Raw genomic sequence first — 72,089 nt, 5'->3', positions numbered from 1 at the left:
AAGGTAATGTGTAATAAAGTAAAGAGGCAATAAAGTAGATAGAAGAACCAAGCATGAGTTAAATGTCTATATTTCATGTGTATTTGTCTAAAACATCTCTAGAATTAACTATTAATGACTTTTAAAGATAAAATATGCATTGTCATAAAAATGAATATGAACAATCCATTGTAGGTATTTCATACACACTTCAACCACCTAATATTTGATATGTTAGAATTTCAACCATCTAATATTTGATATGTTTAGTGACCTGAAAACAGCAATCAATTACAAAGAAATAATGCAATAAAAAGATAAAAGTAGGAGTTGTTAGTGGCTGTTTGAAGCATCCAATATAAAACTTTTTGGTATAAATGTTAAAAGGCAATGATAAAAAGCAATTAATTACAAAGAAAAAAATGCAATAACAAAGAGATATATGAAAACCTAAGACAAGTAAGAGTTAAGGTGCTATGAGAACACAGACAAAATTTTAAAGATAAAAATGTATTGCAATAGAGAAATGTTTAAATCAGCCCTAAGAGGATCAAATTGAATATTAGTTTATGTACATACATCATTTCATTGTTTTTGAATGAAATGTTGAATTTCATTGACACACACACATGTGCCAATGCCCAAGTGTGCATCTAAAAGTCTAAAGGTTAAAGTTGTGAAATTGCATTCTAAGTTACAAAATTACATTTAGGCTAATTTTAAATTTACATTTGTAATTGTATACTTACACTACTCAACTACTGTCAATAAGTGTCAATACTCAATACTCCTCAGCTTGCTGAGCAGATTGATCGTTTCATGTTCTAGTCTAGATGAGATCTAGTACAATTTCTTGTCAGTGTAGTGTTCCAACTCAGACACAAGGGAAGATCTTAGCGAGCTTCGAGGACCTTGGCCTTGTGACAAATGATCCTATTATTTCCTATAATGATTCAAATGATTGCTAGAATTAGAATACGAACCTAAAAAATCATGTAAAGAAATTTTTATGCTGCATTAATTTAAAACATACCAGAAACCTGTTTCTGCGTATCTAGTCAGGTAAACTAATTCCAATGTTTATAACTAGATTCTAGATCTGCATTTTCTATTTGTGTACAAAAATGAAATAATAAATCTAGATTCGACTAGATCTAGATATCTAGACCTCGACTACTTTCAAAACTCGCTTTGCACGGACTTATCAATGATTTAGACAAGAGTAATGGAACATTCATTTCTTTCCTACGTTATTTTTTCACTTCGCAAATTTTCTTTGTGAATTAGGCTTAGGCCTAATCTTTCAAAGATACAGAAGGACATAAAATACCTAGATATTGAATGAAAGTCTATTAGTTGAATCTTAATTTTAAAGTCTAATCCATTCGATGAAAATGTCTACTAGTCTACTTAACTTTATTATAAATTCTACCTTAAGAGGGAGATTTATTCAATTAATCTGTTATGAATGAATAATAATAAATAAGTAGGCTTACCCCATTGATAACGATAATGTCTACATTACATCCTTAATAAACACAGGTTTAGCGTTACGTCTATCGCAAATTTTTTCTTTATCTTGACTTCTAATATTTTACGACACAATTTTCTTGTTAAAAAAAAAACAAAAATGCCTCGATGTAAAGAGCTTTAGCGCTGTGGGACCGTGAACATGTAATAAGTTCAAGATCACGTGACCTGTTGTAAGATCTGCTCAGGTTGGCTATTGATATTGACAATAATTGACATTATAATCAAAAAGATGTCTAGTAGTGTCAGTGTATCAGTACACATCAACAAAGGTCTACACACTTACACACATTGGCGTATTTAATAAAAACACTACTGTAGGCCAAAAAATGAAGCAAGTTACCATCAGATGGTGGGAGCATCAAACTAAGGACATACTTTCTTAGTAAAACTACACATTGTAATGGTTTGAAATCTCTGAAGGTAACGCACTTTTACAATTAAAAAAAAAAAAAGGAGGATTCAGTTTAGGGGAGAAAGGAAAGGGAGTAGCTATTCTACAGACATCTGATACATTTAAAGTAACATATACACATAGTGGTAATAGTGGGAGGGTGGTCATAGTCAAGGTAGTAGGTACTAGTGGCACACAAACAAGCATACACACTTATTAATATATACGCTCCGACCCAGAGTAGAGAGAGACCACACTTTTTCGAAACTCTGAGCTAAGCAGTACAAAGCAGACACATAGGGGAAAACAAATTTTTTTTTAGGGGTGGGGGGAGACCTTAACTACAGAGAAACACATTTAGACAAGCAATACACAAACACACAGGGTCCACTCCCTCGGTCAACTGGGGAACTTATGATTTCTTAAAAGAAATCAAAGGAACCTTCCGCTTGGTGGACGCTTACAGAGAGTTACGGCCAGAGGGAAGGGAAACTACTCTGAAACATAGCTCATACCCGGTGGAGACAAGAATAGACAGATTCTACACACCAGTAACTTGTAAATTATTTGGAGTTACACACATCCACGAGACGTTAGACTACACAGATCACAGAGGAGTGCTATTAAGGCTAGGAGGAAACAAAGGAGGTAAAAAACAGACGGACACACATTGGAAGTTTAATAATAGCCTTCTACAGGATCCATTGATAGTGGAATCAATTAAAAGAATGCTAGAGTCTATAGGAGTAATTAACCAAGGAGAGTGTCACTTGATCCAAATCTGGCCTATAATGAAAAAGTCACTAAAGCAGCAAATTAAAATCATGGCTGCAACCAAAAGTGAAAAAAAGACGCCAAGAAGAGGAAAGACTAAAAGATTTATTACAAGTTTCACAGGATGAAATAGAAAATGCTCAAATAAAGGAACAATTGGAATCAATAAATATGTACAAATATAAAGGGGCCCAGATACGGTGTAAGAAACCTAGAATGGCGGAAGAGCCTAGTAAAGTGTTCTTAGCGATAGAACAGAACATACAAAAGGACAAGACAATAAAAACCATAAAAGACAAAGACGGAATGGAAACGCAAAACGGTTTTAAAATCTTGGAAATAATGACGGAACACTTCAAAAAATTTTAAAACAAAGAACTGACAGACATAGACATACAACAAAAAATTCAAAGAAAACTATAAGACAATAACGACGACAGAAAAATCAATTACAGACACTCCCTTTTACCTTAGAGGAATTGAGGGCTGCCCTAGACACTATACAAAACGATAAAGCCCCAGGTCCGGACGGTTTAATACTAAAAATTACCTACTAATTTTTTTTTCAACAAGAGAGACAATTAGGACTGGAAGATGCAAGGTGGAAATTTCTTTTGGTTACATCCCTTTGACCAAATAAATAAATTTTCAAGACAACCCAAACAGGACATGAATTCATGATAATGGACCAAATGGACTACTAAATGTAAAAAAAAAACACCACTATTTCAATATAATAATAATAATGAATTTTAATAACTCATAAGTCTTTTTAAAAAAAATGGGGGGGGGGAATATTTATTTTGAGGAAAATTTTCAAAAAGGAGGCATAGAATAAAAAAATGTTTTGCTTTCCATAGATTCTTATTGTTACTCAATCCCTATACTTAAATTTAATGTAACTATGATATTGCCAGCTAGCATTTCCTATATCAAATTGGGAAATTCTCATTAAAAAAATATTATGAGTACGACTCTAACAGACCCCTTTGACTTATGTGATGGCCTTGTTCAGGCTGACTTGAGGTCAACTCAAGATGACTTGAATTTCAATCAATTACTCTGCAAGCGTTTGAGTTTTATTGTTCGGGTGTATTCAGTCACAATTCAGTGTAGTTGATCAACAATACAGAATAAACAAGACAATCTTTTTAACGAGTGAAGAGATGTGGTCAACACTGATGAACAATTCATAATCTATTTATTCCAAGAAAAGGCCACAGTAAAAGTCTCTGTCAACTAAACACGTCTTTACCCTAGAGAATTCTATCGCTAACTTATTTTCCAGTCTCTAACCCAAGATATCCCAAGCTTCACTAGTCCCGTTCAATATACGTCTTCTATGGTGCGTCGATAAATAACTAGTACTATAAACTAGGTGTCTAACACTTAAAGTCAATCAAGAGAAATTGTCGGAAGCAGAACTCCCCAAATTCTGACTCTACCAGACATGATTGTCACCTTGGAGATATGGAAATAGTGTCCCCGGTCTCAAGGGAGACAATCAAAAATTGTCAAGAAAGGGAGAGTTTATAATTTTATGACATTAACCCTGTTCTTTCCTAAGAACGCTTGCTGCAGTTGTAATCCACAAACATACCTAAAGTATTAGAATGTTTATATATTCTATGTCATTTGCTGTTCAATTTTTTCTAGATACATTCATCTATATTTTCATTTTAAAAAAGGTAGTCTTGCCGAGAATATTTGACTTTAGTAAAAACTTTCAACATGCATGTAAATTGATGCTAAAGTCATCATTCTACCCAATGTCCATGACGGAAATTAAAAATTGTGCTTTTGAAACTAGTCCTTCACAAAATTTTGTTTTTATTAAATATTCTTTGTGTATTATTATTGGTATAAAATAATATATTATGTCTTTTCTTTTGAATAAAATTTTATAAAAAAAAGGAGGCCCAAAAAAGAGGCTAAAGCCCAGAAAAGAGGTGAATGAAATACCCCAAAAAGAGGCTAGAAAAGAGGCCTAGAGCCCAAGGATTCCTATGATGAAAAAGCTAAAAATGAATAGCACAAATGCTGAGGTTTCCTAAGTAAAAAAAAAAAAAAGGATTCGAATAAGAGATTGAGCCTTTTCAAAACAATTACATCAATTATAACACTTCAGTTAGGCCAGGGGAGACTTGGTAGCTGAGCAGTAAACGCTTGGCTTCCGAACCGGGGGTCCCAGGTTCGAATCCTGGTGAAGACTGGGATTTTCAACTTCGGAATCTTTGGGCGCCTCTGAGTCCAACCAGATCTAATGGGTATCTGACATTAGTTGGGGAAAAGTAAAGGCGGTTGGTCATTGTGCTGGCTACATGACACCCTCGTTAACCGTAGGCCACAAAAACAGATAAACTTTACATCATCTGCCCTATAGACCACAAGGTCTGAAAGGGGAACTAGTTAGGCCAGGTTCACATCTAACTTTGCATTCACTTGCACCTATCCTTTGATCTGCTGGACCGTTGGGGCACTACACAAGATCTGTCAACCTTCTTTCTCCATTCTTATCTCTCATTTGTCTTTGATATAATTTCATTCGGATGTCCTTTCTGAAAATATTGCGGCCTTCCTGGGTGGACCACTTCGGGGGCCGATTTTGAGTTTGTGTTTCCACACAAACTGTCTTTGTAACCTTGTTTTTTGAAGCCTTGCATATTGTAACTTCATAGTTCAATGCACTGGTTATGAACAAGTTTATGATAGTGGGTTTTTTAATAACTAATTAGTAATGGTCCAATCTATATAGTGGACCAGTTAAATGGAGGGGTATCTGGGAGAAGGTTTTCCAACCACTCAGCCTAACATAACAATGTCACAATCTTCAATTATGTTCAGATCCAGAAGATTTAACTCTTTCTCTCCGTATTTATTTACCACATTATGGTGGAATCAACGCTGGTATCGTCAGTTAGGAGAGAAAGAGTTAATGAGTTGATGGAAACGTTGTAAAGTTTAAGAAAGGCCATACACACACACACGCTTTTTCTTTTTTTACACACTCACTCATTAATGCTCGTTCTATTTTAAATAGATCTAGCTCTAGATCTAATCTAGATTTTTTTAGTCAAAACATAGTTAATGACAAATAGATTAATATATTTTTTTCTTTTTTTTTTTTCCAGTTAATAATGCCTCGAGTTTATAAAAGGAAAACTGACAAAGGTAAAATGCCAGAGTCAGTCATGAGAGATGCTGTGACTGCTGTTGAGTAGGGTATGACAGTTCGACAAGTTGGCAAAAGAATTTAGCATTGCCCGATCAACATTGATTAACAATATTAAAAAAAGGTTAAAGTTAACCAAACTAGTCTGTGTCCTAACTATCAATACAGCCTGAGATTTACTGCAGAACAGGAAAATTCTTTGGCACCTGGCTAGATGCTCAAATATGTTTTATGGCCTTACAAACAAAAATGTTCATGTCCTTGCCCTTAAAATGGCTATAGTAAATAATATAAAATGCCCTGCGTTATAGACCACCTATTGAATGGCTGGAAGAGAGTGGCTTTTTTGGATTTATGAGACGCCATCCAGAACTTTCAATCAGACAACCAGAAGTTACACCACTGGCACGGGCTACAGTTATCAACAAATTTAATCTTAACACATTTTTCATTTTGTTAGAAGAATCTTCCAAAAAAACTAAATATTAGCGGTGAGCAGATCTTCAATTAAGATGAAACTGGTGTGATGACTGTGCAAAAAAATTCCTAAAATAATTGCACCTCCTGGAATCAAGCAAATAGGTCAATTTACCTCAAGAGAAGGTTGCTAGCTTGTGACAATGTGCTGCATTGTTTCAGCCATCAGCAACTCTTTGCCACCTGTTTTGTTTTTATTTTTTCAAGAAAGCAATTTAAAAACTTCATGTTGATTGGATCGTCAGAAGACTCTCTTGTCTTGGACTTGCTTGTTGGATGACCAGTGAAAGTTTTCTTCAAGTTATGCACCATTTTATAAAATATGATTGGTCAACTGAAATCTGCCCATAATCTTAAGCCATCTTTCATATGCTGCCCTAGAATAAGTTAAAAGAAATAACATTCATATTATTACCCTACCACCTCATACAAGCCATAAGTTACAGCCACTTGACCGCACTATATTAGGACTAATAAAAGTAGCCTTCAATAATCTTGCTGACTCTTGGCAAATAAAACATGCTGTGCAAACTCTGTCCATTTATCAGCTGGCGAAGCTTGGAGGCACAGCGTTTCTCTGCTACAAAACAAGATATTTTATTTGGTTTTAAAACTAGTGGTGTGTGGCCTCTAGATTTAGACATATTTTCTGAGGAAGAATTTCTGCCTTCGGACGTAACAGACAGGCCTATGCTTGCAGACCCAGAATTCCTAGACATAAATATTGCAAGACTAAGGGCTCATTTCAGCTCAACATTACCAAACACTGACACTCCTTTTGCTTCTGATGCATCTCCACAAGAGGACACGTCAATTAATTTGTTAGTTCTGACTAAAACTCCTGACAGTATCTTAAATTGCGACGCAATTTCAAAAAGGGACATATCAATAAATGTGTTAGTCCATACAGTATCTTCAGATGCAGCTTCACCTGAAATATATTTGCAGGCTATCCTAAATTAAGCTGCTCCTCGCAAGCAAACCAACAGAGGGGGAAAAAGTGGACTATGTGTGATCGCGATATCATCACCAATGATGGAGAAAATAAAATCAAAGCATTGCGTTAAATCTAGGGAGAAATCTGATGTAAAAAAATAAACTATTTGACACTGACATGACTGATGATAGACAACAGTAGTGGTGAAGGTATTGGTGTCAGAATGGATGCTGTCGAATGTGCGAATGTTAACGACTATGTTATTTCTCCCCACTCCATTTCTCCTCTTATTGGGATTGTAATTTTTATATATTTTTTTCTTTTTTTTTAAATTAGTCTTATGGTTTTAGAACCCATGGGCATTCTCTTCCATTTTCTTTTAAACTTCTGGATCGTCACCGTTGGCCGTTGGAGTTGTTTTTTTTTTTTATGTAGGGGGGCGGCATTCAGGAGATTATGGACATTTAACATTTCAGCCTCTACTGGGGAGGAGGGAATAAAGAAGACGCCTATATTATATATGCCTAAAGATCAGCGGTTCTCAACCTTTTAAGCTCGATGACCCCTTTTTACAATATACCACTCTGCCGCGACCCCCCCCCCCCATAGACACACACAGCAATAGAAGAATAAACAATAACAATCCTTATTTTTGATGGTCTTAGGCGACCCCTGGCAAATCGTCAATCGATCCCCAAGGGTGTAGCGATCCACAGGCTGAGAACCCCTGCTATAGATGGTTCTGCTTGCCTTGAATGTGGCAAAATATGTAGGTCAAAGCTGGGGCTGCGCATCCACGGGAAATACTGCATTCCTCACTAATCTTCGAACTCGAAGACAAGCCTTATTATTATTATTATTATATAGATCCATTGTGGACAACTGGATTGTCTGCATTAGATGTGTTAAAACATGCAGATCGAAACTGGGTCAGCGTGGTCATGTGTAGAACTGTACTCAGTCCTGAGCTAATTGACATTCTCTGGCACTGACGGGACTCACGTCTGTCAGTTTGCTTGTTACAGTTGTTTAGCAGAGAAGATTGAAAAATCACGTAAAGACCATATATAGTGTGCGGGTTTTTCCGATTTAATTACACGAGTAATATAGGCTACTATAAACTTTTGGGGTATTTTAGGGCCAGATCTAGAGCTGCGTCTACACTGTATATAGAGACATATGATATAAGTATATAGATTCTACATAGGCCTTTCAGGCCCCTCAATGTTCGCCCCTCTTACTGTGTTTTATCCGAAATTCATCTGGGCCCCTATCTGAGCCAAGGCTCATCTCTAAGGGCACCCTTTTTGGCCAACATTAATCCCTTGATGGGTCCCATGTGTTTGGCCCTTTAGACCCCTCAATGTTCACCCCTCTTATTGGCCCCGCGTGGGTTTTATCCGGAATTCATCTGGGCCCCCTATCTGAGCCTAGACTCACCCTTAAGGACCCCTGTTGTTTTGGGCCAATTTTCATCCCCCAAATGGAGCCCATGAGTTACAGCTCTTTCAGGTTTCTCAATCTGTGCCCCCTTAATAGTCAGGCCCCCTATCTGAGCCCAAGCTCATACCTAAGGGCACCTGTTTGGGTCAATGTTCGTTACCCAGATGGGGCCCATGTGTTAAGCCCTTTCAGACGCCTCAATGATCACCTCTCTCACTGGCCCCACATGGGCTTCATCAGGGCCCCCTAATTTAGCCCATGCTAATCCCTAAAAGCCGAATGGGGCACATGTGTTTAGCCATGTCAGACATTTCCAGGTTTGCCCCATACTGACAGTGGGTAATCAATATGAAGACAAAAAGTAAAGATCTATCATCTAGTACCGGTATTTGATATAGACTTGGTTAAGATTTGTGTGTTTGTTAGAAAAAAAACTGAATATCAATAGACCTTCATCTATATATAGACTAATTATTACATTTTAAATAGATCTATTTAGTAATTTTTTATTACGATTTAAATGAAATAAAGTTGAGACCTAGTAAAAGTCTTGTGAATGTGTATGTGTTTCGTGTGTGAATGTTGTTCGAATTTTTATCTATACTGTTATTGTACAGTAGTTACGCTAATGCTGTAGTCAAACTGAATTTCCAATTGATTGGATCAATAAAATTATCTTATCTAATATCTGAACCTATTGATTGTTGTGCCAGTGACTGTTGGAGAAAAACAAAACACAAAGACAGATCCATAACATTTTATGAAGACATATTAATTCTTAAGAGTAAAGACCAAAAAAATTATTACAAAAAATGTTAGATCTAGAATTACGAATAGTATACATTTGCTCTATAATCCACACTAGAGCTAGTAAATGTATCGATTTTTTTAAATAAAATAGATCTACATTTTCAAACGCAATCGATTTTATTCAGAACTAAATTTTTTTGGTTTGAGTGGTATATCCGTGACCTCCGTGACCCTATGTCGAAGGTGCCGGTATATCTAATTTATCGGTAACCAACCAAGCCAATCTGGCAACAGTTGCAGTTTGTAAATATTGAAGCGCAATAAAATACTCGGCCAAGGCTTCCCCCTGATGGTTAGAATTCTTTTTCCGTAAATGTCCCTGGCGATAGCGTTGGGGTTAAAGTTACCTTATTTGTGTGAGACACAATTAACTGAAAAATACGAACCCATTCGAGATTTAAGTCTCAACTTTGAGATCTTTAACTTTTTGGCGGATCTTAAAATAACGACTGTAAGGGAAACAAACAAAAAAAAAAAAAAAAAGCTGCACATGTGTAGTAAATGTCTTCTCCTCTTGATTCTGAATTGTCTTTTCATTTTGAACCAGTTTCCACGGTGTGGCAGCCTTTCCAACTTAACATAGTGGAAACTGTTAAAGGGACTACGATGAATTTTGTTTCTCTTTAGCGAAACTCGACCCTGGCAGGGCCAGAGAATGACTACTCGTTCATTTCTAACATAATAATAATAATCTTTATTATCCGTAAGGAAATTTGACTTACAATTTGTGCATTACATCAAACAAAAAACATTATAACTATAAGAAATCAAAGTGTACATTCACACCGAGTCAGAAACCCCATTGACAACGAAAAACATGCTGAGAATTACTCCCTTAGAGCACGTGAGAGGAAGCGAGCAGTGAGTCTTAAGGTTGCCTTGTCCCCGTACAAGGACAACCTCTGTGTCGTACATGAACCAGTATTTTCTCTATCTATAGCTTGTCCCAATCGTCCTTCGTGCAGAACTCTGCATTCGTAAAGAATGTGTTCTATTGTTTCATCGTCCTCCATGCAATGGCGACACCGTGTGTCGTAGTTCTCCTTCCATCGTCCGAGGTAAGCACCAATTGGACAATGTCCGACTCGGAACTGGGCTAGGACTGCCTGTTCCGCACGATTAAGTTGCCACCATGCATCCCTTCTGTCTGGTCTCCTCATTGCCCGATAAAGCTCACGCCCCTTGTCCGAAGAATCCCAGCTGTCGTGCCAAAGTGTCAACATGCGCTGGTTGACTAGGGATCGTACACTTTCATATGAGTACGGTTCATCATTTTCGAGCGCCGTTGCGACCGCGGTTTTCGCGAGCTGGTCAGCCAAATCGTGGCTGACCACCCCACAATGGGCGGGCACCCATTGCAAAGTAACGTTCACGCCGAATCGTAGGAGACGCCCTCCGACCGTTAGGACGTCCCATACCCTTCTAGCACCTTCATCCAGCCGTTCTATGGCCTCCAGTGCGGCCACCGAGTCCGTGAAAAGAACTATGTCGTGCGCTGACGCAGTCCCGTTACGTACCATCGTAGCCACCCAGTCCAGTGCTTGGAACAAAGTTTATACCAGATTGTTCTTATTTAATGATTTGATTGCCAGGGGAACAAAAGAGTGTTTGTGTCTGTTTGTCTTTGCTATCGGTGTCTTGTATCTCTTTTGTGATGGTAAAATCACGAAATCCTGACACAAAGGGTGATTCTTTATTTCGAGGATCTTGTTAGCTTTTTTATAGATGTTTGTCTCAAACAACTGCCCAAATGGGGTTTGTTTTTTGCCAACGATTTTGCCAGCAGCATTGAGGATTCTATTAAGTTTATTCCTATTTTTAATGCTCAGATTGCCATACCAGGCAGTGATATTGAAACTGAAAATATTGCAGATGTGAGCGTGATAAAACATAGCCAAGGCCTTTTCGCTAACATTAAACGAGGACAGTTTTCTTAGTAGTCGTAATCTTTGCTGCCCTTTTTTGCTGATATAATCAGTATTTGCAGTAAAATTAAAAACCAACTTGACCATAATGAGGAACACGTCAGAGATGTCATATTGAGGAAGGAGAGACTGCTGGCAGAAAAACCAGATACCGGTATATTGAGTTGCTGCTACCGAGAATTCGCAGTCAACAGACACAGAAAAAACAACAATACGTTTGGATTTTAAGGGGTTATTTCAGAACACGGCTTTACATTACATTTCTTGATACTTAAGTTTCTTCAGTACGTCTCGCTTTTCGAGCAATAATAATGGACTAATAATGGTCAGTTCAACTACAAGGCTGCAGGATACACAATTCAGGCCAAAAGAAATCCACTGCAGATGAACGATGTAGACAGCGAAAGATAACCGAAATCGACTACCACAGGACAATGGTTATGTATGCGTTGAATGTGGCAAAATATGTAGTCCCATCTGTGACCTACATATTTTGCCACATTCAACTAAATCCACTGCAGATGATCAATGTAGACAGCGTAAGATAACAGAAATCGACTACCACAGGACAATGGTTATGTATGCGCCGAATATGGCAAAATATGTAGGTCAAAGCTGGGACTACATAACCACATGGAATACTTTATTGAATATTTTCCATAATAATTTTTAGATCTAAATAAAAGCAAACGACAATAGACATACACAAAAAAAAAAACACACATTTGGCATTTCATAATATCAGTAACTTCAATTTTATTATAAACATAATAATATATACAGAATATGAACAAGTATTAATAATTTATAATTGTTTCACATTGTTAAAAGTGACTTGGATGTTGGAGGGAAGAAAGACTGAAATGTTCATTTTTTTTAATATTTTGGGGTGAATTATTTATTCTTATATTCTAAAGTTGACGAGACAAGAAAAGTAATTTTTTTTTAAATTAATTTATCAATACCTCATAAAGCGTGCACGTTATGGTGGGTACAGCCTGACCTTTGACCTATGAATGATCTAACCACCTAACCCAAAACTTATAATCTCAGAGACCCATACCCAGTTAGTTAAGTTTTCCATTCACAAGTAAAGATGTATAAGTGAACCAAAGAAAGACTAGACCCTAATGAAAAAGAATGAAAGTTTATGAGGGTGTCGTTGTGGTCAATACAGTGATCCACTCTTACATTATTTTTTTCTCAACTGCTTCAAGGAGTGCTTTTCTGTTATATCTCGATAGAATCAAGAATATTCTACAAAGGAAAGGAAACAGTATTTACAGCAGGATTCAAACTGTGGGGGCCTTTTGGAAGTCATGTGTTCTACCTTATGACCACAATATCCCGTCAGTATCAGAAATGGAATGTTGATGCTCATATCTTTGCTATTTGGAGATGAGTTGATCACTACAAAATTCTGAATGTTTTCAATGGGCCATGTAATGCAGTAACAGTGATGCCAGCATTTTATTTCCTTGGACTCAATTTGTTTGGATTTTGTATTATATGTATTACGACTGTATAATAGGGATGACTAATCCAACAAATTCATCCTACACTTTTAATGTTTAAGCCAGTGGAAGGTGGAAGACAACAGATGTTGTGTAGATTCGCTCAATGCAGTGTCTGAAAAAAAAAAGGTAGATAATGTATAGAATGAAAAAAATATACATAATGATATAAAGGTTTATAGAAAACATCATTTAAAATATTAACAAATTAATATTAGCAAACAAAAAAATGAATTTATTCATCACTTTTAACAAATATGATGCAGATTCCTGGTGAACATTACAGACGTAAAATTAGAATATTCTAACAAACAAAAAATTTGAATATTATAACAAATAAAAAATTAGAATATTATAACAAACAAAAAATTAGAATATTATAACAGGCATAAAATTAAAATGTTATAACAGGCATAAAATTAGAATATTCTAACAAACAAAATTAGAATATTATAACAGGCATAAAATTAGAATATTATAACAAACATGAAATTAGAATATTATTACAGACATAAAAATTAGAATATTATAACAGACATATAATGTAAAAATAACAAAGAGAGAACAAAAGGGGTAAATAAGATTATAACAGAGGTAATAAGATTTTAAAAAAACAACAGAAAACATAAAAGAAAAAAAACAACAAATGAAAAATTAAAACAAAGCAGAATGAGCATGAGAACAAAATAAAACTAAAAAAAGAAATTACAACAAAGGTAAAACATAAGAAGACAACATAACAAAGGTAAAATAAATACATAACTTTAAAAACACTTAGTCTCAAAGTAAGGAAAAATAACTTAAAGGGATGTGTCAGTTGGGCTATAGGTTCTTAGATAAGATGCTGGCATACTAGTACCAACATAAAGGAGCCTACAAACTAGAAAATAATTATAGGTTCCTACAAACAATTGCCCATTTACAGATGCCTGTGGATCGCTGCCTGGTCGTGAGTGTCATTGACGGTGTTTGACTTGTAGCACCATTATATTATATTACGTTATTATTATTATTTAGCTTAAATAACAGAAACACACAAACACACCATAACAGCACTGGAATGTCATCTGGATGGTCCCACATTTTAACTTTTGCCTGCTGCCATCCTACAGAAGGTTTATGTTATGATGTAATAATCTTTAATTCTAAAGGACCAATCAAAACATGTACAACAAAACAAACATCTAACTTACTTACAAGTCTCATATATCTGTGGAGTCTGTTTCCTCTTTCTCTTGCTCATCTAGATGTCTGAAAAGCTCTTGTGCAAAAGTGGCAAACAGCTGTCGTTTCCTTTTAGATGACAGTTCTTTGACCAACGACAGGAAACCTTTAAAATATTCTAGGTCAGGATCTACCCCACTAATGTCAGAGGTTAGCATTTTTTTTTCAGCCTTTTTTTTCCGAGACGCAGGGCCGACTGATTTGTTTACGGTACATGATGATTCAAGGGGTGGGATTTGGAATGAGGAGACAGATGCAGAGTTGTTAGGATCGTCCGGCAAGAGTGAGTCCTCCTCCTCGACCTTCATGTCCAGTTCCTCATTATCAGCCTTGTCATCGTGGTCCTCGTAAGTTACTAATGGGAACCTCGACCTCTTATAGGCATCTGCTAAGCTCATGTTGGCTTGACCTATGTCTGAAGGGTTCATATCAATTGTGTCAGCATACTCCTCATCACTGCTCAATACCTCTGACTTGACGCTGAAGGAGCTCTTCTCTGTAGAGGCCACAGGCTGGTCACCACCATCCCGGATGAGGTGTGGCTTGAGAAAAGCCATCTTGTTGAAAACCTGGATCTTGTTTACTGACCACACACTCTTTTGATAATCTGATAGTAAATTATGCCATCTTGCCTTCACAATTTCAGCTGTTAAGACAGAAAAAAAAAGAATTAAAGTGATAAGCCGAAAAGAAAAGGGGTCAACTGTTAAGCCCCAATTTTTTTTTTTCAATACGTCTTAATGAAACTTTGTTGTTTGTTTTTTTTACAGAACTTTAATTAGTCTAGCACAGTGATGCCCAACATAAATCGACCTGCGGGCCATTTTAATTTCTGACACTGGTGTCGAGGGCCACATAAAGGAAAGGTACAAAAATGAAATGAAATGCACCTGAAACTATTTGATTAGAAACCTGTGGATCTAGCACTTACATTCATTAACCCATAAGAAGCGTGTGCTAGTCTAGCCTCTAAACACCAGAATTGTTATTCTATTTTGTATGTACTCATTTTTTTTGTTTAATTCGTCAGAAAACGGCTTCATTTCTCTACTAAAAATATGAGCAACAGTGTAGCTAGCTTTACCAACGACTCATATTCTTGACACTTTTTGATAAATATTAACATTAATCTTCCAATCTCTAGACGTAGTTTAACAATCTTTTTATTCAAATGACATCAAATTTGTTTTATAATTGCGTTTCTTTTTTTAAAAAAAAAAAACAGCCACACTTTATTTACAATTCTAATATATTGGCTTATTTTCATGTTTTGCCAAAAATATAAAACAAATTATTTCTTTTATGTTTTTTTTTTATAAATTCTACAGTAAGAGTCTCATAAACGTACAAATGATGGTCATGGTACCAATCAATCGGAGTAGAATTGATAAGTAGCACATATAGATACAAGTAAAACATAAAGGTCCCTTATAACACCTTGCTATCTTTGTGGCAGATTACGTAAAGTGGCCAATAATGGCCTTTAATTTTACACAACTAATATCACCCAAGGTAACCCCATGGAGGTATGATTCACAACCAGTCATTGACCTATCTAGTTACATAACTAGCTGTTCCATGGAGGCACCATGGCTATTAGAGCTGAAATCCTCCAAAGCCCACTCACCAGGTAAGCCCAGGGTATTAGCAATGTCCTTCCATATGTTGTCCTTCAAGAGCCCATCTTTGTAATCTGGAAGCCCTACATCATACAGACACTTATGGGGCTCAACTGCTGATACTATCTTACAGTCTTGTTCTACATCAGTCTTAGCCATCTGCAAAAAGAATATGTCATAGAACTAGTATAGAAATTATGTATATAATTAAAGTGGTCGAGGGACGCATGCGGCCCGCTTGGCCACCTCAAAAATTATCCAAGAAATGTTAAACTATTTCTCTGGAAAATAAGAGATGACAAGCTACTAGAATTGAAAAATAGTATTTGTTAAACTGAAAGACAAGAATGAGTCTGCAGTAAATGACAGCTACATTTTGTCAAACTTAATTGTAAGCCATAGCAAATCATTTAGTGAATGTGATTTTATGAAGGCATGTGTCGTTAGAGCTGCCGAAGTAATTTGTCCAGAAATGGTGAAAACATTCAAAGAAATAGCGTTAACTGGAAACACTGTAGCAGATAGAATAAATGACATGTCAGTCAGCTTGCGTGGAGAATTCAAGAACAAAATAATTGATTTTGAATTATTTTCATTGGCTCTCGATGAGTCAATGGATGTAACACGTGTTGGCTATATTCATAAGGGCCTGTGACAGGAATTTTGAGATACTTGAGCTCTGTTTTAGGCTTAACACGACAACACGGGAGGATGTTTCTGAGAAATAACAGGAGGTGATATTGTTTACCTTTGTTAAAGCTATTTAGTCTAACACCAACCATGAAATGAAATGGTTTTGATGCAGAGCTACTTGCAAAAATGAGAGAGATTGATGCTAATTTTAAATGTACTCATTTTCAGTGCATCATTCACCAAAAAATATTACACGCAGAGCAATGACAGTTCCAACATGTCATAAGACCGCTTTCAGTCGCTCTCTTTAAATCCTCGCCAATGTTCAATGTTTTTGGATGACAATGGACACGAATTTGATTGTGTTCCCTACTACATAGAAGCCCGCTGGCCCTCCTGTCATAAAGTATTGAAGAGATTTTTTGCACTGCGTGAGGAAATTGTATTGTTTCTGAACATGAAAGGTGAATATGTTGAGCATTTCTAAACTGACGAATAGGTTCAGGATGTGGCATTTGCAGTTTGCACTGGTCACCTGCAAGACTTGAATTTGAAACTTCAAAGTAAACACAAAATTATCACAACTACGTGTGATGATGTGAAGTGCTTTCAATCAAAACTACGACTGTGGATAAACCAAATATGAAGAGAAAATCTAGTTCACTTCTCAACGTGTCAGGAACTAAAAAGATTAGGTCATCTGATTAGGTCATCTGATACAAATTTGTCATCAGTGATGAAAGTGTCAGTGGCAAACAAGCTTCAACCTGAAATGATTAAACTTGCATCCCAGAAAAGATGTCAAGCATCAGGACAAACAAAACAATACGTAATCATAGTAATTTTAAGTTACCAAATTGTACTACAAATTTAGCCAATTAAGAGACAGGCATGCTTTTAATTATTGTATTCTATTGTTTCTAATTTACATAAAACTAGTAGGCTGTTTTGTAACTGATTTTTGGCTACGGCCGCTTAGGCTCAGGTCTTAGTAAGTTTTTATGTGGCCCATACACCTAATTGAGTTTGACATGTCTGGTTAATATGCATGACGTAATCATCTTTTTTTTTTTAAATAGACCCTACAGGTTTCAATAAGATAAGAAGGAGATTAGTATTAGATGAGATAAGATTAGATCATTTCATTAGGTATGATTAGGACATTAAATCAATGAGATCTAATGACTCATCTGTTCTAAATATTTATTTCTTACCATACACTGTAAACGGGTAGATCTAGATTTCTTATTTTATTAGATCTAGGCTAGATGTCTAGATCTAGAATCTCTACTAGATCTAGAGTAGAAGAGATGTTCACACTCATCCACTATTCTGTTTCTACGCCATTTTTTTTTATTATTTAAAAATTGGTTGGCATTTAAATATTAACCAAAACGGAAGTAGATCTAGACTAGATCTATAGGCCTATAGATCTACACTGAAAAAAATTGAATTATTGATAATCATTATTATTTATCTTATGATTGTTTATTAAACTTTTAAACTTAAAAAAAATTAAAAGTGTAGATTTAAAAAGATTCTAAATCTGCTTTATTTGATACTGATTCCAGATTTGCTTTATTAGATGCTGACTCATTTCAGGGCTGCTATATTTGATACTGACAGATTCCAGATCTGCTTTATTTGATAAAGCAGCTTTATTTGATAAAGCAGCTTCTTCGAGATGGACAATGGATGGCTGCCTAGTTGTTCAGTGACTTGGCAGAGTTTAAGTCATTGATTAACATCATGACTAGAGATATCTTGAATAATACAGACATTACTTCAAAAAAGAAGCTGATTACGTCCTACGCGTCATGCATTTAGTCATGCATATTAACCAATGACTTAAATTCTGCCAAGTCACTGGTTTTCCTAGCTAGCTCAGGCAACCCATTCCATGCTCTAATAGCACTAGGGAAGAAGGAGCACTTGTACAAATTTGTCCTAGCATAATCCTTCTTTCCTAGTGCTATTATAGCATGGAATGGGTTGCCTAAGTCAGCCAGGAAATGTGGAACAAGGAACTTTGTGTCTTTATGAGTAATTTATTATTTTTATCGGAGCTAAAGCATTTCCGCCCACGTGATCTGCTCGAAGAAGAAAAAAAAAAGATTTGCAACCTTTTCATGGGAAACGAGTCTCTATGCTATGGTCGCAAAAGCCACTATGAATCATTTCATAAAAATTAACAATTAGTTATGTTCGGAACGATGTCGCCCACACAGCAATCCACCACCCCCCTCCTTTTTATCACTTTCTTAACGCATCTGATGCATCTGATGGGTAGCGTGGTCGAGAGGCCAAGTGCGCTTGAACTTGGCTTGGCTTGGCTACCTAGAAGGGGGCTCGAGGTTCGACACCCGACTCGGGCAGAGTTGTGTTTACTGAGCGCCTAAAGGCAGCACGGAAAACCAACTCCTATATACCCCCTCCCCCCACCGGTCCACAAATGAGATTGGACCAAAAGCGCTCTGAGCATGCTATAAGCATGAAAGCTATATAAAAGCTATAATAATAATCTCAAATGTCGATACAATTTGAGATCAGAGAGTTTCAGGCTCTGCCCGTGTGTAGCGTCTCAATTTGAAAAACACAAACAAAAAAAGCCAATAATACCAGAGAGTACCGGTATATAGAATCAGGTTGAGGTAATGAAAGTCACAGAGAGAGAGTCAGAGAGATAAAGAGAGTCAAAGGAACGAGAATGAGAGCGAGGGAGAGAGAGAGAGAGAGAGAGAGAGTAGCAGAGATAGAAACAAGAACGGAGCGGTACAAAAACTCGTTCGTACTCGGTTAGACTCTATCACCGCCACTCATTGATCAGGGAACATGAAATGCACCAAGATACCTGTGTATAGTGTATGAATGAACTCTTTATGTTGTGTCTGTTGTATTTATGTGTATTTTTCTGTTGTGTTGTCTTTATATGAGAAAAGAGTCCTTGTAATCGCAACAAATTTCCGTAAGGATCAAAAAAGCAGTCTTAGTCTTAAAAAAAGAACAACGAACGGTTTTAGCAGAATGAATAAAATAAAGGACTTTTCAAAAAGTAAAACAAAAAGCTCTACACACTTTGGTCATGACTATCCCATGGCGTTTCTTAAATCTCTGCAGCCATCCTTCGCTATAGGTGCAGTCGTGGGACAGCTTCAGCTCTTGATGCACCTCCCTGGCCCGCGCTACGATCCTGCTCCCAGTGACATGGACCCCAGACGCCCGCTGCTTCCGGTACCAGTCCACCATCGCCCTGTCGTGCTCGGCGCTCCTGCTGTTTCTCATCGTCTTCCTCAGCCTCATCAACTTGGTACACTCGCTGTTGGCGTGGAACTCCAGGATCTGATCCCTCTGCTTCCGTAGGTCGTACACAGTGGATGAGCCTATGCCGTACAGTCTGCAGATCTCCTGCACTGGGACGGACAGGTCGAGCTTCCGGAGTAGATCCACTTTTTCCTGGATGGAAAGCCAGCGGTGTTTACGAGCCGGCCTCCGGGGACCCTCCGTTGGCGAAGACTCTTCCGAATCCTCTGACGTGCCGACGATGACAGACACTAATTCCATTCTCAACAAGGTACCGGTAGCTCTAGGTCAAGTAATTAAATAAACGAAATCCAACAAAATCACACCAAAATGTGAAATATATCTTCAAATCTACACTATAAAATAAACACACTTAAAATAAAATATGGCGTAGTGTTGGCCTAGCCACGAAAACTGAAATGCTATTCACACTTATATCGACAATCTGCAAGGTCGACCAACACGATAAGACTTTTTTTTTTTATTCCGGATTAGGCGAGGTGCCGGATAATAGATTCCCGTTTATTCGAGGTTGTGGCAGCTTAAGACTCGCGTTAGTGTGTGTACAATCTGTATGGGCTATTAGCTGTTCCGAAAGCGTAACAATTTTTAAAATTTGCGTCTATCAATTACTAAAAAGTAGATGGGTGTTGCTTTAGTCATGGCTACTGAATAGATGGCGTTCTTATGTAATGACAGTTCGAACAGAATTGCCAGATTTATGAAAAAAAATCTGTTTTTTCTTTTAAATTGCCAGTTAAACTTAAAAAAAAACATTTGACATGATACGCTCTAAGCAGAGTAGCTGTTTTTTTTTAATAAGCATTGTGAAAAATACTTAAAAGGGACTTTTTCTTTCAAAATGTTAAGATGGGGAAAACGGTGTTAAGCCGTAAAGCTTTCATTTTCGTATATTATGATCAAACAATGAGATTATCAGTCCATCATCAAAAACATATATTTAGATATGGACTAGACAATCTAGAATCTATATTTTCCAGGGAAATTCAAACTAGTACCAGGCATCCTATGCTTTGCAATGCTTCGGCTAATAGACCTACGTTAAAAAAAAAAAAACTCTTATAACCGAGCTTGTCACTAAGCGGAACATGGAGAGTCTCTCTCTCTTCCCGGCGAATTAGGTCAAACCCACCAAGTCGCGAACGCAACGTGTGCAATGCACACTGCTTGGATCCACCTCTCTCTCTCTTTCTCATTAATTTGTATGTGTCAATACTTCGGGAACAGTTGGATACCACATAACGCTAAAAATCACCTTTTAACCCTCCCACCCATTTTTTTCACTTTGTAACAAAGCATAACAAACTCAATACCCCACTCACCCAACTCGTAGAGTGACATAAAAAAGGGGAGGCTATTTAGTAGGTGAGATTACCATTTACCATAGCTTTAACACATTTTGTCGTTACGTAAGATTGAAACGTTCTTTTTCAATATACACACCATACTTTATAATAAAATTAGTTTTTTTTTAAAAAAAAAACAAAGCTTATCTAAGGGGAAGAACTGCAAAATCCACATATCACAATACTGCAGAATAAGCTCCCATTTTTCTATATAAAATTAATTAATTACCGCTAATGGATGAACTATTTATTATATATATAATATATAGGGCATATATATATATATATATATATATATATATATATATATTGATTCGAGCATTGTCAGCGACTATGAGTAATTATGTGAAATTTCAACTTGATCCGAGAATCGGGAGAAATAACATGTCCAAAACGTTATACGGGGAATAGCTCCACATATACCGCCACATCTATCAGTTAGAAGTTTTTTTTTTTTTTTTTTTTTTTCATTTTTTCTATACCAAATAAAAAATTAATTACCAACAATTAATTGACGAATCGGTTAACGTTTTAAAAAAAAATATATTGTTTCATGTTTTTTGTTAGGTACAACAAATAATTGTGAAAAGTTTCGACTTCATCTACGAAACCGTGTGAGAGAAATAATGTGTGCGAAAATTGTACCACACAACCAGAGTGAGTTGATAGTCGCTTTGTAAAAATTAATCTATCTCTACTGGAAACATTTACAGCTAGTTGAGTCACTATACTAAAGACAACACAACCGGGCCGAACTGGCTATTTGAATGTGTTTCAACACATGTACCGGAAGCTCAAAATTGGAACCAGTGAAATCTGCCCATGTGGAGTATCACCAGAGAATGCCGACCACGTCCTCCAAAACTGCTCTCTCTACCAAGAGGCCTGTATAAGACATTGGCCCCAAATCACCCCAATAGAAAGAAAACTATATGGAGAGCTCCCTGATTTGGAAACCACTGCGCAGTTCATCTCATGTATTGGTCTAGTCATCTGAACACTCCAACATAACAATGAGAACGATGAAGAAGAAGAAGAATGTGTTTCGGTACCAGGTGACCGAGCCTCGCTGGATTGAATGACTTGAGAACGAAACACATTTACCCAAACTTATTTTAGGAACATTTTTGTAATGGCGAAACTGAGCGTTCGGGTCAAGACTACTAATTTGAAGAGTTGCTTTTGTGTTCTTTTAGTTCTAAATGACATTGTACGTGGTGATTAGAACAGAAAGTCTCTTAAGTTCCCCTACATTGTAGAAAAACCGAAGCTTACGTCGTGTCGTTTTACATTGCATCTCTTTTTGCGTCAAACTACTGGCCTATTATTGGCTTGGAAGAAAGTCTTTGCAGAGTAACTTCTCAAGTGGTTTACGTTCCAACACGTCATATTACAATTAAAAAATTCCATATGGCTTCAGTACGAAACATCAAGTGATGCAAAATCTCTACGTTATAGGGTAAACTATGCACTTAGTAGCAAAGACAATAGACCAAGTAGAAAATTGTATATACCTTGGGAGTGTAGTCAGTATATCGGGTGGAACAGATAAAGACATTAAACGCCGTATAAATCTAGCGCGTCAGACATTTACACAGCTAAAACCAACCTGGAAATCTCCTCACATCTCAAACAAGACTAAACTAAGAATCTATAACTCTTATGTCAAGGCTGTCCTACTGTATGGTTCTGAAACATGGAGAACAACTGAAGCCACAACAAAAAAAAAAAATACAGACCTTCATCAACAGATGCCTGAGAAATATCCTTAAAATACACTGGTATGACAAAGTAGAAAACACCAAACTGGGAGATAAGTGGACAGAAAAATATAGAAGTGCAGATCTTAGAGAGGAAGTGGAGATGGATTGGTCACACCCTTAGAAAAGATACCAGCAATAGAGCTAGGCAGGCCTTAAAGTGGAACCCCCCAGGGAACAAGACGCAGAGGAAGACCAAAAAGAACATGGCGACGCAGTGTACTTGAAGAAGCAGAGAAGACCGGGAAGAGCTGGGAAACCATCAAAAAGCTAGCAAGAGACCGTGGAGAGTGGCGTGTTTTTGTCGAGGCCCTATGTTCCATGAGGAACTCAAAGGAGTGATGATGATGATGATGATGAGTAACAAAGAAAAATGGCGGATTTTTCCCTAAGAAACTTAAAAACATTGCGTTAGTATTCTAAAGAAGCGTTTCCGGGGAGCATTTCTGTTACGCCGACCACCTTTCAGCTCACTAAAAATGATGACTTTGGCATAGGTTCGTCCCCCATACGGGATACGTGCCCTGTCCAGCGTAACTGTCGGACCATGCAAAGTCCCTCTAAACTGTCCATACCGGTGTTCCCAAGGACATCGCTGTTTGTAGTGCAGTCTTGCCACCGTCTGTCCATGATGGAGAGCAAACATCTTTGGTGAAAGCCTTGAAGAAGTCTTAGTTGCTTCTGTGTAGTACCCATGTCTCAAATCTATACAGAAGGGTCGAGAGAACCACTGCTTGGTAGACACGGATTTTTGAAGGCAGGCGGAGCTATTTATTTTGCTAAACTCTCGCTTGGCGGTGTCCAAAAGCACTACTGGCCCTGACCAGACGGTTATCAACCTCCCTTAAAAGCAATGCGTCATTTGATATTATGCTTCCCATATATGTAAAGTGGTCTACAGCGTTAACGGGGTCTCCATTAACGGTGAACTTTGGGGTTGTATAGATTTTATTGGATGACTTCTGGAAAATGACTTGCGTTTTGCCCAGGTTAACAGTTGTTAGATAGCTAGTTTAGTTCGTTGGGTTGCGCACTTTAATGTACTGGCAGTGAACGGATATTTTAGAATGACGACATAGACTTTGGGGTTAGAGGTTAAGATTGACTTGTAGAAATCAGTTACTACTAGACTCTTGAGGGGATAACATCGTATTTTGTACAAATACTCCTTCTTCCCTAGTGCTATTAGAGCATGGAATGGGTTGCCTGAGCTAGCCAGGAAAACCAGTGACTTGGCAGAATTTAAATCATTGGTTAATATGCATGACTAAATGCATGACGCGTAGGGCGTAATCATCTTCTTTTTTGAAGTAACGTCTGTATTATATAACATAAGTATTATAGTGACAGACTAGACTGTGGCCCATTCTGTAATAAACGTTTCTTTGAAGTTCACCTTGAGTCAACTTGGTCATTGAATCTGTGTTCCTGTTAGTACCTTATTTATATTTGTGACGTGTGCATGATTTCAAGAACTCGCGATTGAAATGCATCATACAAGGTGCGCACGCACTTAGTCTAATTAAGTATCTTCTAGAAATACTTCAGCTACATCTGACTTACACATGCATCCGTTACACAGTAAAACCAAAAGAGGCAGCAGCGTACGCGTATTCACTGACAGAGAGCTGGAGATCATGTCACTGTGTGCAAGTCAGGCGTAGAGAAGCTGTGTTATGACCATTTCCTTTATTTTGGTATGGGACAGTTGATTTCAAAGATTGAACACATTGTAATAATTCACCAGCAAAAAAAAAAAAAAATATTACCTTGCATGATTGGACTGTGTTAATTATTCTAAGCTACCTAAACTGGTAGAACTATGTTAATTATTCATTTAGTTTGAAAAGAATACTTGACCTATCAGATTTGTAAATGACATCTATTTGCTTACCAAGGCCACAATAAGTTTTAACAAAGGGTAAAACTAAATACTTAATTGAAACGTTTATCGACTACATAAATACACTAAATATAAGTGCTTTTTTAAAAGTATTTTTTTTTTGTGTGTATTTTGCTTGTTTACTTCCAATGTTTACATTTTTTTGTCAATATTAACTCTTTCTCTCCGAATCGACGATGTCATCGTTGATTTCACCCCATTAAACTAAATTGATTTTTTCGCTTATAAACTTTAATATGTGTTGTGTAAAAAGAGCATGCATTCTCCTATAATTTGATATCAATTATAAGATTTTCTAATAACAAACAAAAAGTTATTTAAGTTTAATCAGAACAGGATAGTGAAATACAAATGAGCAAAATGAATATTACTATCGGAATGAGGAAAATAATTACGGAGAGAAAGCGTTAAGCGACTTGAAAGAAAAATACTTCTATGTAATAATTTATTTCATTCTTGACATAAGGTATACGGTGTGTGATATGTGGCTGGGTGACTAAAGAGTCCCTTGATTACTTATCAAGTAAGCTCGAGTTTTTATCCAGACTCGAACAGAGCTCTGTTTGCTGAGAACCTAAAAGTAAAGTAAAGTTACATCATCTGTTTCTGTGGCCTACGGTTAACAAGGGTGTCATGTAGCCAGCACAACAACCAACCGCCTTTACTTTTCCCTAACTAATGTCAGGTAACCATTAGAGCTGGGTGGAGAGGCGCCCGAAGATCCCGAAATTAAAAATCCCAGTCTTCACCAGAATTCGAACCCCAGTCCCCGGTTCGGAAGCCAAGCGCTTTACCGCTTTAGCCACCGCACCTCCTGAGCGCCTAAAGGCAGTACGGAAATCTGCTTTCAGGTACCCCCACCCCTCGACACCGTCCAACCAAAAAGATTGGACCACAGTACTCTGCGAATGCTATAAGAATGACAGTTACACTATAAAAAGTGTATTCACTATTAAAGTATCGCAATGTCATTCATAAATATTCACAGCTTTCATTTTGCAGTTATATAATGTGCAGACTTTTATAAACAACATGTAGATTGATTTATCATGGAACTATGGAAGAAAAAAAAAATTAAATTAAATTTGAATATATTATTGTGATTTAAGTGTTTTATCAATTGTTTACACTTTAATTGCAGAGAGCCGTGTAGGTGATTTTTATTTAGCTGACAAGACTAATAGAGCCTACAATAAATTGAAGCGAAAATGTTTAATTAGACCAATAGATTCATTAAAACTTGTTCTTGTTTGCAAAGACATGTTTTAGTGTACGGCCGTAAGCCTAGTGACGTAAGCGGTGTCAAGTTTTTTTTTCTTTTCTTGCAGTAAGCCTAGTGACGTAAGCGGTGTCGAGTTTTTTTTTCTCTCCTTTCTTGCAGTAAGCCAGTGACGTAAGCGGTGTCGAGTTTTTTTTTCCCTTTGACGTCATATGGAAAGTTTTCATTCCTAAAACATTCTAGTCAAAATTATTTTTTTAATATCGTAATAAAACATTTTTCAAACCTACGTTGAGATTTTTTTCTCTCATGTATATACATAAAGTAAAAAGTAAAGTTTCCCCTTTCAGACCTTGCGATCTATGGGGCAGATGATGTTAAGGTCATCTGTTTCTTTGGCCAACGGTTAACGAGCAGGGTGTTATGTGGCCAGCACAACGACCAACCGCCTTTTCTTTACCCAACTAAAGTCAGGTACATACACATATGTATATATATACACACACTGATATGTACAAGAATTTAGGATTAGGCCTAGCTAAAATTAAAAGGGCCGGTTCAAAACGGTGTGTAGGCCTACCACACGATCAAGAAATTGGTCAACATCATCACAGAAGCATTAATTACAGACGAATAACCAAAAAATGCGTAGCTATTTACAACACCTCTATTCAGGTCAGGACTTCATGGAACCAACCAAAAATGTCTTTAACGATTTTCCTAGAAATTTAATGGTTGATGTATGTATATCGCTGAGAAAAGAATTACTAGCTCGTGTGGTGTCCGGCATGGTTGGGCGGCGTAGAGGATTATATATACAGAGAAATAAATTGTTCTCCCTCCCCCCCCCCCCTATTTTTTTTTATGAGCCGCGCTCTCTGTCACCGCGAAAGTTATGTGGGAGTAACTGTAGTGCTACTTCCACAAATAAAGAGTTAACTTTCCATGTCTTTTTCGTCGAGGGTTAGAGAATCGGCGTGCGTGCGTGTCCCGCATGGTTAGCGACGTAGAGATTTATATATATATATATATATTTATATATATATATATATAAAGATTAAATGTGGCTCAACAAAAATGGCTGAGACGGATTTTGGGAGTCTGTTACACAGATCGGGTCTCAAACAACGAAATTCTATGCCGAACTGGGTGTCTAACACTTAGTGAGGTTGTGACAGAGTGTCGCATGAGGTTTGCGGGACATGTTCTGTGACAAAATGAATTACGCATACCAAGAGTTGCGATGACATGGAGGCCAATACGAGGAAAGCGCAAACAGGGACGCCCTCGTATTACTTGGCGCCACACCTTCATAGAGGACATCAGAGCAGTGGACACCAGGTGGGAGGAGGCTTCAGACATTGCCAATGACAGATCTTTGTGGAGACAGCTTGCCGCCCAATGCGCCGAACGGCGCGGGAGGACCTAAGTAAGTAAGAGAGAGAGAGAGAGAAAGAGAAAGATATATATATATATATATATATATATATATATATAGATAGATAGATAGATAGATAGATAGATAGATAGATAGATAGATAGATAGATAGATAGATGTCTTTTTTTAAATGTATTTTTTAAAATGTTGTTAAAAAGTGATTTCCAAAGACTGAACAGAACAACAACCACTAGGTGTATTTGGTACTCCTGCTTTGAAATCGGTGATGCGTTATTTATGTTGTCCGCCCCCCCCCCCCCCCTTTTATTAACCCTCCATTGGAACAGCTCGTATTATGAAGCTCCCTAAGAACATCCTTTTCAGCTGTTGGACTCTTAGTTTATCTTACATCCTCCCACATCCAATTAACTCTTTCTCTCCGTAATTATTTGTCCACGTTATAACGTAATTATTCATTTTTGCACCTTTTTTTATTTCCCAATCCAGTTCTGGTTAAAGTTCAATAACTGTTTTTTTTTTTGTTTGTTATCAGAAAATGTTCTATTTGGTATAGAGATGAATGAGGATGGATGCTCTCTTTTACACAATGCAAATCATAGCTCATAAAACCAAAAAGTTTCTTTAATTTACTGGGGTCAAATCGACGTTGGTATCGTTAATTAGGAGAGAAAGAGTTAAAAAATAGTCCAACATTCATTCTATTGACTGTTTTTCAGGCTCCTCGTTGCTTTTTATACATTTATTTTTAGATTATGTAGATTTCACCTTGATAACAGTCCCTTTTCACGGTGTTATGGAGTGTATGTGTGCCTGCGTGCTTTTTTCAAGGTAACGAAGAAGGAAGGAGTCTAGTACAGTGTTTACCAAAGTGGGGTATGCGTACCCCCAGGGGTACGGGAAGACTTTGGAGGGAGTACGCGTTGCACCTCATTAACTATGCTGATTTTTTTAAATACCCATTTATTATGTTCTGCTAATCAATTAAAGTGTGTGTATGGGGTGATGGGTACTCAGCATTTCAAAAATCATGATAGGGGTACACATAGGTCAAAATTTTGGGAAACACTGGTCTAGTAGAAATGATGAAACCACGACAAGGTCTGTCATAATTTCAAGTCTCAAGTTGAGTCCATGTATACTGTTGATAAAAGATACACTATGTTTCGTTTTAGGAAAGAAGTGTGTCCAAGTGGTTTAAAGTTACGTCAATTAAAATATAATACGCCTACAACGGCTTAGTTGTATTAGTAATCTGGTGCTATAGTATAATGGCCCGAAATCGAACTCAAGGGCTTAATTTCTCTCAAGCCAACATCCTAACCACTGTGCCTGGGAAGTGCTTATGAAAAAAAAAAAGGTTTTATTGTTATATATTTTTAGTTTCAAACTTTAAAGCGGCTCCCTCTTTCTTTCTACATAGTTTAAAGGGGACTAATTCAACTTATACCACCACCTCAGTCAAGTAAAATTTCTTTCCCTTTTTAGGGATACCAAACAAAATAATCAGTTACCAATAGTTAAATAACTAATTGGCTTTTATTTTTTAATTGATTCTTGTGTTGTCAGGTAAAAGAAATAATTTCGCTAAATATCAGCTTGATCCGAGATTGAGTGTAGGAGAAATAACGTGTACAAACTTTTTACCAGACAGAGTGAGTTGATATAAGCTTTGTACATGTATAGGTTATGTAACGAAATGAAACAGTAATTTAAAAAAAAAAATACAAATAAACAGAAAGAGAGAACAAGTGTTTACCTGTTCTGGCTGGCACGTGATTTCCCCTTTCACTCTAATATTATGGAGATTGGCACGGTCCTTAAACCGAAGGAACCAGCCCCGGCTGGCCATGAACGCTTCTTTTTCACACCCATTCCCTTTCTCCTTCTTCAAGACATCAAACAGTCGTATAGCTTTCTCCTGGATCGCTATCAGGCTCACCGGGCCTGTCTGTTCATCAAGCCACAGCACTAATAACTTCTCCATCTCCAGAATGAGCCTGTTACGCTGTTTCGTAATCACGGTCGACGTCATCGCTGCAGATCCTCTGACGTGCTCCAGAATGCGGTCCTTTTCTTTTATAATCGTGGAGACAGTCGAGCGGCTAAGTCCGAGCGACCGGCCGATGTTTGTCGCCGTTTCTCCTAGATCGTATCGCTTGACGATATCTAGTTTCACCTCCATGGTGATGGTTTTCCTTCTCTTCGAGTCTGCCTTGCGCTTGGGCGCCATTGTGAATGGCAAAATGTTAACAAAAAATCGGAAAATACACACACAAGAGAGAGAGAGAGAGAGAGAGAGAGAGAGAGAGACAACGACGAAACAGCAAGCCAAAATGGCGTACTACGCGACTGGGCTGATTCCGTCTTCGTCGGTCTACAGCCGCGTCACGGCGTATTCTTCCGCCGCGCAGACCAACTAGTTCCCGCCCACGATGTTTGCATTCACGACATAAGACCGCGTAAGTCGAAACAAGGGAGATGTGTCGTAACCACGGGTTTATTTAGTATGTGGGAGATGTGTCGTAACCACGGGTTTATTTAGTATGTGGGAGATGTGTCGTAACCACGGGTTTATTTAGTATGTGGGAGATGTGTCGTAACCACGGGTTTATTTAGTATGTGGGAGATGTGTCGTAACCACGGGTTTATTTAGTATGTGGGAGATGTGTCGTAACCACGGGTTTATTTAGTATGTGGGAGATGTGTCGTAACCACGGGTTTATTTAGTAGATGGGAGATGTGTCGTAACCACGGGTTTATTTAGTAGGCCTATGTGGGAGATGTGTCGTAACCACGGGTTTATTTAGTATGTGGGAGATGTGTCATAACCACGGGTTTATTTAGTATGTGGGAGATGTGTCATAACCACGGGTTTATTTAGTATGTGGGAGATGTGTCGTAACCACGGGTTTATTTAGTAGGCCTATGTGGGAGATGTGTCGTAACCACGGGTTTATTTAGTATGTGGGAGATGTGTCGTAACCACGGGTTTATTTAGTATGTGGGAGATGTGTCGTAACCACGGGTTTATTTAGTATGTGGGAGATGTGTCGTAACCACGGGTTTATTTAGTATGTGGGAGATGTGTCGTAACCACGGGTTTATTTAGTAGGCCTATGTGGGAGATGTGTCATAACCACGGGTTTATTTAGTATGTGGGAGATGTGTCGTAACCACAGGTTTATTTAGTATGTGGGAGATGTGTCGTAACCACGGGTTTATTTAGTATGTGGGAGATGTGTCGTAACCACGGGTTTATTTAGTATGTGGGAGATGTGTCGTAACCACGGGTTTATTTAGTATGTGGGAGATGTGTCGTAACCACGGGTTTATTTAGTAGGCCTATGTGGGAGATGTGTCGTAACCACGGGTTTATTTAGTATGTGGGAGATGTGTCGTAACCACAGGTTTATTTAGTATGTGGGAGATGTGTCGTAACCACAGGTTTATTTAGTATGTGGGAGATGTGTCGTAACCACGGGTTTATTTAGTATGTGGGAGATGTGTCGTAACCACGGGTTTATTTAGTATGTGGGAGATGTGTCGTAACCACGGGTTTATTTAGTATGTGGGAGATGTGTCGTAACCACGGGTTTATTTAGTATGTGGGAGATGTGTCGTAACCACGGGTTTATTTAGTATGTGGGAGATGTGTCGTAACCACGGGTTTATTTAGTATGTGGGAGATGTGTCGTAACCACGGGTTTATTTAGTATGTGGGAGATGTGTCGTAACCACGGGTTTATTTAGTATGTTGGAGATGTGTCGTAACCACGGGTTTATTTAGTATGTGGGAATGTGTCGTAACCACGAGTTTATTTAGTATGTGGGAGATGTGTCGTAACCACGGGTTTATTTAGTATGTGGGAGATGTGTCGTAACCACGGGTTTATTTAGTAGGCCTATGTGGGAGATGTGTCGTAACCACGGGTTTATTTAGTATGTGGGAGATGTGTCGTAACCACGGGTTTATTTAGTATGTGGGAGATGTGTCGTAACCACGGGTTTATTTAGTATGTTGGAGATGTGTCGTAACCACGGGTTTATTTAGTATGTGGGAATGTGTCGTAACCACGAGTTTATTTAGTATGTGGGAGATGTGTCGTAACCACGGGTTTATTTAGTATGTGGGAGATGTGTCGTAACCACGGGTTTATTTAGTAGGCCTATGTGGGAGATGTGTCGTAACCACGGGTTTATTTAGTATGTGGGAGATGTGTCGTAACCACGGGTTTATTTAGTATGTGGGAGATGTGTCGTAACCACGGGTTTATTTAGTATGTGGGAGATGTGTCGTAACCACGAGTTTATTTAGTATGTGGGAGATGTGTCGTAACCACGGATTTATTTAGTATGTGGGAGATGTGTCGTAACCACGGGTTTATTTAGTATGTGGGAGATGTGTCGTAACCACGGGTTTATTTAGTATGTGGGAGATGTGTCGTAACCACGGGTTTATTTAGTATGTGGGAATGTGTCGTAACCACGGGTTTATTTAGTATGTGGGAGATGTGTCGTACTATGAAACAAGGCTTTATATATTTTTAGTAAATGGGAAATGTGTCGTAACCACGAAATAAGGCTTTATAAAGTATATTAGAGTTGTGTCGTAACCACGAAAAGTCGTACTTCGGAGCTGACGAAACCCGAGGACCTTCTGTAATCTTAGTTTACTTGTGCATGACACGTAACTCACTAAAACAATAACTATTCTAATAAGTACAGGGCCGGCCTTAGGTAAATGGAGGCCCTAAGCAAAGAATTTGATGGTGCCAAATTAAAACTTAGCAATACATCTGTATTCTCCCCCCTCCTCAATCAGCAGGGAACTTATGCTAGCCAGCACCGTCACACCCTTGGCCACATTGGCCCCCTGGATGACTTCTTTGTTCTTCAAGATGGACGAGAGGGTGGCATGTTATAATTCTCGGCCAGGTCAGAAACCCGAGCGCCGGACTCGTAGTTGGCTATTAGCTCCTTCTTCAGCTCAATGGTCGTCCTAAAAAAAACGGCCTCTTTAGCTCAGATACAGGCTTAATGGGGCTCATGGTTCCTCAATGATATCCGGAATAGAAAATGCACGCACAAAACGGCGTCCGTTAGCACGCTATTAAACAACACATCAAATGGCGAGGCGTGTGGAACCGGCGCGTAAGTCTTAGCGAACGATTGCATCGAGAAGGAACAGACTTAAAGCGCGAACGATTGCATTGAGAAGCAAAGAAACTGTGAGCAAGAGACAGATCTCGAGCGAACCGCGCGGAGGAAATGCTCCCGTCGCTTCATCGTGACACCTCCGTGGAAACGTCCGTCCGGGAAGCGGAAAGCCCAAGAACGAGAGCAAACAGGGCTCCCAGTGAGCTACCACGGTTATTCTCTAGCGAGTGTACTTGCACGTGGTAGGGATGTGAGAAAGGCTTGCTAGCCAGTCCGAAGCCCATAGCGTCGTTTCCTAACGGGGGCCATAGCGGTGGCACATTATAGGCATTTGGAGGGCCCTCGTGGGCTCGGCCTCCGGCCTCGCAGTGTGAGGAGGAACCCATTGTGTTGGCTTAAGGAACCGTGTCCCATGACGAAACGGATGTGATCAAATGATCATCTGGTTGCGGGGGACTCCAGACAGAGAGGATTGGTGAAGAGCCGATTTTTCATCCTGGCCACGGGATAAAATCCTTTCCCCGGCCACATGGTTCATAAAAGGGATGCGGAAATCTCGAACCATACGTGGACATCTCAACGGACGAACCGCGCGGTGAAGATTTCAATTACGGCACGAGACATCGAGTCTCGAGGTCATGTAGTATTCAACACTTCAATTCTTTCCACAAGAACTGATTTTATGTTCTTAGCACTAGTACTTATTACACAGCTTATATCAACTCTGTCTGGTACAATTATTCATTCTTCCTAACAAAACATGAATCAATTAAAAAAACCTAACCAAAAATAGTTAATTAAATAGTGGTATTTAAGTCATGTTGCTAGACATCGAAAATGTCTAAATCAATGTGAAATTACATTGCTGATAACAAGCAAGACACATACTGGCTCTGACACGTTTTAAACATAGTCTAAATACAAATTTAGGTTTACATATAGGCCTATATCAATTTACAATGAGAGAACTGGATTTTAATATTTCATTATATATAATATATATATAAAGGCTGAGATAACTAGTTATTACATTTGCATGCCTACAATGTGTTAGTTGGAATATCTGTCTCGAGCTGCAGTATGTCATTTGAATCCGTGAAGAGATTGATCGTCTTTTTTTTAGTAATGTATACAAATATTCTTTAACAGGTTGACGTTATTTGCATATCATAATTAGCTTTGTCTTTCATGACACATACACGGGACTTCACAAGAGAGTGAATTCGTGACTGCAGAAGTGGGCACAAAACTTAAATTGTGAAATGTGAATCACGTCGGACAGACAGCCCCACAAACTGACCCCAAATAAATGACCAATGAATTGACTTTTAAAATGATAAAAATAAGTTACCGACAAACTGACCAAAAAAAAAAACTGACCAACGAAATGAATGACAAATTTACTAAAAAAATGAATGAATTTGACCAACAAGTTGTGTAATGCTAAGAAAAGACAACCATGAAGATCGGTTGAGACGAGAGAACTCACGATCGGGTCATATGAGAACAATGCGGCTACTGATGAAGGTAACACCGTAATAACAAACTTTCCTGACACTAACAAGCGTCTACCACAGTTAGGAAGAAAGAGTCTTAATCACGTGATTACTTACCTCTGTTTCAGCGACGAGCGGCAGGGGGGTGGAAGTCGGGGTGCTCTCCTCTATCCAGGTGAGGTGGCTCAGCCCGTACTTCTCCACAAACTGGCCAAGCCACACTTTGGACGCCCTGAACTTGTGGGGGTCATCGCCGGCCATTTTAGCCATGCTCTTGTACATGTTCTGGGCCATCTGCCGGACGAACGTGGCGCTGACGTGCTTGTCGGCCGGCACGTTGGTCAGGATCCAGCCGTTGATGAACTCCTCCACTTTCTCCTGGTGCCGGTCCTCGGCGATCAGCAGGTTCTGACCCATCGCCTGAGACCGGATCTCCTCGGAGCACATACGGATGGAGCGGACGACCTTCTTGGTCACGCTGAACAGCTTGGCGACGAATTGGTCAGTCCGGCCTTTGTCCAGCTCCGCGAGGATGGCCAGTTTGGTGCCCAAGCTGAGGGGGATTTCGGATAACGGGGTGACGGATTGGGTCGAGTTCGCAGCTGAGGAAGAGATTTAAGAGACATAATGTTGCTGGAGTCTCAAAGAATGACTGCTATTAAAATAATTAATTATAATAAAAATAATAATTGCCATTTATGGTAAATATCAGGTGCATTCAAATCAATCTTTAGTACATTCAGTTAAGTATGAGGTGCATTCAGTTAAGTATCAGGTGCATTAAGTATCAGGTGCATTCAGTCAAGTATCAGATGCATTCAGTTAAGTATCAGGTGCATTCAGTTAAGTATCAGGTGCATTCAGTTTAGTACCAGGTCCAATCAGTTAAGTATTAGGTGCATTCAGTTAAGTACCAGGTGCATTCAGTTAAGTATCAGGTGCATTCAGTTAAGTATCAGGTGCATTAAGTACCAGGTGCATTCAGTTAAGTATCAGGCGCATTCAGTTAAGTATTAGGTGCATTCAGTTAAATACAAGGTGCATTCAGTTAAGTATTAGGTGCATTCAGTTAAATACCAGGTGCATTCAGTTAAGTATCAGGTGCATTCAGTTAAGTATCAAGTGCATTCAGTTAAGTGCCAGGTGTATTCAGTTAAGTATCGGGTGCATTCAGTCAAGTATCATCAGGTGCATTCAGTTTAGTACCAGGTGCATTCAGTTAAGTATTAGGTGCATTCAGTTAAGTATTAGGTGCATTCAGTTAAGTACCAGGTGCATTCAGTTAATTATCAGGTGCATTCAGTTAAGTATCAGGTGTATTAAGTACCAGGTGCATTCAGTTAAGTATCACGCGCATTCAGTTAAGTATTAGGTGCATTCAGTTAAGTACCAGGTGCATTCAGTTAATTATCAGGTGCATTCAGTTAAGTATCAGGTGTATTAAGTACCAGGTGCATTCAGTTAAGTATCACGCGCATTCAGTTAAGTATTAGGTGCATTCAGTTAAGTACCAGGTGCATTCAGTTAAGTATCAGGTGCATTCAGTTAAGTATCAAGTGCATTCAGTTAAGTGCCAGGTGTATTCAGTTAAGTATCGGGTGCATTCAGCTAAGTATCGGGTGCATTCAGTCAAGTATCAGTTGCATTTAGTTAAGTGCCAGGTGCATACAGTTAAGTATCAGGTGCATTTAGTTAAGTGCCAGGTGCATTCTGTTAAGTATCATGTGCATTTGTCTTTATTCATGGTTACGCTGGTGGGAAAAATAAAACACTGTAGCAGTGTTTCCCAAAATGTGTTCCGCGGAACCCAAGTGTTTCGTGAGGCCTGAATATGTGTTCCGCGAGGCCCGAATATGTGGTCCACAAACTACTGGAATAATAAACTAGTAGGCTAGAATGTGAATTAATCTCGTTGAAAAAAAAAAAATAAGCGAAGTGCCGATAAATACTCAGAATGTGAGACGTGTTCCCTTAAGCGAAAAGTTTGAGAAGCACTGCGCTATATAATACAGCAGCCGACCAGATAGTCATACCTTGTGAAGGATAAAACGATGGCGAAAACGCTATCAGGCAACTGTAAAATTAGCGTGAGGGATGTGGGGTATCTAGGAGGGGTAGCACCTCTGGTTGACAGGCAGTCGTACCCTCTTTTTGAGGGTAGCTTGGCTCACTCTTGGTTCCCATTCGGCACCCAACTCTCACATGTGGCTCCCAGAAGCTGTAGCATGCGCAGCGGCCACACCCCGGAAACGGCTTTGACTAGCCGGCTAAACCAGGTAGAGGGTATCTGACGTGTCCGTGGCACTCAGTACAATGAGGTTAATGTCAAACCTAGCACGTGAAGTCTGGACTTGGCGGCCAGTGCGAAACGTCACAAAACTAGACAAATCGGACTGAAGGGCGACTACCAGCCATTCGTAAAATTGGAGGTTGAATAACAAAGGGAGACAATGTTGCCATTCTTAAAATAAACATTATTCACGATTATTTCCCTTTCGATTTTTTTTTCATGCACGAGAATAATATACGTATAACTTTTTACTCACAAACTATTTAGGGGGAGAGGGGGTGATTATTACATTCGAGAACATTGTTTCTTTTAATATGATAGAAGGGAGAATGAACCCATTATTTCAATATAAACCTACCAATAATGTTTAACACTGCTTGTAAAAAAACGTAGGATACTACTAGAAAAACAAATGCAAAATGATAGAGAAAATAAATGTTGAACACTATAGTATAGATGTTTCTTTATGACTCCATTGTAGTTATTTTATCAATGAAATAGAAAAAAAAATATTTTCGTTTATTTTTGTTTGAGAAATATTACTAAAAGTAGAACTATTTTCAAATAGTATTTATTTCATTTATGGTAGGTAACCATTATCATCGCTGGTACACTAGAAATAAAACTATAATATGTTCAAAAATTAGTAGTTTAATTAAAATTTTAGTTACACTTTTAATTAGAAAATACTTATTTTTTATTTTTTTTTTTGTATGTTTAAAAAAATGCCGTTGATTTAAGATTTAAGCACAAAGATTGCAAGTCAGAAAAATAGTTTAAAGCGGTGTAACTCTTCAGTGACATAAATCGAAGCTATTTCATGAATTGTTTCCCTTGCAATGCAAAAAAAAAAAAACATCAAAAATAAAAAATAAACTTTAGTCTCCATTGGAGCAAAGACAACTTGCTACATATTTATAAAATTTGGCTACTCGTTGGAAAAAAAAAATTACTTTTCAAAAATGCAAATGCTCCTAGATTTTCAAATCATCGGTGTATACAACCCAAAACAGCCTATTAGGAAGTAATATCTATAAGATAAGATGATAAGATAAGATAAGTAGCCACTGGCATATATGTGAAATTCTTTTTACAAGGCAGGCCCTCCTGTCATATTTTGTTGTTGTGTAAAATGTAGAGTCAAGTACATTATATCTACCAGTGCTTTTTTGTAAAAAAAAAAAAAAAAGGTGCCGGTACTCAGTGATTAGGTGCCGGTACTCAGTAATTGATTGCCTAACTTTAAACTATTAAAAATTAATAATATACGTTAAAATACAAGAAAAGTAATCATTTTTTTCAAAAAGGTGCCGGTACGCCGTACCGGTGAGTACCGTCACTTAAAAAAGCCCTGTATATCTATATTATAAAGTAGAATGTGAGGGGTATGTATGTATGTATGTATGTATGTTACTTATAGACATCAAAACCGCTTGACCAATCTTGATAAAACTAGGCAGGAATGTTCCTTGGGTACCAACTTAGACCTTAGTGAATGTATTGTAGCGCTAAAACAAATGTAAGACCCTCAAAAAAAATAAAGTTGTCCGACTCTATTACAGCTATAGTATTTTATGGATCTAGGCCATGTCTACAATGTTGACATGAGAAAAGATAGAAAGGATTTAGACCTAGATCTAATTTTAAGAAATACACTTTGCGCAGATTGTTTTTTACTTTGACACATGAAAAGACAAAAGAAGATCCATTGATTTCATTATATAATAAAATTAACCTTCAATTTTGTGTTTCAAAAGCATTTTTTACATTAATTAGTTCCTTATATCTGTGATTACAGATTTCCTGACGAACATTCTTTCATTAGACAATTCCGTAATGAATCGCGTACTAAAAATTAATTCGTTTAATTGTTTACTTTATAATCCCATCCCTAGATCTAAAACTCTAATTCAACTCTAAGATGATAAAACTTCTCTTCGCACATATAGTTTTATAGGCCTACTTTAACACATAAACATATTAATTAAAGTCCATTCATTTCATATTTTGATCAAATAAACATTCAAATTTGGTTTTCTAAAGCTACATTCGTTTACGAAAGCCGCGAAGCCGAGTTGAGATAGGCCTAGATCTATATTCATTCATGAATCGCGTACTAAACATTATTTCGTTTAATTATTCACTTTATAATCCCATTCATTTAACAAAGCTATCGCTCTTTTCGTTTTTAATAGATAAGAATGTATCGACTTCCTTCGGGTAAACCCATTTTCTCAAAACTAATTTTATTTTCGTAGCGAAACAGAAATAACGTGAAAGGATCATTAGCTACGTTTAACATACATCTAAATCCAATCCACTAGATTATCCAAAAGCATTTTTTACATAAATTAGTTCCTGATATCTACAGATTTCCTGGCGAACATTCTTTCATTAGACATTACCAAATGGTTACACATTAACACATCTCTCTTCTGAGGGACTGAGGTCTGAGTCTATTCCTAGGCCTAGGTCTAAAACTCTTACTGAACTCTAAGATGATAAAACTTCTTTTCGCAAAGATAGTTTTATGCTTTAACACATAAACATACTAATTATTGTCCATTCATTTGATATTTTAATCAAATTAACATTCAAATTTGTTTTTCTAAAGCATTTCTAATACATTCGTTCGCTGTTCGCTAAAGCTGCGTAGCCGTGTTGAGATAGGCCTATATTCATTCATGAAAAAAAGTTCACGCATGCGCAGCACAGAACTCTAAATTAGTGTAGATTTAGATCTACGTCTACCTCAAGATCTACTTTATACTTTATACACATGAACATACAAAATTTAGTATATTCATCTCAAATTTTAATCAAATATATGTAGGCCTTCAAGCAAATGTTTTAATTTGAAAAAAAAAAGGATTTAATTAAGCCTATTAGCTATTTTGATTTGATAGCTTCATTCACACTATTTTTACATTGACACATTCGCTTTACTTATTACATTATTATTTCGTTTAATTGTTTACAAAACACTCTCAGTGACTATATCGACAGTAATGCGCAAATAAAGACCCGCGGGTCGCGGGTAACATATGTCTAGTATACATATATATATATATATATACCGGTATAGGTATTTTCCGTATAGCAATGGGAAATAATTACGTCATATAATTATTTTCCACAGTTATTTCCCCTGCACCGTTCGTTCGCTTATAACTTGCAAACTTTAGTTCATAGATCTAAATACATACATACTATCTGAGAAGAGAAATTTTAATTCTGGCCACTGGCCAATAAGTCCTGGTATGATAACCGAGGCCTACATAAACTTGGGTACCGGTACCGGTAATAACTTCATCCATTGTCCTCTGCACCACTCGTCTCTTTTACTTCTTCTTTACCTCTTTTTACTCCTTAAATACCGTTACCCGGTACACATCATAACTCAGGGGCGTAGATAGGAATTTTCCATCGTTTTGGGGCCCAAGGGGGGCTGGATCTCTTTGGGGGCTCGGGCGGGCTTGACCTCTTTAGGGGGACCGGGGGGCTTGAATCTTTGGGGGCCCCTGCATATTTAGGTAATATTTTTTTTTTATGTAAAAAAAAAACAACACTCGTTTGGGGCCCCCCAGGGGGGTTTCAAATTCTCCCCCCCCCCTAGCAACGCCACTGTGATAGCTGGTTTTGCAAAGCGTGGTTTTACCTAGCATTCCACGATGTCTGGTAGTGGGGGTCCGTTACAAGTGAAGTTGTTTATTTTGTCTAAAAGCAAAAATGTCAAGATTCATAACTAGACTTCTGCTTCTAATAATTAAAATCATAATTTGCAGGGTTTTAAGTTTCCATTGTATATTTGTGTGTTGTTTGTTTTTGCATTATCTTGGTGTAAGTTTGACTGTATAGATTTATTATGATACGCTAGAACGCTAGAAGTTCTTACAAGTGCTCCTTCTTCCCTAATGAGTTGTCTGAGTCAGCCAGGAAAACCAACCACTTAGCAGAGTTTAAGTCATTGATTAACATGCATGACTAGATTGACATGAAATGCATAGGACATAATTTTGTTTCTAAGTAACATCTGTAATATATAAGATTTCTTATTTAAAACTAAGTTTCAGTGTAATTGATTTCTTGTTTATGTATCAGCCTACAACATGGGCCCAATATCTAGTTATTTTTCTGCGCCCTGGCATTCAAAGTTTACCAACTGGAAATAAAGTTGACATTTAACCACTGAGATGCAGTGAAGTGATTGTTAAGTTAAAGCTGTTACCAAATTTGTAAACTAGAATTATTAAGTACGGTACTAAATCTCATTAAAATCCATTCCGATTATTGTATTACTGGTACCGTACTATATTTTAGCATTACAGACAATTGACAAACAAATATATAAATACAATAAATACGAATAAAATAAAAGTTGTTTTTTTTTTTTTTAAGTTTTATTGTGTTTCCATGGAAACAATTTTCAACATCAACAATTTCAATGGAACAACGGTTTAATTTCTTTCCGTCAAATATTTTGTACACCCATTTGCATTGATACGTTGCACCAAACTGGTTTAGCAGTAATAATTTATTTTTAAGACAACAACATAAAAATAATTGCGTACTCCACAGATTGAGTCATCAGCCTTACAAATAAATAGATTCATGCAAATGATCTCAACCAAAATCAAATCTGTAACATTCAGTCAGACAAAATTTCTCATTCCCCCTGACTCACGCTCAGCTATGTACATTTTCCGCTAGCTCACAAAAATTAGGCCAAATTCCTAAGTCATTGTTTCTTTTAGGGGGAAAGGAGGTGGGGGGAGCGCTAATATTTCCTCTTCGGCTTCCCCTGTGCTATTCTAACCTCTCGCTTCTTCTTAACCAACGCCATTTTCAGTTCTGCCGCGGGCGTGCAAGTCCGCGATGATGAAATAGGCCGCTTTCGATTTTGGCCGTCTGCCAACATCTCTCTCGCTCTCTCTCGTCTGTTCTAGTGGGCGGACTAAAAATACTGCTGCGACTGAGGGGAGGGTGGGTTGAACTTCTCTCTATCGATCGTGACGCGCCGTAACCTTGGAGCGAATACAGGCTGCGTGATGGAAAATTACCAAGCTACAGCGTGTCTGTGGGAGGGGAGGAAGGGGCAAGAGCGCGCGCTGTCGTGTTGCTTTCTAAGTAGGCCAAATACCGTAAACCCGTCAGATTTTTGTGTAACGACGAAAATACTAAAAAAAAAAAAAATTCCACTAACACGTAAACACAACTCATTATGAAACATGGGAATCCAGTTATTACAATAGTATAAATAAATATATATAAAAACACATTGTGTTAAAAAGAAACCAATATCTCAAAAAAATGAGATATTTCAAGAAACCCGAAGGAAAAGTTCTGCAGCACCCCCAATCAATGTAAACATTAATTGAAAGCAAGCAACGGCATGTACTGTGTAGCTAACCACGTGGACGAATTTGGCCTAAACAATAAAAAAAAAAAAATTAAAAACTTGACAACAAATCATTCTCACGAATAAATACATATTCACAAATAAATTACAATCTGATCTTTTTCAATATTTCTTTTAGTTTTAAAGTACATTAATCCAGCAAAAGTCTATACTCATATTTACATTATTCACAAATTCACACTAGATCTTAGATCTACGTGCACCTATTACAGTTTACCCGGTACCTAAGTTCACATTTACTGTGCACCCCCATGTCTCACCCTAATCTAGATCTTGATTAAATGCTGCCAAACGACATCTTTTAATTACATTTCTTCTAAGTAATTAAGCGTCTTATCGCATATTGATATAAATAAATACATGTTAACATTGATTAAGATGGTTTATCTTAGGATTGAAATTTTTTGTTGCAAATAAATATAATGGTGTAGAAACAGGTGTATCTTCATTCTAGTTCTACAAAACATCAGATACTACTACAATAAGAATTATAATATACCAAGTTAGACTAGAATATATAATAATGTTCAGTGTAAAAAATAATTCATAATAAAAAAGAGAAAAAAAAGTTAATATTTTTTTTTATAGATCTAGAGAATGATTTTTAATCCCCTAATGTTCTGGTCATAAGACATTTTATATTAAGAAACCTCAAAAAAAAAAATCCCCACAATTCAAACAAACTTTTACAAGAGAAGAAATCTATATTATTAATAAGTTTATGAAATGGAATAAAAAGCTAAAAACTGCCAATTCCAGTGTAAGTTATTACACAAGTTGTTAACTTTGAAATGAGGTTCTGCTGTAATTAAAACCTTTTTATAATGCTAACATTAATTGATTGCAAAATGCAATAAAATATTTTTTTTTCGTTGGTTACAAAAATCAAAATAATATTTATCCCTAAAGCAAAACTACAAACACACAAGAAAAAAAAAAGAAATTATGGAATGTCACTTGACTTTGGTTAATAATATCTTTAAAAAAATAATTTTTTAACAACTTTTTAAAGCTGATAATATAGAAAACAAAATGTGTTAATTTAATGTTCATATTTTTTTTTAAATAGCAACTTTTTGAAAAACCTAAATCTAGATCTACATACACATGATTATTTTCTGGGTTAAAACTTTTTTAAGTCTCATGAACAAAAAATGTCTAGAATTGCTAAGGACATTATTAGTCTAAATGCTGTAACATTACAAAGGCAAAATAAATACATAGAACAAAATAGGATGTAAAAAGAACTAATAAGAGACCAAAATTGACTAAAAAAAATAATTATGACTAATTAACATAGGTATATCTGGAACAGTATGTCTCTCCACGGAAGCACTTGGTAGAGTATACATGTATGTTCAATTGTAGAATTCCAAAGGAAAATGCAGTCAATCCTATTAGTATAATACTGCAGACTTGAGAGTATGGAGTGGTCCAGTAATTCTTGTAACTGTAGATATATAAATAGTCTTAAAAAGTTCTTGAAATCTTTAGTTTAAGTAATCCATTGTCTGTCCAAGAAATAAAAAGTTTGTTGCTTTTTTGTGATTTTTTTCAGTTGATGTTTTTAAATGTTTTGAAAGTAAGAAAATTTTTGATTGTGGTAGATTTAATTTTATTTAAAGTTTGTAGATCTATCATTTCATTGGGCTGAATGCTGTTCGGAAGTGAAGGATTGGACACTTTCTCACTGATGAAGATCTGTGTCCAGTGCATCGAGTCCCTGTTGGCTGTCTTGCTGCAAAGACCTGCCAGAGCCAATAACTTCCTGCTAAGTTATGGCCAGGGGTGGATGGGCTTGACGTTCGAGATGACGCCTATTTATGCTTTTCTCATGTCGATACTCCCATCAGAAAACTGGGCTATAGAGCCTGAAGGCAGCCTTGCGCCCGCTACGTGAACAAACAGGGAGGTGGTTGACGTTCTCTCCTGAAGAAAAAATGTATGGAATACGGTCGAGGTTTATCTTAGTGGTTAAACTCTCTCCCATACTCCGTCTAACACATATCAAGATTCGCTGATGCTTTCATCACTGCTGGCAGAGTCATGGGTGTAAGAGTCAGAGTCTTCATCATCGTCCTCTTCTGGGCTCTCCTGGATGGGGTCCAGGTTGGACATGGTGGAGATGGTCCTCTGCCTCTTCTTTGGGAACATTGGTTTGGTCTTCCTCTTGGACTTCAAGCCAGGAGCGGCCTGTTTGGAAGCAGACGAGCTGGACTTGCTGGTCTTCTTCCTGATGAAGTTAATTATGGAGTTGAAAATGCCTTTCTTTTCACCGTCGTCCACTTTGGTCAGATCCTCTTTGGCCTGAGCCAAGCCCAGGGCCAAGCAGCTGGAATGGCGTTTTGATTCTGGCGTGCTTATCCTTGGGCTTTTCATGTTAGGCAAAGAAGTGCTTAGATGCTTTGGGGCGGCAACTTTGGACTCGCACAAGATGGGTGTAGTGTTGGAGGCGGGGTCCGCCTGTATAATGTAAGTGTACGTAAACCCTTGCCTGTCACGGAGTGTCACCTTGTACGTTTTCATGTCACTGGTTTTGGTCTGCTTGAGCTCGGACTTGTCCATCTTGGTCTTCTTAGCAGCCTGTCTTTTGAGAGGTTGCTTGACAAATGGCATATAACCGTGGGTAGCGTTTGGGTACATGGCCATAATACAATCAAACAGCAAAGTTGATGTCAACAAAGTGACGAAATTAAATCCGCAAGTAGAATAATTTAATAAATCACAAGTGTTAATGAAAGTCCTTGGTCAGGATAAACTGATCACAGCAGTCAAGAGATCCGATATATATATATGATGATGAATAAATAATGTAAACAAAGTCCAAAACAGCTCAGTAATAGTTTGTTTATAAAATAAAAATCCGATACAACTGAATAAGACTTGGATATAGTCCCTGACGTAGGGTAAAGCTAGTAGTGTGCTTGCTCTAACGAAGTCTCAACAGATAACTGAGAGCTGTCCGTGTCGTAACGGCATCTATAGACTTGAAAATGTGGGCCAATCGCGTAGCGCTTGGCAAACTTTCAATGACGTTAAAGCAGACTGAGTTGGACCAAACCAAATCGAGGGTAGGAAGGTTTTAAGCAATGAAAACATTGCAGCATGTTTTATAGCGACTCTCGCTAATCTTATATTTTAAATACAACTTTTGTATCAAATCATATAATTAGAGTAAAAACAAATATATATGTTACATTTTTGTAACAAAATGAGGAAGAAGTATTTAAGTTTACATTCGAAATCCTTATGTTATGAAAAATATTTCTACCCAGCTCGGATGGATCATTCCACTTTCATATTTAATGAGCTTGGGATTTTGCCAAAGTCATTCCTGCTTCACGTGGAAGTACGTTCGGTTGTGGTCACATGACTCGCTATCGTATAGCCAACGCGGCAGCCAATGGATAAAGCGGGAGAAAATAGTGGTTGTCTAGTCATGAATTGGCAATTAGACTGGTCACGGGTTGTGTTGAAATAAAAATGTAAACAAAGGAAGATTATTTCTCGAAACACAAGCATGGGCAATGTAATTAAAACTTTTGTTATCAACAACTTTTGACTCTATTTATACATCGTATGTTTCTATTAGAACGCGATTATTAGGATATACTATTTTGTCTTTTTTTTTTTTTTATCCCGACCCAAAGTAGTTATTTTCTCCTTTCAATAGAATGCTAAAAAGTCAATGAAAAGTTGTCAAGGCGCCAAAAACCTTTCCCGCCTCCCCCCAACACAACTCGCATATTTTTGCGCTTAAAAATAAGGATTCAAATGAAACATCAGAAGTAATACTACCTAGAAAAAAAAATGGCTTGATTACATTCTTTTATTGTTTAAAATTTTTTTAAATGTGTATATATCTTTATCGTTTGAATGTATAGGAAATAACGTAAAAACCTATCGTGTTTCAGAAAAAGCTGTATTACATTTAGAGCTGGACTATGATGATTAGGTCCTGTGTAACACTATATTATTCTATTTACATTGCTTACATGCCTGTCTTGTCCAAACCAGCATCTTGATCGGCATGAAGATATAGAAGAAAGTTCATGCTGACTTTCTCAACCAGGGCCCGTTTTACCCACTTTGAGCAATCAACATGGTCTTACAGACAACAGTTAACGAACGGACTATTCTGATAGATATAATCAATGAAGGGTCTTCTCAGACTAATGCTAATTGCTAATATCATTTAAAAAAAAAAGAAATACAATTACACGCGCTGAAATAAAAAAAAATATGTGTTTACAAAATTCTTATTCACTTTTTTTTTCTGTACAGTTCAAAAGGGCGCTTATAGATCCGCTGTTATTATAAACCAGTTTTTCCCAAACTTTTGGCCTATGTGTAACCCCTGTATAACTTTTGTAATGCTGATTACCCCTCGCCTTCCCCGCCTCATTTTAATTCATTAACAGAACATAATAAATGGGTATTTTAAAAAAAAAATCAGCATAGCTAATTAGGTGCAAGGCGTACCCACTCCGAAAACTTTCCGTACCCACTTTATTCTTTAATACATGTTATTCTATTTTGAGAGTTCGGATAACAAGAGCTATAATCTGAGATGCACCGAGCAGTGGTTTACAGATCAGGGCTGTTTTCAACACAGTTTGTCTTCTAAAGAAATTCTCGGGGGGGGGGGGGGGGCAGTATCTTTGTTCCGGCATTTTGATAAAGTATACAATTTTGAAGAACGTGATTGACTTTCTGTCATAAGCCCTAACAAGAAAATGGCTCCAGAACATCCCTTCAGAAGACAATCTGTTACTGCCTGATCTGGAAATGTCTAGAAATAGGTATACAATTCTGGGTCATTTATTTATTTTCATATCTTACAGAAGCTCTTTCAAAGAAGATAATTAAGAGTAGAGCTAATCAGTTTTTTTTAGTCTAGTCGTTCGTGTAAATTAGAGTCTTAACCTAAGCTATGATATTGGTTTTCCTTGTCTGATTCAGGCAACCCGTTCCATTCTCTAATGACGCATGGGAAGAACGAACACTTGGTCGAATGTCTAAGTTACACTTATCTGCTTCTAGCCCAATGGACCTCATCAACCAATCGTAAACAAACAACATTTAGTCACGTGATAATATTGATAAAACAACGGGGGGAAAACTGTCACGTGATAGCCATTGTGTATTAAAAATTAAATCGTAATATGTATAGAAAAGATAAAGAATCACGTAGCTAAATGTCGTTTGTTTACGATTGGTGAATCAGGTCCATTGTTAACAAACGTGTCATGTGACTAACACAGCGACCAATCGCCTTTACTCTCGATAGCTGAAACCATACACCCATAAAAAAAAAACTTGGTGAACTCAGGGACTTACCCTCGAGAACGAAAATCTCGGCGCCCTCATCCTAACTCCCCGTTTCCCTCAAGCCGAATTTTCTAAGGTGAAAAATATAAGGAGATCACGCCCACGATTGCTAACACTAAATATGTACTCACGATTGTACGACTTCATAAACGACTTTGAAGCGCAACGATTCTTGAATCTATGCAGCCATCCATTGGAGTACTTGAGCTTCAGATCATCCATGCCCAGTTCGCTGCCTATCTCCTTGGCCTTCTCCTTCAGCACGCTGTCGCTAATCTCCAGGTTCGTCATTCTGGCATCAGCGTACCAGAGCTGCAGTGCTTCTTCCAGCCGGCCATACTTGGCGTACCTGAGCCTCTTGGCGCTGCCGGGGTGGGTCACCTGGTTCATCCATAGCTGTATGTTGGCCAGGATATTCCCGATGGTGCGCTTGCCCACTACTTCGCCGAACTTGGCGCAGAAAAATTCTGCTATTTGTTTTTGGGTTTTCCCTGGGTTCTCGATGTGGTAAATGCAGATTTCTCTCTTCTGTTCTACGTTCAGGCTAAATAACTTGCGCTTGGCAGTAGGCGTAGCCATAGTGAATAGTATTATTTGAAAAGTCAATCAACTAATATCAGAACCCCTAGTAGACGTAATTGAGCACAGTTATGAATTATGAGCACTCCTTTGAAAAAGAATCAGCCAAATTTTTTATTTTAAGAAAAGCCAAAAAGCTAACATTTCCACTTGCTAGATAATGTACAAGAGAGTCTTGGCAAACCAGCACGGCGCGGCTTCTAAACTCGCCTTCGCCAAGGCAAACACAGACACGTGACGCTATAAATGATCCCCCCCTAACCCGCCATTGGGCCTCGTGGTGTGTAGCTGGAACATCGATCGACGCGAGGGGGAAATTATTATTTTTTTCGAAACAAATAATACGAGCCGACCCGTGGCGCATAATACGCCCCCCCCCCCCCCCCATTTTAATTTTTCCTGAGCCTCGCTTTCTGTAACCACGAAAGTTACGTGGGGTATTTTCTAGTCCGACTTGCAGTAAAAAAGAAAGAGTTATCTTTCCATGACTTTTTCATCGCAATGCCCCGCGTGGTTGGGCCGAGAAGACGAGAGTCGACGTCTGGCGGCTGGGTTGATGGCTTTGCGAGGGGTGGGGCGGCTTATCGGATTTTTGCGTCCTGATTTAGTATCCTCTTCTTATTTGTAATAATAATTACAACTTTTATTTTTATATGTAAACTTCAGTTGTTTTGTGACTTTATTTCTCTTTTTCGCCATCGCAAAAAGCTCAAAGTTTAAATTTTCTCCCGTGTTGTACTTTGCCCTTCTCGCGTCCTCCCTTCCCCCCCTCCCCACCTTCTTTTTTTTTTTCCGCTTCCAAACTCAGCCTAGTGGGGAGTTAAGGGGAGTTCACCTAGCAATGTTTGATTTAGAGCGGGAAACCAAAATAAAGGGAGAGGAACGCTCGCGCACCCTCCCCCTTCTCAGTCGTTTTTTTTTCCACGAAACGGAGAACGGGGGGGGGGGGGTGGAAGGGGTCATCGCCATGGAGCCTCGCGCTGAACGAAGGAAAGAAGAAAAATTGTAGCCTAAAGTTTTAACATATTTTCAAAATGATTTTCATTCAAGCCCCGAGTGGCACTAATATGTGGAATTTATGCAGACATAGACCTACCACACTAATTTATAAATCTTTCGGTATATAAATATTGACTTTTAAAAAAAAATGCAATAGCGAATACAGTAATCGAAACAAACACAAATAAACAAAAATGTTAAACCGTAAACGCAAGGTTATACAGATGCTTTCTATTAAGAAATAAATACATCTTAATCTAATATTTATGGAATGTACTTTTTTGCCAGGTTATAAAAAAAGTATATTCATTTAAATATGCATTCATCCCATTATCTGGTATAGTATGTGTTCATTCCATTGACTGGTATAACTTTTGGAGGTCTTTAAAACTTTAAAGCAAACTGTCTTAATAATGCTCATAAACTGGATTATGATGTACCGACTGGAGCCCAGTCCTCTTACTAGATATATAAACACACAAATAGTAACTGTCTGTAGCTGTAACAAGCAATCAAAAAATATAATTATTTATTACTGTCAAATTAGGCATCTAATAATTGTTTCATTAAGTGTGGTATCAGAGAGGGTTTTTTTTTTGGCGGGAAAGAGAAAATGTTCCAGACACCAGACTGATTTCATTCCATAGATTTTTATAAGTCTGAACAAGACAATGGCCCCAGAACATTTATTCAGAAGACAATCTGTAACTGCCAAATCTGGAGATGTCTAGAAATATTCTTAAGTCGCAGAGTATAAAAAGGGATATGACTTTAAAATTCTGGGCAGTTCATTTATATTCTTATTTTATAAGTTAGGAAGACGTTCCTTCAAAGAAGAAAATATTTAAGCGTACAGCGAATAATTTTTTTTTTAGTCTAGTCTTTCATGTTTATTAGAGACTTAAACTATACTATGACAGTAGTATGACATTGGTTTTCTTTGTCTGATTCAGGCAACCCGTTCCATTCTCTAATGATACTTGGAAAGAAGGAACACTTGGTCGAATTTGTGTAAGTAAATGAAGGAAGTGTACTGTTTTCTTCTCTTTTTGTTTATTGTGCTACATTTAAATCCGATGAATTATTATGCAAAATTAATTTATTTTCAAAACATTATGTTTGCTTATTTATCATACGATTTAAGTTTGTGTTATTCAACTATTAGACGCCCAGAAGTGGGTTTGTGTTTACTGAACACTACTAGGTATCCTCGTATCCCAAACACAAAGCTAGTGGACTATCGAGCTGTCATCTTTCCTACATTGCTCTATGCCTCAGAAACGTGGACAGTATAAAGAAAACATGCAAAAAAAACAAAAAAAAAACTGAACCACTTCCACATGATCTGTCTAAGAAAAATACTGAATATCAAATGGCTAGAAAAAATACCAGATATTCAAGTCCTTTGAAGAGCGGTCTGCAAAGCATCCACACAATCCTGATGAATTCCCAACTCCGATGGGCAGGGCAAGTCTGCAGAATGGAAGACCGCCGCATCCCTAAATGACTCCTGTATGGCCAATTAAGGCAAGGAAAGCGCTCGCAAGGTGGTCAAAGAAAACGCTTTAGGGACACTCTCAAAGCTTTTCTGAAAAGGTTCAGCATTGACCCAGCCATCTGGGAGACAAAAGCACATGACAGAGCATCATGGAGTCGCGCTGTGAAAACTGGCGCACAAATTGCTGAGGAAAAGAGAACAGCGCTGGCAGAAGAAAAACAAGGCCAATGACACTAGCTCCAGCTGGAATAACCTGCCCAGTGTGCAGCCGAACATTCCGGGCTCACATATGTCTCACCAGCCACATGGGGAGGCACAAAACCCCAGTGCAAAGTCCTCAGCCCCCTGGACGACAAAAGTGGTCATCATCTAACCACGATGGACGAACTATATCCGGATCCTTGGCTACGGGTAGATGTTGTGTCACGTCGTCTGCAATTGCAAGTACCCGGGCAATGCTTCGCAGCCTCACAGTGGCGCTCAGGTGGAAACGGCCGTCAGAGGAAACGATATTGCCAACAAATAAGCAAAATAAAAAAAAAAGTCACTAAGGACCAGGTCCATTGCATGGCGGGGGATGGAAGAACACCCTAACATTTCAATATCTTCAAACCGTTCCACATGGGACCAATTGTATGGCTGACACGTGCACAGTCATTGTGGCTCAGAGAAGGAATAATGGGCAGTCCTAGGGTCTTGAGTTACGAGCCATCGTTAATAAGGATTTAATAATTTACATTTGCTTGGATCTTTCCCAGACAGATATTTGTTCAGACAAGCCAATGACGGCAAGCTCCCACAGACCTTGAGTTCCAAGAGTCTTAGACTCAACTCTTGTGACAATTACACAAAAGTTGCAAGTTTGTATTAACAGCGCAACACCGTCGTCACAACATGGTTTTTGGCATGTACTTTAAGGTGAAAGCCATCATCATCAAGTCCCACTTCAGACTTGTTGGGTAGATGCTGTTACACTCATCTGCTTCCAGACCAATTGTTAACGAACGTGTCACGTGACCAGCACAGCGACCAATCGCTTTTACACACGCTAGCTGAAACCATATACACGCATTTAAAAAAAAATAATTAAAAAAAAATGGTGAAATCAGGGACTAACCCCCGAGAACAAAAGTCTCGGCGCCCTCATTCTAACTCCAAATTTCCCCTCAAGTCAAAAAATATAAGATCAAGCACATGAAGGATAACAAAAATATGTACTCACGACTGTACGACTTTATAAACGAATTTGTAGCGCAACGATTCTTGAAGCGATGCAGCCATCCATTGGAGTACTGGAACTTTGGATCATCAATACCCAGTTCGCTGCCTATCTCCTTGGCCTTCTCCCTCAGCACGCTGTCGCTGATCACCGGGTTCGTCATCCTGGCATCAGCGTACCAGAGCTGCAGTGCTTCTTCCAGTCGGCCATACTTGGCGCACCTGAGCCTCTTGGCGCTGCCGGAGTGGGTCACCTCGATCATCCATCTCTGCATGTTGGCCAGGATATCCCCGATGGTGCGCCTGCCCACCACGTCGCCGAACTTGGCGCTGAATACCTCGGCGATTTCTTTCTGGGTTTTCCCTGGGTTCTCGATGTGGTACATGCAGATTTCTCTCTTCTGTTCTACGTTCAGGCAAAATATTTTGCGCTTGGCAGGAGGCGTAGCCATAGTGAATAGATTTTTTTGCAAATGTCTATCTGCTAATATCAGAACCCTTTGTAGACGCAAATGAGCACAGTTATGAATTATGAACACTCCTAAAAAAAAAAGTAATTTTTGACCACTATAGAATCCGACAACTTTTTTTTAAAGCCAAAAAGCTACCATTTCCACTTGCTAGATAATGTACAAGCGAGTCCTGGCAAACCAGCACTGCGCGGCTTCTAAACTCGCCTTCGCCAAGGCAAACACAGACACGTGACGCTATAAATAATCCCCCATAACCCGCCATTGGGCCTCGTGGTGTGTAGCTGGAACATCGATCGACGCGAGCGAGAATTTTTTTCGAAATAAATAATAGCGCTAAACTACCATGGAAGATGAGAGGCGACGTCTGGCGGCTGGGTTGGCGGCTTTGCGAGGGGTGGGGCGGCTTATCGGATTTTTACATCCTGAATTAGTATTCACTTCTTATTTGTAATAATAATTAATTATTCGAAGAACTCTTATTTTGTATGTAAACTTATGTTTTATTCAGTTGTTATGTGACTATTTCTCTTTTTCGCCGTCGCCAAAAGCTCAAAGTTTAAATTTTCTCCTGGGTTGTACTCCCGTCTCGCGTCCTCCCTTCGGTACGATTCGTTCCCCTCCCCCACTTTTTTTTTTTCCGCTTCCAAACTCAGCCTACTAGGGAGTTAAGGGGAGTTCACCTAGCAATGTTTGATTTAGAGCGGGAAACCAAAAATAAAGGGAGAGGAACGCTCGCGCACCCTCTCCCCATCTCCGTCAAATTTTTTTCTCTCCACGAAACGGAGAAGGGGGGGGGGGGGCGTGTGAGGCGCGAGTGTGTGTGTGTGTGTCTAGAAGGGGGATCATCGCCATGGAGCCTCGCGCTGTACGAAGGGAAGGAGAAAATTTGTAGCCTAAAGTTTCAACATATTTTCAAAATGATTTTCATTCAAGCCTCGAGGGAGTGGCGATTAAATGTGGAATTTATGCAGACATAGACCTACCAAACTAGTTTTTATATATTTATGTATATATACAATGACTTTGTCTATTTAGTTAGGGTGGAAGTATTAGCTGTATTTACTTGATATATACTATAATAAACAAAAATGTTAAACCATAAAAACAAAGTCATACTGTGAAAGTCGGTCCTGTTAGAAGCCTTCTATTAAAAAATAAATACATATTATTCTAGTCTTTCTGGAATGCCTTTTTGTCGGGTTATAATTGCTTTAAAAATATTTTTTCTTAGATATGTGTTCCTCCCAATGACTGGAATAATATGTGTTCATCCCATTTACTGATTTAACCTTTGGAGGTCCTTAAAGCAAACCGTTTTAATAACGCTAAATCATAAACTAGATGAAAATGTATGAATTGCGGCCTAGTGTTGTTAATTGTCAATGTCAACGCAACTACTCTTACTAGAGATTTAAACACACAAATAGTAACTGTCTGTAACTAGTAACAAGCAATCAAAAAAATAAGTATTTCGTATGGTTAAATTAGGCATCTAATAATTTTTTTCAATAATTGTGGTAACAGAGAGTTGTGTTGTTGTTTTTTTGTCGGGAAAGAGAAAAGTCCCAAACACCAGACTTGAAATGCATAGCCCAGATAGTGGCAACTGGCTGTATCGATTGCTCGTATCGATTCATGCCAACACAGCTAAGGGATTCGCACACACTAACACACACACACACACTGGCTCAAGCACACCACTTGTAAACAAGGCAGGCTCTGTCTTGATCCCACAATTCTTTTTTTTTTCCCCTTTTGCTGGATGATGAAATCGGCTCGGCCTGGCGCGCAATACATTCGCCATGTCAGGGCAGTAGTTTCAATGTACAGTGAATTCTTAAAACAAGCACGCTCAATCGTGGCATTGACGCACCCGGAACAAAAAAAAAAAGTTTCAAATGTCAATGTTTAATCACCACTCGTGTGAATGAATGCCCCTGCGTATTTCCACCGGGTCACTGGCTGTAACTGGTTTAAGAATGTATACAAAGCGCCCACCCCATCCCGTTCCACCCCTAGTGCGTTTCATGGCGCACCAACACACACCTACACAAGATGACCGTGTTATATTGCTGGAAGGAGTGTTTACCAACAAAGAATGTGTCACACGGATGTTTGGTTGTTAATAATGGGGACACGAACATGTTTACATACAAAGACACATCCTTTCACAGGTGCATCGGTTTCTCATGTTTCTCCATGTTTTGCTTACCTTATACTTATATAAGGGATGGGGTGTTGCTGGGATTTTAAAGAGGCGCCCTAAGTCCACCTGACTTAAGTTGTAGAAAGGTCGTTGTGCTGGTCACATGACGCCATCGTTTACATTCGGCCATAAAAACATTATCTGCCCTGGAGATCGCAAGTTCTGCACGGGGTACTTTACTTACTGTGACCCATAAAAAAAAATTAAAGTTCCATTTTCAGACCTTTCAATCTATAGGGTAGATGATGGTTATCTGTTTAATTGACCCAGAGGCGTAGCTAGGGTGGGGGGAGAGAGGGGGAGAATTTGAAAATCCTCCCGGGCTCCACTTGAAAAAGGGGGGGGGGAGGGGGGGGCAAATGAGTGTTTTTTACATTAGATATTTAATATTACACAAAATGCAGAGGGCGCCCAAAGAGGTCAAACCCTTCTCGCACCCAAATGATGGCTAATTTCTAGCTACGCCATTGATATGACCCACAATTTACGAGGGTGTCATGTGGCCAGCACAACGACCTTTATAATAAAACTTAGTCACCTCTTAACAGGAAGCTTATTACAATTTGTCTTCTGGAAGCTTCCAGTTTCTACACAGAAGAGTGGATGATCTAAGGGGAGCTAATATTGATTTCGGGTACCAGAAAATAAAAAAAAAAATGAATTGGCTTTAAGAAAATATCAATAGTGGAGATTTTTATTTCGGGATCAAAAAAAAAAATCCGTCAATTTAGTTATAAGTTTGAAGCTTCATGTTAAGTCTACTACTGTGAATGTATTATTGAATTTAGATTATAATGCGTATCTTTGCTTGATAAATAGTATAAGCGCCTTCTTTTCATGATTTCATGATTTAAATTATTTTAATTCCCAAAGAGGGGGGGAGGGGGAAATTCGAGGGCAGGGGCTAAGTTCTATAGCGTTCGGCTTCTGCACCTGGGGTCCTAGGTTCGAAACTCAAGTAGACTAACATTTTGAATTTCGGGATTTTTAGGGCTCCCCTGAGTCCACCCAACTCTAATGGGTACCTGACTTTTGTTGGGGAAAGTAAAGGTGCTTGGTCTTGTGCTGGCCACATGACACCCTGCTCGTTAACCGTTGACAGATAACCTTACAGCCCCATAGATCGTAAGGTCTGAAACTGTACAAATTCCCACATAATGAATTATGTTATTTCTTCACGTAAACGAACGATCTCCGGCATACAGTTGACTTCCGGTCATCAGATTCAACGTTTGTATACAAGCATAATCACTGTCCAATCGTAACATCATATATATCGGTTTGTTTTGTTTGAAGCTAGCCTCATCAGAAAGAAGATTGACTCATGGTGACTCCCTCGTGCTACTTTAAATCAAGTCACACACAGGTCCATTTACAAAAAAAAAAAAAAGGTTGACACACACAGATGTGTGCTGTGTAGAACGTCACATCCGGAAAAAAAGTGAAGCATTATTAATTAAACAAAAGTAGAGCATGTATGTAAACACGAAGCGGACATCCTTGAGAAAACGACATTTCAAGAATGTGTGTATGTGTTCTATGTGTGTGTGTGTGTGTGTGTCATGGCTCATTATATATATATATATATATATATATATATATATATATATATATAAAATATAACGTGTCTTAAGAAAATTGTAAACAACAGGTTTAGAACCCGATTCTAATGACTATTGATGAGGATTTGGTGGTGCGTTACTTGGTTTAAACCAGTGGTTCAAAATTTTTATGTGTCGTAGACCCCTTGATATGTTTTTCTGGTTTTCGGTAGACCCCCCTGCTTAACTTATTTTTTGTAAATTCATCAACTCCATTTTTATAAAAACTAATTTCTAACTCTAGTGAGTCGAAGAGTGAAAACGTAATTGAAAGCTACATTTTAAGTTATATATCTTTTAAAATTTTTTAAAATTCAAATTTTAACCAATTCAGCGCGGTTCTCAACCTTTTAGGCTCGGCGACCCCTTTTTACAACCCCCCACTCTGCCGCGACCCCCCCCCAGCACACACACACACACAGCAATAGAAGAATGGACAAAAACAATCCATTTTTCGATGGTCTTAGGCGACCCCTGTGAAATCGTCAATCGACCCCCAAAGGGGTCGCGATCCACAGGTTGAGAACCCCTGAATTAATATAACAATTAATATTTATTACTGGAACCACCAAACACACTGGAAATGTTTTTGTTTTTACAGGCTCATGATCCATTCGTACGGTTATTATGTTTCGTATAGGAATGAGTTGTTCTATGAAGCAGTTCTTCAAACATGAACTATTAATTAGGCCTAATTAATTTGAATTAAGTATCATCGTAAAAGTTCTCGCAAAAAGCAGCTTCTCGTGCAGTTCTTGATCTTTCACAACTGGCTCTCATAGTGGATCCGTGGAACTCATTTCAGTAACAGGACAAAGAGCGAAGGAGAGTAATTGGTGCCTAAACCAGTAAGTTTTGGCAAGAAGGACTCATTAGCCTTGGCTTGCAACAGGATGAAAACTGACTTCAAACCTCTGCTACCTTGCATTTACACCCAAACATGGGAAAGGTTTTGTGGGTCAACCTTGAGAAAAATAAGGAGCCGGCGACCCTTAGGCCTATACCCTAGAATACCCATTAGTGTTTGAACCCGAATCCTTCAGATACCGAAGACCAAAGCTTAACCACTCGCTTTCACCGTCCATTATATAATTTAAAATTACTTACCAAAATAGTCTTTAATGTCGCTTGTTTCTTCAGAGCTCGTTTCTGCATCTATGTCGTAATAGACGACGCAAGCGTCTTTCTCCGGAGTCTTCACTTTGTGGAGCTGCCACCGCAGCATGAAACGAACGTACCAGCCGTGGCTGCCTTTAAACTGTGCCTTATCGACGCTTTTGTCGCCTTCATCAAGCGCCTTCGTCTTCAGCTCGCTGTAGATCTCCAGCGCCTTGTCCCTGATCACGAAGAAGTCTGACGTGTCAGGGTGGTCCGGGCTCTCGTGGATCCAGTCCAGCAGTCTGTTCTCCATCTTCTCCATCAGCGGCTGTCTCGTGAAGGAGATGACCTTGCTGGCGTCGCGGCTAGCGGCGGCCGAAGCTTTGGCGATCTTTAAGATTTTTTCTCTCTGGCCGTAAATCGTGCAGATGGTGGACGGGGGCACGTTGAGCGCCACAGCGATATCCTTATTGCGTTCCCCATTTCTGAGGCGCTTGATAATGTCCAGCTTCACACTCAGGGCAATTCCTTTGCGCTTTCTTCTTGGTTCTTCATTTGCGCTAGAAAACATAATTTTTTGGCCTCAAGAATGACGAAGAAACGAAAAGTACACACACGGAACGAATCTGTAAACGGCGAACCGAAATAGCATAGAGATAATTTTAAAAATAATAATAACATAAAACTCAATGACGTTTAAATAATGCGAACTTCTCATAGAACAAAAGAATATTCCGAATTTTTTTTCAACGGACTTTGCTGACAAGACCCACGCCGTTCGGTGTGCAAACGAAGAATGTTTGTTCGCAGCTACCTTCTCGCTCTCTTCTCTGTCTGCCTCGTTTTCGTACCGTTATCGGATTGCGAACTCTATGTAGGCCAAGGTTAGCGTTTCACTGCGTCGTTTCTTCCACACGTCTGCACAACAGTCTTCGTATTACTTTAGGTTAGCGAACAGCACACTGATAACTGGAAATGATGTGCTGTTAACGAAAAATACACTTCGGCAGCACGGCCGGATTTTACCTATACGCAGCACAATGTATAGCCTAGGGCTCAAAGAAGCTTTGAGCACTGAACATATACAATCTGTACTTATTAATTAATTTATTTATTGGCCTCCTTTAGTCCTATCGACTAGGGTTCATCTCGTTGAATACTCTTTCATGTGACTGTGGAGCCCAATTTTGGAGAGACATTCCCGTCAACATCTATCCTAGGTTAAAGTCGCTTTCGCTTAGGTGATAGAGGAGACAGCCATTTTTCCATTGGCACACTTTTCTTCCAAAGCTAAGGTCTATTTTGTTGTCGTTGTTGTTTTTTTCGATGTCCATAAATTTCTGGACTTATAAAGGGTCCCAAAAGTACCCCTATCTAAAGCAGCTTTGGTCTATGGTATCCTAAAGATTCGGTTTTAATCTACGTACGGCATTGTTCATGAGGCGTGCTTACAAATTTGAAATGTGATGGATATATCAACGTGAAGACTACAGACCCAACTTTAGTTACAATTTATATATTGGAATCTATATACAATCTATATATTTTCGATAGGCTGCGACCTATTTGGACAAGACAAAGCAGTTGGACTTGAGACAAAAATACACCTTCTTAACACAGAGTCACCCCAACAGCAACATGTGCATGTGCATGTGAGACATGGAAGTCATCTGCCAAAATTGAGAAAGTACTAAATGTGACTCAAAAAAAAAAATGTCTGAGACGGACTTACACAAATCGGGTCTCAAACAAGGAAATCCTATGCCGAACTGGGAGTCGAACACTTAGTGAGGTTGTGACAGAGCGTCGCATGAGGTTTGCGAGACATGTTGTCCGACTAAATGAACGACGCATACCAAGAGTTGCGATGACATGGAGGCCAATACGAGGAAAGCTCAAATCAGGACGTTCTCGTATGACTTGGCGCCACACTTTCAATAAGGTCCTCAGAGCAGTGGACTCCAGGTGGGAGGAGGCTTCAGAAGTGACAGATCTTTGTGGAGACAGCTTGCCGCCCAATGCGCCGAACGGCGCGGGAGGATCTAAGTTAGTAAGTATATATTGGAAAATAAACCATATTTTTTAAAAATAAGATCATTAATGCACACTATTTTTCGACCTAGAGGCCAATAAATGTGACATGAGCCGCACCGCAAAAAAAAAAAAAAAAAAAATTAATGAAACAGATCCTTTTCGGTCTCTTTTTTGCTGTATGCACAAACGTTTTTAAATGTTGGACAGTAACACACCGCCGGCCGGATCTGGCCCGCGGGACGTAGTTTTGGTAACTCTGTTTTTGGTGGCACACGTCATTCGTAATTCGGAATGTTACAAGGAAGCAGATCGAAGAAGTCCTTCAGTTATAGGTGTATTGCACACGCTTCACAAGAGCCTTTAGCGGTGACTGGGCAGTCGAAGAGCATGTTTGTCAACGCCAATCACGCTAAGGCTACTAACCTCACGTGCATTCTATCGCTCACACGTACACACACAGTCTTAAAAAAACGTAAATATTGACATTTACTGCTCATTACTAGAAAACAGAGGTACTAGGAAGTGACGGTGATACCCGGAAGTGAGCGCACAGCAACAAACAGTTTACCGTTTACCAGAGCTGACATGATACTTGAGCAGGATGGTGGCGGGAGGGGGGGCGCACCACGTTATGTTGGTTTTAATTGGTTCGCCACACATCCGCCTCACTTTCACTGCTTGGTACGTGCTACCACCAGGGCAGTGTGACACAGATGGTACGCGCCATTTCTGCGAATGCCGGATGGTATACCATAAACGCCAGCAACCATAATACAATACTATAATGAGGGAAAAATGGCGAATAGAAAATGGCAAAATAAATGACAATGTCTGACCAGGGCACTTCACGATTTCCGATTTGATAAGATCGTCAAGCAGTAATACATTGACCACAATGTCCTTCATAGACCAACCAAAAAACATTCATTACAATAGGAAGATTTAGATGCGCGGTGGCCGAGCTGTAAAGCGATTGTCTTCAGAACCGAGTGGGGTCCCGAGTTTGAATCCTGGTGTTAACTGGGTTTTCGGGATATTTAGGGCGACTCTGAGTCCACCGATCAGACGTTACTTGGGTAAAAGTAAAAGGCGGTTGGTCGTTATGCTAGCCACATGACACCGCCTTTAACCGTGGCTCACAGAAAACAGATTGCCTTTACATCATCTGCCACACAGATTGCAAGGTCTGATGGACGAACGTCAGTCACATTACAGCAATAACAAAATAGGAAGAAATGATCCTGAATCTGAACAACGCACATCAACGATGACAACACAGAAGCGTGCGATGACTGGTGACTGGTACACAAGGTAGCTGCTAGTGTTTTAAGTCGCACAACTATTAATTTATCATGTAATTATGAGTCACTTGTAGGTCTATCTTTCTGTATATACGTATTTTTTTTATTAATTGTAATAATATGTTCAAAAACAAGACAAGTTAGCCTATATTTAAAGCAATACACACACACACAAATATTAAAGTTATATATATATATATATATGTATATTGCTAAAAGTACGTCACTTCTGATACTCTATCCGTTTATACCAGGGGTTCTCAACCTGTGGATCGCGACCCCTTTGTGGGTCGATTGACGATTAGCCAGAGGTCGCCTAAGACCATCGAAAATATGGATTGTTATTGTCTACTCTTATTGCTGTGTGTGTGTAAGGGGGTGGGGTTCGCGGCAAAGTGAGGAATTGTAAAAAGGGGTCGCCGAGCTTAAAAGGTTGAGAACCGCTGGTTATAGATATACGTTTTTCCTAAATTCAAAGTCTCATTGGAGGCGACCTATAAAGATCAGAGTAAATACGTTGCTTGTGGACCAGACCAAAACTATTGTAGGCTGTCAGCCTTGACGCACCGGTGTGTGTATCTACGTCTGCTTGGAAAGCTAATGTTCCGAACGTCGTGCGCCATTCTTGTATTTATCAATAGGACGTTTGGCTCCAGGCATGAATGGGCATACTAAAGGCGCAACGGAGTTCTGCAACCAGGCGTACCACTGACTTCGAGGGCGGTAGAAGACGAGAGAGAGTGTCTGGGTGCGGTTACGTATGCTCCAGTTCTCATGTCCGCTTTGGTGTTAAGTCAGCGTTTCCAAAACTTTTGACCTATGTGTACCCCCTGTTATACTTTTTGTAATGCTGAGAACCCCTCGTTCCCCACCACACTTTAAATTATTAACAGAGACTAGCACAGTGGGTATTTAAAAAAAAAAATCAGCATAGGTAATGAGATGCATCGCGTATCCCCTCCAAAGTCTTCCCGTACCCCTGGAGGTACGCGTACCCCAGTTTGAGAAACACTGTGTTAAGTGATCAATTTAAAAACAGTCACCGTGACTTGTAGATCTGGATCTTGACTTCTAATGACGACGCACAATTTTATTTTAAGAAACTAAGATTCAAGAGAGATTCTATGACTGGCAGATTTCATATGCCACAACAATAAACATAAAACTGGTTTTAGTGTCGTACTTTCATTCAGAATATCTATTTGTATCTGTGTAGTACTCCGTTCCGATTAGTAGTTTAAACAATAGTTATTTTATTTTCGTATTTATATATAAAAGGTAGACTTTATTTCAATACATTCCCCCATTCTATATTGTCCTATTGTGCTAAAAATATGATTTTACTTTGATCTAAAGATTTCCATTTTTAGAGGTAACATAACTTTAAATTATAATTTATAACTAGCTTTTTTTTTAAGTTTTGGTTTTAGTTGACATTATTATATAAGTTCAATTGAGCATCCTTTGCATTGTTTAGATTACAGCGAAAATCCCCAGTCGTTTTGAAATATTGGTCAGAATCGCAATGTCTACAGCTCAAAACAATCTAGAAAGACAAAATCATAGCTTTCGACACTAAAATCAGACTGATGCGCTCCCTGGTCATGGCAACATTTTTATAAGCTTGTGAGTCTTGGACGCTGACTGCAGAGCTAGAGAGGAGGATCCTAGCAATGGGATTGAGATGCTACAGAAAGATCCTAGGTAACAATTACAAAGACCGCATCACAAACGAAGAGATTAGAGACAGGATAAATACAGCAATTGGATCCCACATCGAAGAACGCAATCTGAATCTCTATGGTCATATCACAAGAAACTCAGGGCTCGCAAAGAATTTCCTTCAGGGAACAGTACCAGGAAAAAAAGAAGAAGAGGATGACAGCAGAACGCGATTGGGAAGACATTATAAAAGAATGGTCAGGACTGACATTGAAAGAAGTTCTACCCAAAGCAAAAGACAAAAAAATGGAGAAAAAAGATCTTGTGTGGTGCCCCAACGGTTCAACAGATAGGTGAAGGTGAGGTGAAATTGACAATCCCCAATAAAATTGAAAATTAAGACATGCTGAATACACTTGTGTTTAAGAATCAGGTGTTTATAATGTTTATCTCTTATTTTGTTTCAAAAAAAAAAAAAAAAACATATTGAGAATCCAATCTTATCATCGTCATTATTAGGTATTTGGTTTGATATCTCAAACAAGGGAAAGAAATTATAATTGACTGAAGTTGTGGTATAAGTTGAATTAGTCCCATTTATAGGTCATCCTCGGAGCTTTAGTTAACACAATCCTGAAAAAAATAAAGACCAGACTATAGAAACAATAGATAACTATACAATCTTCCATATCCATAAGCACTCCTCTAGCAGAGTGGGTTACGTTTTGGCTTGACAAGCCTGAGAAGGCTTGAGGCATAAGTTCGAATGCCGGTCGTGCCCTTTTTTAAAAAAAATTATAAATGCTTTTTCATTGTTAGTCTAGATCTATTACAAATTTAATTACACAACTGATCCAAACTAATTGATACAAGTTCGCTGTATGTAAACTTTGTTGTTGTTTTTTAAAGTATTTTGTTTTTATTTTCTTGTTTCTTTTTTTTGTTTAAAGACGTCACTTGTACGTGATATTTACTAAAGTAGCAACAATAAGTGTTTATGTAGGTCATGTTCCTCAACCGTTTATCAACACAGGCATGTGACGTTTCTAAAATGGTCACAGCAGAAGAGAGTGAGGTCACGCGGACATGGGTAAGCGAGCATACGATATTAAGTCGCATCGGATTAATCGGATTAAATGATTTATTACGCCTATAGTGTGCGATACAGACGTGTCCCCGAACGTACAAGAATGTTTGTGCTGCTTACTAACTTTGTTCATTCAAAATATACATTTAGTAAACAAGGTTTTTTGAAACGATATATAGCACAGGTGGCCGAGTGGTAAAGCGCATGGCTTCCGAACCAGATGGTTATGAGTTCGAATCCAGTTGAAAATTGGAATTTTTAAAAAATACAAGATTTTTTGAAACGATATATAGCACAGGTGGCCGAGTTGTAAAGTGCATGGCTTCCGAACCAGATGGTTATGTGTTCGAATCCAGTTGAAAATTGGATTTAAAAAAAAAATACAAGGTTTTTTGAAACGATATATAGCACAGGTGGCCGAGTGGTAAAGCGCATGGCTTCCGAACCAGATGGTTATGAGTTCGAATCCAGTTGAAAATTGGATTTAAAAAAAAAAATACAAGGTTTTTTGAAACGATATATAGCACAGGTGGCCGAGTGGTAAAGCGCATGGCTTCCGAACCAGATGGTTATGAGTTCGAATCCAGTTGAAAATTGGATTTTTAAAAAAATACAAGGTTTTTTGAAACGATATATAGCACAGGTGGCCGAGTTGTAAAGTGCATGGCTTCCGAACCAGATGGTTATGTGTTCGAATCCAGTTGAAAATTGGATTTAAAAAAAAAATACAAGGTTTTTTGAAACGATATATAGCACAGGTGGCCGAGTGGTAAAGCGCATGGCTTCCGAACCAGATGGTTATGAGTTCGAATCCAGTTGAAAATTGGATTTTTTTAAAAATACAAGGTTTTTTGAAACGATATATAGCACAGGTGGCCGAGTTGTAAAGCGCATGGCTTCCGAACCAGATGGTTATGTGTTCGAATCCAGTTGAAAATTGGATTTAAAAAAAAAATACAAGGTTTTTTGAAACGATATATAGCACAGGTGGCCGAGTGGTAAAGCGCATGGCTTCCGAACCAGATGGTTATGAGTTCGAATCCAGTTGAAAATTGGATTTTTTAAAAAATACAAGGTTTTTTGAAACGATATATAGCACAGGTGGCCGAGTTGTAAAGCGCATGGCTTCCAAACCAGATGGTTATGTGTTCGAATCCAGTTGAAAATTGGATTTAAAAAAAAATACAAGGTTTTTTGAAACGATATATAGCACAGGTGGCCGAGTGGTAAAGCGCATGGCTTCCGAACCAGATGGTTATGTGTTCGAATCCAGTTGAAAATTGAGTTTAAAAAAAAAAATACAAGGTTTTTTGAAACGATATATAGCACAGGTGGCCGAGTGGTAAAGCGCATGGCTTCCGAACCAGATGGTTATGAGTTCGAATCCAGTTGAAAATTGGATTTTTTAAAAAATACAAGGTTTTTTGAAACGATATATAGCACAGGTGGCCGAGTTGTAAAGCGCATGGCTTCCGAACCAGATGGTTATGTGTTCGAATCCAGTTGAAAATTGGATTTTTTTTAAAATACAAGGTTTTTTGAAACGATATATAGCACAGGTGGCCGAGTTGTAAAGCGCATGGCTTCCGAACCAGATGGTTATGTGTTCGAATCCAGTTGAAAATTGGATTTTAAAAAAAAATACAAGGTTTTTTGAAACGATATATAGCACAGGTGGCCGAGTGGTAAAGCGCATGGCTTCCGAACCAGATGGTTATGAGTTCGAATCCAGTTGAAAATTGGATTTTTTAAAAAATACAAGGTTTTTTGAAACGATATATAGCACAGGTGGCCGAGTTGTAAAGCGCATGGCTTCCGAACCAGATGGTTATGTGTTCGAATCCAGTTGAAAATTGGATTTAAAAAAAAATACAAGGTTTTTTGAAACGATATATAGCACAGGTGGCCGAGTGGTAAAGCGCATGGCTTCCGAACCAGATGGTTATGTGTTCGAATCCAGTTGAAAATTGGATTTAAAAAAAAAATACAAGGTTTTTTGAAACGATATATAGCACAGGTGGCCGAGTGGTAAAGCGCATGGCTTCCGAACCAGATGGTTATGAGTTCGAATCCAGTTGAAAATTGGATTTTTTAAAAAATACAAGGTTTTTTGAAACGATATATAGCACAGGTGGCCGAGTTGTAAAGTGCATGGCTTCCGAACCAGATGGTTATGTGTTCGAATCCAGTTGAAAATTGGATTTTAAAAAAAAATACAAGGTTTTTTGAAACGATATATAGCACAGGTGGCCGAGTGGTAAAGCGCATGGCTTCCGAACCAGATGGTTATGAGTTCGAATCCAGTTGAAAATTGGATTTTTTTAAAAATACAAGGTTTTTTGAAACGATATATAGCACAGGTGGCCGAGTTGTAAAGCGCATGGCTTCCGAACCAGATGGTTATGTGTTCGAATCCAGTTGAAAATTGGATTTAAAAAAAAAATACAAGGTTTTTTGAAACGATATATAGCACAGGTGGCCGAGTGGTAAAGCGCATGGCTTCCGAACCAGATGGTTATGAGTTCGAATCCAGTTGAAAATTGGATTTTTTAAAAAATACAAGGTTTTTTGAAACGATATATAGCACAGGTGGCCGAGTTGTAAAGGCATGGCTTCCAAACCAGATGGTTATGTGTTCGAATCCAGTTGAAAATTGGATTTAAAAAAAAATACAAGGTTTTTTGAAACGATATATAGCACAGGTGGCCGAGTGGTAAAGCGCATGGCTTCCGAACCAGATGGTTATGTGTTCGAATCCAGTTGAAAATTGGATTTAAAAAAAAAATACAAGGTTTTTTGAAACGATATATAGCACAGGTGGCCGAGTGGTAAAGCGCATGGCTTCCGAACCAGATGGTTATGAGTTCGAATCCAGTTGAAAATTGGATTTTTTAAAAAATACAAGGTTTTTTGAAACGATATATAGCACAGGTGGCCGAGTTGTAAAGCGCATGGCTTCCGAACCAGATGGTTATGTGTTCGAATCCAGTTGAAAATTGGATTTAAAAAAAAATACAAGGTTTTTTGAAACGATATATAGCACAGGTGGCCGAGTGGTAAAGCGCATGGCTTCCGAACCAGATGGTTATGAGTTCGAATCCAGTTGAAAATTGGATTTTTTAAAAAATACAAGGTTTTTTGAAACGATATATAGCACAGGTGGCCGAGTGGTAAAGCGCATGGCTTCCGAACCAGATGGTTATGAGTTCGAATCCAGTTGAAAATTTGAATTTTTTAAAATGTCGGGATCTTTATGGCGTCTTTTAAGTCTACCCAGCTCTAATGCGTACCAGGGAAAAAGTAAAGGCGGTTGGGGAAAAGTAAAAAGCGGTTGGTCGTTGTGCTAGCCACATGACACTCTCGTTAACCGTGGTTCACAGAAACAGATGACCTTTCCATCATCTGCCCTATCTGAAAGTGAAATTTTATTTTCTACAACACAGCGTATAGGAACTAAACATGCAAAGCATAACAATAAATTTTCCAAAAGTTCTTTCTAAATCGCGGTTAAAGTTTGAAGAACTTACCCAATGCGATCTGACTCGTTCTCTTGGCGGGCTGCTCTGGAACAAATTCAGCATAAACACTTGACGCAGAAATGGGACTGCCTTCAAGGCGTTTCTTAGTTTCCTGCGTTGTCCCTTGCACTAACTCTTTAGGGGCATCGGCATCACTTTCCTGGTCTTCCTCTTTATCGACGTCGCAGAAGTCCTGCGCTGAAAATTCCCCAAGAAACTCGGGCAGTTTTGTTGATTTCCAGTCTCCCTCAATTGCACCATCAGCCTTTTCCCCAGATGCTTTCCTTAGTTTGATCTCATGTCTTGTTTTCCATCGGGACAGCCAACCCTCCGTGGCTTTGAATTCGCCGTGGCCTAGAGTTCTAGCGATTTCTTCTGCTTTGCATTTTAATAGCGGTCCGCTGACTCGCGAACCTTGTCCAGTAACCATGGCGAACCATCCAGCGAGGGCCTCTTCGACGTCTGGATCTTTGCCTTCGCGTTTCCGTTTCTGGGAAGTTCCTAGTCGTCCTTGGCAGCGTGCCCAATTTTCTCGTAGTTGGCTCTCCTGTTTCATCAGACGCGCAACTGTCGTCTTTGGCAAGCCGGTAATTTCCACCAACTGACGCTGGGTAGTGTCTGATGGCAGTTGCTTGATCTTATCCAAGAAGCCAATTTTTTCAGCTAACGTCAAATCCCTCCGTGGCATTTTGGCAGGGGAGAAAAGCTACACACAGTTCACAGACTAAAACCTTCTCGTGCAAGCGCGGTGTTTCGGGGTCAATACGATATGGAGGCGGGGATTTTGTGTGTTCCTCGCATCCGCTCTAACTGGCGACGTGGCCGTTTTTTTCCCCCTCCTATTCGCTGTCGCGTTCTTTGGTCCGTTTAAACGGAATTCGGTCCAATAAACGAATACACGTATAAAATCGGATTCGTTTTAGGCACATTTAGCTTCTGCTGTTCAAACTATGGATGGTCCAATTAACCGGTGGTCCAATTAACCGAAAAGATTGAACGAGAGCGAGATACAGATACAGACAAACAGATGGATAGACATACAAACATACATATATATAGATGAATGGATAGATTGATGGATAGACAGACATTGAGACAGACAGACAAATTGATAGATAGATAGATAGATAGATAGATAGATAGATAGATAGATAGATAGATATAGATAGATAGATAGATAGATAGATAGATAGATAGATAGATAGATAGATAGATAGATAGATAGATAGATAGATAGATAGATAGATAGATAGATAGATGGAAGGAAGGATGGATGGATGGATAGATAGATAGATAGATAGATAGATATAAAGAGAGAGAGAGAGAGCGAGATCGATCGATAGATAGATAGATAGATAGATAGATAGATAGATAGATAGATAGATAGATAGATAGTAACATATTCGAGTAAAGAAGTAACTTGCTATTTAGGGAACGAATGATTTTATCACGATATGTTCCGTATAACTGGGAATCAACTACATGGAAATAATTCACATCAAGATTATAAAAAAAAACAACTGACAACTAACGAGAAAACACTAATAAAGAAATAGAGAAACAGAAAAAGAGACATAGAAAGAGAGAGAGTAAGAAAAGGAAAAGAGAGAAAAAAAAAGAAAGAGAAAGATTGAGAGAGAGCGAAAGAAAGAAAGAGAGAGAGCGGGGTGGGAGACATAAACAGAGACAGAGAGAAAGGATAAACGGAGACAAGAGAGAAAGGATAAACGGAGACAAGAGAGAAAGGATAAACAGAGACAGAGAGAAAGGATATACTGAGACAGAGAGAAAGGATAAACTGAGACAGAGAGAAAGAATAAACGGAGACAGAGAGAAAGGATAAACTGAGACAGAGAGAAAGGATAAACAGAGACAGAGAGAAAGGATAAACAGAGACAGAGAGAAAGGATAAACAGAGACAGAGAGAAAGGATAAACTGAGACAGAGTGAAAGGATAAACAGAGACAGAGAGAAAGGATAAACAGAGACAGAGAGAAAGAAAAAAAACAAAGAAAGAGAGACATTATAGAAAGAGAGACATTATAGAAAGAGAGACATTATAGAAAGAGAGAACACTAGCATGGGGTAGGTGGGTGGACACATCACGAGCAAAAGAAACAGACTTATTACGGAAACGTTAAGGTGTAAAGAAACAGACAAAACGAGAAACAGAGACAGTGAAAGAGAGAAATTAGAAAGAAATTTAATAAACAGAGAGAGTAAGGGAGAGCCAGAGCTGAAAATGAGGAGTGTCGATATAACACACACACACACACACGCTCGAGAGCGAGCGCACACACACACACACAAATAAATTTTAAAAAATCAGATGATTGCAAAGACATAAAGATTCAAATACTGGGAAAACCTCATTGACCTAGCTCCACATTCCACACCTAGACAGACGTTAGACCGTTAGACCAACATTGTCCTCCTAAGTGGGCTGACTTCTCGCTTATGCATCTCTTCATCTCCTCAGTCCAAACGAGCTCTTCAGGTAGGTCACGCTGCCCTCTCCAAGCCCAGGCCTCACATTCTTCAACACCAAGATCACTGAAAACTTCGTCTTTTCTCCCCCCCCCCCCTTTTTCACACTTTTTAAATGTGTGTGTGAGTGTGTGAAGGAGAGCGTGTGTGTGTCTCCGTGTGTGTGTGTGAGTAATGAACAACTCCTAGGCTTCTTCCATCGACCTAATCCCCCATGGTGTGGGTATTAAAAGATTATAACGCATCGTTAATCAATGATTGAGTGACGTAAATCGTAACCCCCATACCTGCCCCCCCCCCCTATTTTTTCCCCTCATATTTCGTTTCCCCCCTCCCCCCTACAGGTAGGTTAAAAGGAAGGTTTTTATTTTAAATCTATCTTATTGGCATGTTAAAAAGTTGTTGTTTTTTTTAAGCCTTTAATATTGTATCCGGACGCTTGTTAGCGTTGTGGCCTGTTCGGAGGACCATGTTCGAATCCTTACCTATGTAAAATCATATTTTGATTTCGATTTCTATTTTTAAATATTGCACCCCAGTGCCAATGACTTGCCAGAGTTTGTCATTTATAAAAGGCATGACTAGAGTGACCTAGGAATACGCGTAGGACGTAATCATCTTATTTTGAAGTAACATTTGTATTATATATATGTATATATAATATATATTATAACTTATGGAAGCGTGGTGTCTGAGCGGTAGAGCGCTTGGCATCCAAACTGAGGGTCCCGGGTTCGAATCCTGGTGATGACTGGGATTTTAAATTTCGGGATCTATGGGAGCCTCTGAGTCCAGAGAGCAGATGATATGTCTCTGTGGCCAGCACTGATGTCATTTACCCATTAGAGCTGGGTGGACTCAGAGGCGCCCAAAGATCCCGAAATTAAAAATCCAGTCTCCACTAGGTTTCGAACCCCGGACCCTGATTCGGAAGCCAAGCGCCATACCGCGTTACGCACATTTTAAACAGTATCTACACCAATTTTAATGTGTTCGTTGTTGTTTTTTTTTCTTCCACTGTTACTTGTTATTCTTTTTTAATCCCTTCTTGATTTTTGCAGTGGCGTAGCTAGGAATTTGCCATCATTTGAAGGCCCGGGGGGGTTGACCTTTTTTCGGGGCCCCTGCATTTTGCGAAATATTTAATATTTAATGCAAAAAAAAAATTCGCACACTCATTTGGGGGCCCTCCTCAAGTCGGGTCCCGGAGGGATTTTCAGATTCTCCCCCCTCCTACACCCTAGCTACGCCACTGGATTCTTGGCACCTCAAGCGAAGCTAATTTATTCCACCCTCGCACTGAACGTATTAACCCACATCAAAAATTTAAGCCGAATAAAAATAGAGTTGGCCCACGTTGTGAACTAAAAGATAATATCAATGAATATAATTTAATTTCAAATCAGATAGTGTGACCTTATAATGCGTCGTTTATTTCCTCCAGTTGTCAAATCCAGCCCTCGGGCCGTGGAAATGTCACAGTGCTCTGTGTTGGTAGGATAACGTCCCACAGTGCACTGGACTCTCCTGGGGCACTCCCCAATCTTCCCACGTACATGAATGGGAGATGTTGAGACTTAATTAAATAGACTATTACACCAGTATTGGAGATCCTAAAAGATGGCGGAAAAAACTGGTGTATCCGGTGTACAAAGTAAAGGAAGTGTTGACAAGCTATGTTTTTTTAGCGGCCTCCGAAAGGGGAAAAGACGCTGTTAGTTTTGTGTGGAGTGTCCGTCCGTCCGTCCGTCCCGTTTAGATCACCTAAACTAGAAAAGATAGTGAAAATCCGACATCATAATATTTTAGACCATTCAAAGTTCTGATGCAACGACTACTTTTTTCTTTTCTGAAAGTGAAAAATGTAATTTTTAAAATTCAATTATGCAAGCAATTTTTTTCATAAAAAATACACCATTTTTACAACAATTTACTATTATTAGTAACAAACACGGGAGGCTTTTTAGTAAGTGCAAACCACTCCCACCATATTTTAACACATTTATGCTAATGGTTTTAGATGTTTTGTAAAAAAAAAAAAAATTTTTTTTACAATTGTATTGCTAAGTTAAGTAAGTACTGTCATACTAACAACTACAATTACAAAAAAAAAATATTTACTTTTTTTTAAAAGAGAAAAAAATTATTTAGCATGCATATGAAAAGGAGCTTAATTTTAAACATTAATTATTAAGTAGTTTTTCATATTATCGCGTGAAATACAGTATTATATTATACACATGAAACACTTAACTAAAGGAATGAATTATTTTTTTTTACGGAAATTTTTTTTTCTTGAGGATTTGAATAAGAGTTTAACCCTTTACAAAGCAATTAGATCAATTAGATAATTATTATATGACATCAGTTTGGCCAGGTTCAAATCTAACTTCACATTCATTTTCACCCATCCCTTGGTCTTCTGGACTGTTTGGGCACCACACAAGATCTGTCAACCTTCTATCCCCATTCTTCTCTGTCTTTACCTTTGATAGAATTTCATTCTGATATTCTTTCCGAAAAAAATTGAAAGTTGCCTTTTTACCTGCCTGGGTGGAAACTTCGGGGGGGGGGGGGGGCGATTTAGAGTTTGTGTTTCCACACAAACTGTCTTTGTAACCTTGTTATTTTTTTTAAAGTTACATGTTAACTTGATGCACATTTTAGTATTGTAGAATCTTAAGCTCCTCTCTTTGTAATTCTGATTTAGTTCGAAGTTCACTTTAGCTACCCTGACCTTGTTTATTTTTGTCTTTATTCAGTTTTGCTTAATTAAAACCTTTAGACTTGTAGATCTACTTATACCATACCAAATTTGAGGTCACCGCAGCTCTTGCAGACAGGGATATCATTTCATCGCAGTAGCTAGGGATTTGGGGGACCGGGGTCTGACCTCTATAGGGGCCCTTGCATTTTGACATTCGACATCATGACATAAGATAATGGCGTAATACTTAATGTAAAAACAAATTTCGGAAACTCTGTCTGCCTCATCTTCTTTTTTTCTGGTACTGTTCCCTGAAGGAAGGTCTTTGCGAGCCATAATGACCCAGTAGTATGGCCATAAAAATTTACTTTGCGTTGGACAGTAGTTAGCAGGTCATTATGGGGGGGGGGGGGAGGGGGTTCAAATCGCTGTACCAATCCTGTCTCTAATCTCTTCTTTTGTGATCAGGGGCGTAGCTAAGAATTTTCCATCGTTTGGGGGCCCGGGGGGGGGCTTGACTTTTTTGGGGCCCCTGCATTTTGCGTAATA

The 72,089-nt window shown here is 38.6% G+C and overlaps 1 protein-coding gene across 5 annotated transcripts; it reads right to left on the bottom strand.

Moving 5' to 3' along the window:
* Positions 1-12,174: 12,174 nt before the first annotated feature.
* LOC129922277 (uncharacterized) lies at positions 12,175-67,050 on the bottom strand. 5 transcript variants are annotated; one of them, XM_056007567.1, is made up of 5 exons: positions 66,356-67,050; positions 34,150-34,634; positions 15,807-15,957; positions 14,149-14,825; positions 12,175-13,070 (listed from the first exon to the last, which is right to left on the bottom strand). In XM_056007567.1, the coding sequence occupies exons 1-4, from the start codon at positions 67,032-67,034 to the stop codon at positions 14,158-14,160; spliced, it is 1,983 nt and encodes a 660-aa protein (XP_055863542.1). In that variant the 5' UTR covers positions 67,035-67,050; the 3' UTR covers positions 12,175-13,070; positions 14,149-14,157. The 5 variants fall into 5 exon arrangements, with proteins under 5 accessions (XP_055863542.1, XP_055863541.1, XP_055863543.1 ...); XM_056007566.1 differs by having other exon boundaries at positions 14,153-14,825; positions 66,356-67,049; XM_056007568.1 differs by lacking the exon at positions 66,356-67,050 and adding an exon at positions 56,754-57,539 and having other exon boundaries at positions 12,176-13,070; positions 14,153-14,825.
* Positions 67,051-72,089: the final 5,039 nt, after the last annotated feature.

The sequence above is a fragment of the Biomphalaria glabrata genome, chromosome 13 (assembly GCF_947242115.1).
Source record: "Biomphalaria glabrata chromosome 13, xgBioGlab47.1, whole genome shotgun sequence".
Lineage (NCBI taxonomy): Eukaryota > Metazoa > Mollusca > Gastropoda > Planorbidae > Biomphalaria > Biomphalaria glabrata.
The sequence above is the reverse complement of the archived record's forward strand: the minus strand, read 5'-3'. Positions and strand labels throughout refer to the sequence as shown.

Coding starts and splice junctions, on each gene's coding strand:
- LOC129922277 (XM_056007567.1), bottom strand. CDS start 67,034: ATGCCACGGAGGGATTTGACGTTAGCTGAAAAAATTGGCTTCTTGGAT. Junction 34,635..66,355: donor AACGAGTCAGATCGCATTGG/GTAAGTTCTTCA, acceptor TCTCTTCCTCAG/CTGCGAACTCGACCCAATCC. Junction 15,958..34,149: donor CGCTCGTCGCTGAAACAGAG/GTAAGTAATCAC, acceptor TTCTTTTTGCAG/ATGGCTAAGACTGATGTAGA.